Source organism: Dipodomys merriami, unplaced genomic scaffold (genome assembly GCF_024711535.1).
Source record: "Dipodomys merriami isolate MVZ:Mamm:240054 unplaced genomic scaffold, mDipMer1.0.p SCAF_54, whole genome shotgun sequence".
Lineage (NCBI taxonomy): Eukaryota > Metazoa > Chordata > Mammalia > Rodentia > Heteromyidae > Dipodomys > Dipodomys merriami.
In genome coordinates, this window is record NW_027206113.1 from 9,020,590 (window position 1) to 9,092,678 (window position 72,089).

At 43.8% G+C, this 72,089-nt stretch overlaps 1 pseudogene; it reads right to left on the reverse strand.

Annotated features, from left to right (window-relative positions):
- Positions 1-6,430: 6,430 nt before the first annotated feature.
- Positions 6,431-29,428, reverse strand: LOC138811609 (transcriptional regulator protein Pur-beta-like; annotated as a pseudogene).
- Between the last annotated feature and the right edge of the window lie 42,661 nt (positions 29,429-72,089).

Sequence of the window (72,089 nt, forward strand, 5' to 3'; positions counted from 1 at the left end):
TTGTTTAGTCTACTAATCACGGTTCTGGCAGTCTGTGCTGGACTAGGACTGGCAAATGGGGTAGAGAGACCCACCTATAGCCATTGAGGGAGTTTCCTTTCTTTTCCTGGTGATTTAGGTGATTTTTACATTTTTCCAGGCTACCAGAAGATAATAGGATAGGAGAAGGTTCAGAGTGGGCATGTCACAGAAAGGATCAGATTCCAGGGAATGGATACCCATGTCTTCCTCTTCTTGCTATGAGAGGTCCTTGATGTCCTTGGTTTCCTAGTCTTTACAAGTGAAGCAAAGGCTAGCTCTTCCTTCCCACGGCCCAGGGAGCATTCAATAGGCCTGAACTAAAGCGCAGGATGGGCTCTGTAGAGGGAATCTCATCTTTAGCACCAGCCAAGGATGTGTTGTTAAAAAACTGTGCCTCCTGGTTCTCTGTAGGTTCCCAGATACCTAGCAGATTTTATTTCACTCAACTCTTGAACTAGTTCATTCCTTCCCTCCCTTTTTTCCTCCCTTTCCCCTTCTATCCTCTCCCTCTCTTTTTTGTCAGTCTTTGTTATTGAATACAGGGCCTGTCCCTGAGCTTTTTGCTCAAAGCTAGCTCTCTACTATTTTGAGATACAGTTCCACTACTGGTTTTCTTGCTAGGATTACATAACTGAGCCACTAATTCCATAATTCTTCCCTCCCTCCTTCTTTCTCCTCCTGCCCCCACTCCTTTTCTTTTTTCTTTCTCTTTCTTTCATTTTGTGTTTGTCCTAGAGACTGCACTGAGTACCTGGGCACTGTTTTTGAGCTCTTCATTCAAGGCTAAAATTCTACCACTTGGGCCACAGTCCCACTTCTAGAGTCTTACAGTCTTTCCTGCCCATGCTGACTTTGAACCACAGTCCTCAGATCTCAGCCTCTTCACCAGCTAGGATTAAAGGTGTGAGTCACCAACACCTGGCTTAGTTGTCCTTCTCAAGAACTTTCATCTCAGGCAGAGCAGGAATTGCTGTACTGAAACACCAGCCAGACACTGTAATAAGGACAATGTATGTCTCAACTGGCCTAGGATCAAACATTATTGAAACTAATTCATACTTAGGAAAACTAGGTAAGACAGGTTTACCCATAAGGGTGAAGAATCCATGCCTGATGCCAATAGTTCACATGTAGACTCCTAGTTACTGAAAAGGCTGTGATCTAAGGACCATGATTCAAAGCCAGCCTGGGCATAAAAGTCTGTGAGACTCTTATCTCCAATGAAAAACTAACGACCAAGAAATGGAGCTGTGGCTCAAGTGGTATAGTGTGCCAAACTTGAGAATAAAAGCTAAGGGACAGCACTCAGACTCAAAGTTCAAACCCTAGGATTGGTGTGTGCATGCATGCACGCACGTGCACATACACACACACACACACACACACACACACAAACACACACACACACACACACACACACACACACACACACACACACACACACACACACACACACACACACACACACACACACACACACCACAGAATGCATGTAGCCTGTCTTTTGGGCCACAGGTTTTTTTTCCAATGAAAGGTACTGAGGCAGGGGATTGGATTTAGGGTCTGGTGTCACTGATTGTCCAGGAATTTTCTTCCTCTGTAATATGGAAATAAGGATAACTGAGGGATATGGTTGTTCGGAGCATTAGACGAGCTAATAATAAGTGGTATATGTGTGTGTGTGTGTGTGTGTGTGTGTGTGTGTGTGTGTGTGTATGTCTGTGTCTGTGTCTGTGTGTGTGTGTACCATTCCTAGGGCTGTCCCTGAGCTTTTATGCTCAAGGCAGGCACACTACCACTTGGGACACTGGTCCAATTCCAGATTTTTTGATGTTTAATTGGAGTGCTGGCATTGAACCACAACCATCAGGTTGCTAGCCTCCTGAGTAGCTAGGATTACACATATGAACCACTGGCTTCAAACTATAATAAGGTTTTCATGAAGGGGAGTTGGTGATATTCTTCAGTTACTATTTCATGGTGACCTCCTCTGAGGCCCCCAAAATGCAACCAGATGGGGCTCTGCCTTCAAGGAACCAGGATGAGTCAAAACCAGCCAAGTAACGCTGCATTAACAAACAGCCCAGCAGTATTTCTACTCACAACATGAGTTTAAATTGAGTCAGTAGGAGCTTCTTTTCTTCCTGTGAAGGACACTCTGCTCTGACAAACTTCTAAGATCACTGGCAAAGGAAATCAACTTAAGCTTCACTCTGATGTAGTTTCTACATATGTTGTAATCATGTGATTGTATCTAACCTTTTTTTTTTTTTGGTTGATTGTGGGGCTTGATCTCTGGGCCTGAGCGCTGTCCCTCAGCTCTTCAGCTCAAGGCGAGCACTCTACCACTTGAGCTACAGTGCCACTTCCGGTTTTCTGGTGGTTTATTGGAGATAGGAGTCTCACGGTTTCTCCTGCGTGGGCTAGCTTTGAACCGTGATCCTCAGATCTCAGCCTCCTGAGTAGCTAGGATTAAAGGCGTGTGCCACCAGAGCCCAGCTAGATTGTACCTAACCTTGAAATGAACAGAAATGTTTAAGTCTATCACGTTGCATGTGTCCCATGGTGTAGGAAGGCAGGCGTGTATGTCAGCAACTACTCACAAGTGTTTTAGTCCCATAGAAGATAAGTTCCTTTATCATTTTTTAAAATTTTTAACCTGGTAGTGCAGAGTGGGACTTGAACTCAGGGGCTGGACCCTGTCCCTTCGCTATTTTTACTCAAGGCTAGGATTTTACCACTTGAGCCACAGCTCGATTTCTGGTATTTTGGGTGGTTAATTGGTTAGCATTCTCACATATTTACCTGCTCAGGCTGGCTTGAACCATAATCCCCAGCTTCTAGCCTCCTGAGTAGCTAGTATTACAAATATCAGCCAACAGTGCCCAGCTGACACTTATAAGTCTTTTGTTTATTGGCCTAGGAAGGTGGCTCCATGATAGAGTGCTTGCTTCTCATGCATGAGAAGCATATCCATATCGTGCAGTTCCTTTCAATGTGTATACTATTTTAGATAAATATGAAGAGGCACTTAAACACCTTATCTTTTATGTAGGTAAGAGTTGTGTTTTTCTGGGAAGAAAGTCTTTAACTTACCTTATGTAATGGTATGTGTGAGTCGTCACCAAATGGTTTCTACATCTTTGTCATTCTCCTGAAATTTGCCTTGGGTTCAATGATCAGGCCATGTCAACAGACACATTTGGCATTTGTCAAAAATGACAAATCCAAGGGAGGTACTGGTGGCTCACAGCTATAATTCAGTCATGAGTTTTGAGATGAGAGGATTGCACTTCCAAGCCAGCCTGGGTAAGCAAATCTGAGTCTCTTATCATTAATTAACAAGGAAAAAGAGAAAAACAAAACATGGAAGGAGCCCGGCACCAGTGGCTCATGCCTGTAATTCTAACTACTCAGGAGGCTGAGATCAAAGGACCACGGTACAAAGCCAGCCAGGGCAGGAAAATCCATGAGACTCTAATCTCCAATAAATCAGGAGAAAACCAGAAGTGGCACTGTGGATCAAGCAGTGAAGTGCTCGCTTTGAGCTGAAGAGCACAGGGACAGTGCCCAAGCTGAGAGTTCAAGCCCCATGCCCAACCAAAAAAACAGAAAACTGAAAAAACAAAACAAAAATATCCACAAAGAGAGATGTGGCTCACGAAAAAGAGCACCAATTGTGAGCAAAAACCAGCCAATCAATAATATGAGCTGGGTTTAAGGATTTAGCTCAGGGAGGAGCATTTCCCTGGCAAGTACAAGGTCCTGAGTTCCATCCTGCCTACTCAGGATGAAGAGATCTCAGAATCTTGTTTCTAAAGCATCCCTTGCAGGAAAGTCTGTACGACATTTTTTTTTTTGGTTTTTTTTTTTTGGGGGGGGGGTCAGGTCGAGAGGCCTGAACTCTGGGTCTGGGCGCTGTCCCTCAGCTCTTCAGCTCAGGGCTAGCGCTCTACCACTTGAGCCACAGTGCCAATTCCGGCTTTTTTCCTTTTTTTTTTGCTTATGTGGTGCTAAGGAATCAAACCCAGGGCCTCAGGCATGCAAAGCAAACGCTCTACCACTGAGCCACCTTCCCAGCCCACTCTACAACTCTTAACTCCGATGAATCATCAAAATGCCAGAAGTAGAGCTGTGGATCACGTGGTAGAGCACTGGCCAAGAGTGAAAACTAAAAGACAGAACACAGGCCCTGAGTTTAAGACCAAAGATCTGAACACATACCTACACACACACAGACACACAGACACACAGACACACACACACACACACACACACACACACACACACAGAAATATTGATAATTTAGTCCAAATGCACATAAACATATTCAGGTACATGAGTAAGTTTCAAAGAGGCAGAAACAAATATGATCACAGTTTGGAATATAAAAAAATGCCACGTGCCATCGGTTCATAGCAGGGAAGGAAGGCATGTGTCATTTCACCCTCAGGGAACTCCTCTAGGGGATATTTTGGGCAATCTCTCCACCAGGATATGTCTGTACTACTGGAGAGTCAAAGGTGGCAAGTTCCTCAAGAACCAGAAATTCACATTTCACCCCATCCAAGGGACCTACATTTCCAAGAGGATCTTTGCACTCACTCCCCAAGGAATCAACAATACCTAAAAAACAGATAGGATGGATAGCAGTGAATTGGGAGAAGGAGCGGGGAATCCTGGGGTCCCTGTGCAAATGGTTAAATGGGAAAGGGACTGACCTGAGTAGAGACACAAGGATAAGTAGGTGGAGGTGAGGCAGGAAAGCAGAGATGATGAGGGCACTAGTCCTACAGGAGGCATCACATCCTGGGACACAGGCATGTGCAGACAGGGTACTCCCCAGAAAGAGAATGCTGGATGAGGTCAGGGGACAGGAGAGGGCAACAGAAAGAACTGATTGTAAAGTATGAAAAGTAGAAATAAGGGTCCCATACTGGGGCACCAAGGGGCCTGGGTTCTATTTTGACTCTACTGAGTGGACAAATCCCTATGCTCACAACCTCAATTGACCCCACCTGGGAGAAAAGTAGGAAGAAGCACAGACTGCTCAGGTGCTGCCACTGAGGACACCTACCAGATGAGGAGGAAGGAGAAGGAGTCACAGGTTTGGAGTAAACCCACACCATGGTGGGAGACTGGGGTGCAACATTCTGTCTGCACCATACCTAGGCACTCAGCTGTCTGGCTCCCGGCCCCTCAGGGTTCCATCAGGCTGCAGCCTACAGTGCAGAGCCCACAGCCCCACATTGGGCAGGAAGACCAGAGCCACCAGTAATGGAGCCACCGCCTGCACAAAGCACTTCTCCTTCTGCTTCTTCAGAGCCAGTCAGCCCACAGTTCAAGCAGCCTTGCTCCAAGCCCTGGCATGTCCAAATGGTGGTAGCAGCAACAACTCAGCAAAAGGGAGTTGCCCAGGCCCAACCCCAATCCATCCCCCCTTCACGTCTCCTGTTCATAGGCTAGCAAACCAGATGCTACCACTTAGTCACCACAGCAGGGGGTAGTCGCTGCCACCAATCCCAAAGTTGGGCACTATGGAGTCCTCAGACCCAATATTCCCCTTTCTACACTTGTTAGAGAATGACTCTATCTGTCGACCTTGGCCTTCTTCTGGAGAGTTCTAGTCTATCCAGGTGAGAACTGTGGGTCTGATATCAGATATCCCCCTCCTCAATCAAAATGGTGCATCCTGCTACTCCATAGCTCCCTCACCTTCCCACCCAAGTGTGGTGAGAAAGAGCTAGAAATGAGTTGTTGAGCTATAAATGGTACCTGCTTGGTGCTAGTGAGCATGTAAATTTTGGTAGTTGAAGTGTACCCCAGAGATCGATTCCTCCTCACAACCTCCTCTGAGGGTGTGAGCTATCCTGGGGGAGTCGAGCTTGTCAGGCTTTGCAGATACTGCTGGAGCCCTGGCATTGCTTTATGCTCAAGGCTAACACTTTATCATTTTGAGACACAGCTTTGCTTGTGGGGTTTTGTTGCTGGTGCTGCTGTTGCTGTTGTTGTTGTTGTTTGTAGATAATTGGAGATAAGAATCTCAGGGACTTTCCTGCCCAAGCTGGCTTCCAATCTTGATCCTCAGTTATCAGCCTTCTGAAGAGCTTGGATAAAAGCTGTGAGCCATTGGTGCCTGGTTAATCTCTTTTGTTAAATTTGATAATTTTTGCTTTCTTCTGATTTCATAGTCTATCAAAATATGTGTGGAATACCTTTTTCTGCATACTGTCACTGTGCTCCTTGATTCTTTACTGGGGGCTGTCCGCAGAAGTGCCGTCAACCCTTATGAACTCTATGAGGGGACTCTATGGCAGCTGAGTGTCCAGGGCAAAGTTGGCAGAGGAGGCAGTGGCACCCGTGGGGATTTGGCAGAGTAAGGGAGGACACAGAAGAAAATGAGCACTGCTTATATGGGCAGCCTGAGTGGGCAGCCCCGGGGGTTGATGGTGTGGGTGCCCCTAGGCAGCTGAGGATGGCCTGGAGGCAGCGGTGCTTCTGCTGCAGCTCCGTGGCTTCCATCACTGCCATTGCCTCTGCAGAGCAGGTGCATTGGCTCTGCCTTGAGCCTGGGGTTATAGGGCAGCTGCTGGCCGGCCAGGACTTGCTTCCGGGCCTCTGGCTCATCCTGCGGCTGCCTGAAATTCATGTAGGCCTGGTGGAGGAGGTAGGGCATGAGCACAGTCACTGGCTGTCTCCCTGAGGCCCTTGACCTGGTGGAGAAACCAGTCCAGGGGTGCTCAGCTGCTGGAGCTCAGCTGGCAGTGTGGGACTCAGGCTGCTGATGAGCAGCATCTGGTGCTCACAGATGCTGAGCAGGGTCCATGGGCCAGTCCACAGGAGACGTCAGCAGGGGCGAGGCATGGGACAGTGGGCCAAGGCTCCTGGGTCCCTGAGGCTTCGCCGTCCCAGTCTCTGCTGCTGCTGGCGCCTGAGCCCAAGGAGCACCCACTGCTAGTTGGAGGTTCACAGCATGTTAGCTGCCCCTGCCGGCGCGGGGCTTCCCAATGACTCAAGCCTGAGATGGGTGCTGGGCACCAGAGGCCTCAGGTGCAGCCTGCCACCCTTTCAACTGCAGCAGCATTGTGTACCACAACAAGCTGTACTGACTTGGCTCCACTCTGCAGCTTCGGTGCTGGAAAGGATGTGCCCCACAGACCCTCATAGCAGCTGCATTGAAGCCCAGGAGGCAGTGTCCTTGGTGCCCCATCTTGGAAAAAGGACCCAGCGTGGTGGTGGCGGCTGGGCTGGAGTGGCCTTGCAAATGATTTAAGTACACTTTATTTGGGAGTTTACTGTCTTCTTAGTGTGTGTAAAGCATTAGTTTTGTTAGGTGACTAGTTGGACATGTCTACATTCTGACCAGGTTGGTCTAATTGAACATTTTTTATTAATTTACTTTATTAGTATTATAAAGAACATGTACAGAGGGATTACAATTAAATGAGTCAGGTAAAAAATACATTTCTGTTTGTACAGTGTCTTCTGTTCCCTCACTCTTTCCCAGCACCTTCCTTCCATTAATTAAACATTTAGGGAATTCCCTGAAGGAAATATAGACTAATGTAAAATAAAATCTTACGTCAGTAGAGACTTAACCCAATCACATTTATTTTTTTGTAGAATAGACAAATCTATTTTCTGCAATGATGAAACAGCCATGAGGTATCCTTGGAGACTGGAGGGAAGTTGCTGAGCTACCTAACCTGGGCACTAAGGAGAAGATCAATTGGCCTAAAAGGATGCCTGAAAGAAGACAGAGCTGCAGCTACGTGTGATGATCAAGCAGGTCCAAGCATTATAGAGGTGACATTAACTTACTTCTCTGCACACCATACTTAGTTTTATTTGCTGTATAAAAGAAAGGAAAGTTTAGAAAATTCATTATTGTGAATTTTCCAATGAAAAGGCAAGCCTTACGAACATTTATGTTTTGCTCATTAATAATACAGAATGGAAAAAGGTTCAATGTTGAGTATATCAATACTTTAAGTACTGTGAAGATACTCTTTGATGAGTCATGAAATTTAGTCCATGGAGCACAAATCTAACTTTTTTTTTGAATTTTAATTTTTTGTGAACATACTGTACACAGGGGTTACAATTATATGGGCAAGATAATGAGTACATTTCTTATCAAGCATTACAGCCTCCTCCTTTGTTTACCCTTCACATCCCTTCCCAGCCTCCCTCCGCCCGCCCACCCATTCCCCCCCTGCCCCTCCACACCAAAGTTGTAAAGTTTGTTTTTGACATGACAACTTGTACTTCTCATAGTTGCATATAGTCAAACTGTATCCTTAAACGACTCGTTTTTCCCCATCTCCTCCACAAATTATAATGACATCAAATACAGTGAAAGCAGAGGTTATACTGTGGGGGAGAGACATACAAAGCTACAAAGAAATAATCTTATAAATGCAGTAGAAACAAATGCATTAAAGAAAAAACATTTAAATACATATCTAAGGGTTCGTTTTCCTAACATCACATGATCTGAACTTTTCTGCTTGAAATACATATACTAGATATTGCAAACTAGGGAAACCATGGGACCTATGTTTCTTTGGGCCTGGCTTACTTCACTTAATATAATTTTTTCCAAGCCTTTCCATTTCCTAACAAATGGGGAAATGTCAGTCTTTCTGATGGAAGCATAGATTTCCATTGTGTATATATACCACATTATCTTGATCCATTCATATACTGATGGGCATCTGGGTTGGTTCAATATCTTAGCTATGATGAATAATGCCGCAATAAACATAGTTGTGCTGGTAGCTTTAGTGTGGTCTTGTTTATAAACATTTGGGTAAAGGCCCAAAAGTGGGAATGGTGGGTCATAGGGGAGGTCTATGTGAAGTCTTTTGAGGAACCTCCATACTACTTTCCAAAGTGGTTGAACAAGTTTACACTCCCACAAACAATGAAGTAAGGATCCCTTCTGTCCACATCTTCTACAGCATCTGTTGTTGTTAGAATGCATGATTATAGCTATTCTAAATGGCGTGAGGTGGTATCTCAATGTTGTTTTGATTTGCATTTCTTTTATGGCTAGGAACGTTGAGCATTTCTTCATGTGTCTATTGGCCATCCTTCTTTCTTCTTCAGAGAAGTTTCTCTTCAAGTCTTTAGCCCACTTATTTATTGGGCAGTTGTTTCTTTGAGGATTTGTTGTTGGGGGATTTAATTTTTTGAGTTCCACGTATATTTTAGATATGAGACCCTTGTTAATTGTATGCCTAGTAAAGATATTAACCAAATCTGTGGGCTTTCTATTGATCTTGCTTGCTATGTCGTTTGCCATGCAGAAGCTCTGCAACTTCATGCAATCCCATTTGTCCAACTTTTCTTTCTTTGTTGTGTTTCCAGGTCTCTATACAGAAAATATCGGACTGAGCCAAGGAGACCTAGGGTTTCTCATATTCCATCATGTAATGTTTTCAGAGTATGTGATTTGACTTCGAGGGCTTTGATCCATTTGGAGTTGATTCTGGTGCAGGGTGATATATAAGGATCTAGCTTTAGTTTTCTACATGTAGTTAACCAATTTTGCCAGCAACATTTACTGAAGAGGCTGTCTTTCCTCCATTCTATTGTTTTAGCTCCCTTATCAAAGATTAAATGGCGATAGGTCTGTGGGTTCATTTCTGGGTTTTCAATTCTATTCCATTGGTCCTGGGGTCTGTTCTTGTCGCTACCGCCTCGACCAGCAAGGAAGACTCGACACTGAACTCTTCTCTTTGCAGTTTATTCAGGACCTTTAGGTAATCTTCTGACTCCCAACCCCGGGGAGAATTCCCCACAGCCTTAAGTACCCGCTGGGTAGCCAACCCTGATACGCCACGTGGGAACCACCAATAGGTTCAGGTGCGCAGAAGCAAGCCAGATTCTTTGCCTTAGCCATATAAGGAGTTGTTTACCACAGAGAGCACTCGCCATCGGGAAGGCGGAGGGCGGAAGCCGGCGCCATCTTCCAGGTGCCGCCTGTCGTAGCTCTCTACAGTTCCCCCTTTTTTGTTTAAAGAACACAGATGAGAACAGAGGTCTGATCCCTGTTGTGCAATGCAAGGACTGCATACAAGCCTTCTCCCAGAGGGTACCTTCTCTAGGGATGACTCAGCCTGTCCATTGATTCGTTTTTCACAAGGACGGGAAAAGGCGAATTGAACCCGTGTGCAATCAAACATGCTCTCCTCTAGGGCAAAACTCATGCCTCTCGACTGCAGTACTTTGGCTTTGCAATCTGTGTTCATTGTTTTAGGGTGGCAAGCCACGCTTGAGGGGACTGACCTGCTCCAATGACTGTAAAGGCTTGGATAATCATGGCTGCACTGTGACGCTGAGAACCTCTAATTTGGCAAATGCACCACAGGCATACCAAGGAGGCTAACACCAGAAAGCCTGTCTGGGCTCCTAAAGCCGCCCATTCCTTAAGATGATTCATAGCAGCGGAGATCCATGAAGATAAGCCCTCGGCCAATCCGGCATCCAATCGGGTCGAGTTCACCATGACGATGGCAACCCTGAGCTGTTCCATCAGGCTGTCGAACTCCCCAGTTCAATTACCTAAAAGATAACTAGACAACTGTTTAGACAAATTTGCAGCATTTTTTAAATAGGTTTTTTCCTGGGCCTGAACTCTGGGCCTGGGCGCTGTCCCTCAGCTCTTCAGCTCAAGGCCAGCACTCTACAACTTGAGCCACAGCACCACTTCCGGCTTTTTTCTTTTTGCTTATGTGGTGCTGAAGAATCGAACCCAGGGCCTCATGCATGCAAGGCAAGTGCTCTACCACTGAGCCACCTTCCCAGCCCCGCTTCTTCTGGGTTAATTGCACCACAGCAGCAGCTAATCCAGCTTTAATTAGTGGTCCACCCAGCTCTCTGCAAACTTTCATCCATGCTTCTAGTCCCCTATTCCTATATGGGGTTATGGCGGCTCTGCATTCCTTAGTGCACTGCTCATAAACAAGCTGTTTAATTAATGGCATGGCTGTGTCTGGGTCACCAAAAATTCTGCCAGCGGCCTCGACCATACGGGCAACAAAGTCCGAAAACGGCTCCATAGAGCCCTGCAGGATTTTGGTGAGATTGCCACTCACCTCGCTTTTATTTGGTAAGGCCTTCCATGCCTTTATGCCAATTTTATTGATTTGTTCATAAACTTGAACCCGGTAGCCTATCTGCTGATTGGCGAATCTCCCCTGTCCAAGCAGCATATCTCTGTCCCAAGCTGGGTTGTCCCCAGCCTGATTGGCCGCAGCCTCTTCACTAGCAAATTCAATCAAAAAGGCCTTCCAATTTAAATAATGACCTGGGCTCAAACAAGCTCGTGCGAGCCCACTCCAATCACCGGGTGTCATGCAATGTCTGTTTAGGGCCTCCACCTGGGCTACAGTAAAGGAGGCTGTGATTCCGTATGTCCACACAGACTCAGCTAAAGATTTTATAACCTTAAAATCTAAGGGTTCATGATACCGCTGTCCCTGTGGACCCTGAAATATTGGACAGGCTAGATGTGACTCGGTTCTGACCGCTTTCCACACGCCTGGGCTGAAAGAACAGCTGGGGCTGCCACTTCCGGAGTCCTCCGCATAGAGTGGAGGGGCCGAAGGTGTGGGGCGGTGCACGGAGGGCGTGCATTCATCTTTATCTGGGTCCTCTCTCTCCTTCCCTTTCCTACTCTTTCTTATCTTTGTTTTTTCTATTTGTTCTATGAGTGATTGTAGTTCCTCTGAATCTGTAGACTCAGAGGTCTCTAGTTCGGAAAAATCGGGGTATAACCCCCCTCTACTCTCCTCCTTTTCTTTCTTTTTTTTTTAAATTTTATTTTATTTTATTTGAGAACATACTGTACAGAGGGGCTACAATTACATGGGCAGGATAATGCATACATTTCTTACCAAGCATTGCAGCCTCCTCCTTTGTTTACCCTTCACCTCCCTTCCCAGCCTCCCCCCTCCCCCCACCCAATTATACCCCCCTCCCCCCCAACACCGACATTGTAAAGCTGGTTTTGACATGACATTTTGTACTTCTCATTGTTGCAACAGGTCCACCTTTATCCTTAAACGACTTGTTTGTCCCCATCTCCTCCACATGTTATACTGACATCAAATATAGTGAAAGCGGGGGTTACACTGTGGGGGAGGGACATACAAAGCAACAAAGAAATAATCTTATAAATGCATTAGAAACACATGCATGAAAGAAACGAAAACATTAAAATACATATTTAAGGGTTCATTTCCCTAACATCACATTATCTCAGCTTTTCCGCTTGACTCATACCTATACTAGATATTGCAAATAAGGGAAACCATGGGCTCTCCTCCTTTTCGCTGTCTGCCCTTTCCGATCTTTCTTCCTGCAGCATTTCTAAGGCGGCCTGACCATTCTCTACCGCCTCACTGCAACACTGGTCCTTGAGACAGCCTCTTATCAGTTTCCATATTGGTCTCACTCCGCTCTTAAGCATTCCTTGTTCAAAGGCAAAATCTAGGTCTCTCCCTAGTTTCTCCCAAGAGGCCACCGTGAGGCTTCCGGAGACAGCGAAACACGGGGCAACGATGTCACATTCATTCAAAAACTCTCTAAAGTACTCTTTTTTATTTTTAACTTTTTTGAGTGCAGTAGCTCATTGAGAGCCAAAAAAATTGGGTGCGAAGAAGAAGTGCCCATGTTTTAAACATTTCAAGCTGGAAACAAACTTTTACTTTCACTTTTGGCTACTCTACTGACTAGCCCCGGGTTCTTGCTCTCTCTTTATCTACAGAGAAGAGCAAAAATCCCCCCGCTCTTGTCGCGGATTCCCCCTTTACCTGGGAACTTACCCCCGCTCTTGTCGTGAATTCCCCCTTTTACCTGGGAACTTACCGGTGCACCACCCTGACCACAGAGAGTTCTGAGTCCTCGTTGGGGTTATGGCTGAGTTCCCCGTACGGGCCACCACGTGTCGCTACCGCCTCCACCAGCAAGGAAGACGCGACACCGAACTTTTCTCTCTGCAGTTTATTCAGGACCTTTGAGTAATCTTCTGACCCCCAACCCCGGGGAGAATTCCCCACAGCCTTAAGTACCCGCTGGGTAGCCAACCCTGATACGCCACGTGGGAACCACCAATAGGTTCAGGTGCGCGGAAGCAAGCCAGATTCTTTGCCTTAGCCATATAAGGAGTTGTTTACCACAGAGAGCACTCGCCATCGGGAAGGCGGAGGGCGGAAGCAGGCGCCATCTTCCAGGTGCGGCCTCTCGCAGCTCTCTACATGTTCTTATGCCAATAACAAGCTGTTTTGATTACTATGGCTTTATAGTAGAGTTTGAAATTTAATATTGATATTCCTCCAGCAGTGTTCTTTCTGTTGAGGAGAGTTTTTGCTATTCGGGTCTTTTGTTGTTCCATATGAATTTTTGGATTGCCTCTTCCATTTCCTTGAAGAATGAGGTTGGAATTTTTATAGGTATTGCATTGAATTTGTAGATAGCCTTGGGAACTATTGCCATTTTCATGATGTTAATCTTTACAATCCAGGAGCTTGGGAAGTTTTGCCATTTTCTAAGTTCTCCTTTGATTTCCCTTTTCATGAATTTAAAGTGTTCATCATAGAGGTCCTTCACTTCTTTGGTTAAGTTAATTCAAAGGTATTTTATTTTTTGAGGGGTATTTAAGATGGAGTTACTTTCCTAGTTTCGGCAACACTTTTCTCATTGTTGACATACAGACAATTCATTGATTTTGGGGGGTGAATTTTATACTCTGCTACTTTGCCAAAGTTTTGAATCAGCTTGAATAATTGGGGAGTGGATTCTATGCGATTCTTTAAATAAAAGATCATGTAATCTGCAAAGAGGGAGTGATTTATTTCTTCTTTCCCTATTTGGATCCCCTTTATGTCTGCATCTTGTCTTATTGCTGTAGCTAGGCATTCTAATACTAGATTGAAGTGAAGTGGAGAGAGTGGACATCCTTGTCTTGTTCCTGAGTTCAGAGGAAATGACTTTAGTTTTTCACCATTAAGAATAATGCTGGCTGTAGGTTTGTCAGATACAGCCATTACTGTATTGAGTAATGTTCCATGGATTCCTAATTTTTCCAAAACCTTCATCATAAAGGAGTTTTGGATCTTGTCGAATGCTTTTTCTGCATCTATTGAGATACCCATGTGGTTCTTATTCTTGCTGCTGTTGATGTGCTGAATAATATTATTTGATTTGCGTATATTGAACCAACTTTGCATCCCTGAAATGAATCCTGTTTGATCGTGGTGTATGATTTTTTGGATGAATTGTTGAAGTCAATTGGTCAAAATTTTGTTGAGAAGTTTTGCATCAATATTCATCAAAGAAATGGGTCTATAGTTCTCTTTCTTTGATGAGTCCCTGCCTGGTTTTGGGATGAGGAATATGATTGCTTCATAGAATGTGTTCGGTAGTGAGCTTTCTATTTCAATTTCATTGAAGAGTTGGAGGAGTATTGGTGTAAGCTCTGCTTTGAAGGCCTTGTAAAATTCCGCTGTAAAACCATCTGGTCCTGGACTTTTCTTAGCTGGGAGGTCTCTTAATGCTGTTTCTATTTCAGTGCTTGATATGGGCCTGTTAAGATGGTTTAACTCATCTTGGTTTAGTTTTGGCATGTCAATATTTGCTAGGAAAAGGTCCATTTTTGTCAAGTTCTCAAACTTATTAGCATAAAGTTTTGAGATGTATTCCCTCATAATGTTCTGAGTCTTGGTTGTTTCCATGGTGATGTATCCAATCTCATCTCTGAGTGTGTTCGCTTCTTTTACTGATAAGATTTGCTAAGGGTCTGTCAATTTTGTTGAGTTTTTCGAAGAACCAACTCTTTTTTTTTGTTGATTCTTTCTCTAGTTTTTTTGGATTCTAATGCATTTATTTGTGATTTAATTTTAATTATTTCTTTCCATCTACTGGATTGTGGTTTATGTTGCTGCTCTTTTTCAAGGAGGTTCAGATGTCTCATTAAATTTTTGGATTCATATCTCTCCAATTTGTTGATGTAGGAGCTCAGAGCTATAAACTTGCCTCTGAGTACTGCCTTTGCTATGTCCCAGAGGAGCTGGTAATTTGTGTGTTCACTTTTGTTGAATAGCATGGACATTTGAATTTCCTTTCTAATCTCTTCCATGACCCACTCATGATTCAGCATTTTGTTGTCCAGCCTCCATATGATACCGGACTTTCTTTGTTGGCTTTTGGTTTTGAGTTCTAATTTTATTCCCTTGTGGTCAGAAAGAATGCAAGGTATAACTTCAATGTTTCTGAATTTAGACAAGTTTGCTTTGTGGCCTAAAATGTGGTCTATTTTAGAAAATGTTCCATGTGCTGCTGAGAAAAACGTGTATTCTGATTCTGCTGGGTGAAATATTCGGTAGATGTCTGTTAAGTCTAGTTCATCTCTGCAGCTGTTTTGATCTGCGGTCTCTCTGTTGAGTTTTTGCCGAGTTGATCTATCTAGTGGGGTGAATGGTGTGTTAAAATCCCCAACAATTAATATCTTTGGATCTATATGGGATTTGAGGGAAAGTAGTGTTTCTTTGATAAATTTGGGTGCTCCATTGTTTGGCGAATAGATATTTAGAATTGTAATATCCTCCTGAAGGAGAGATCCTTTAATTAGTATGTAGCGACCTTCTTTATCTCTTCTCACGAGTTTTAATTTGAAGTCTATTTTATCTGATTAGGATTGCAACTCCTGTCTGTTTATGAGAGCCCTTTGCTTGGTAGATTTGTTCCAGCTTTTAACATTGAAAATGTGTTTGTTTTTACGGGCAAGATGTGACTCCTGCAGGCAGCAGATAGAAGGGTCTTGTTTTTTATCCAACTAGACAGTCTATGTCGCTTAATTGGAGAGTTCAGTCCGTTAACGTTAAGAGATAGGACTGAGAGGTATTTGGGAGTTCCTGCCATGTTATCCACCTTCTTGGGGGCTGCAAAAACTGGGTTCTTCCTATGGCTATTGGCTTCTCAGTTTGGGTGCGGTTTCTTGGCCTTTATTGTGGTTTTGTTGGTTTTCTATGTGTAGGACTTCTTTAAGAATCTTTTGTAGGGCTGGTTTGGTGGAGATGTATTGTTTCAATTTTTCTGTAGTATGGAAGGTTTTTATTTGGCCTTCAGTTATGAAGGAGAGTTTAGCTGGTTACAGTATTCTTGGTTGATAGTTTTTTTTTTTAGGGCATGGCATACGTCATTCCAGGCTCTTCTTGCTTTGATTGTCTCTGCTGAGAATTCTGAGGTGATTCTAATTGGTTTCCCTTTGTAGGTGATTAACCTTTTCTCCCTGACAGATTTAAGGATCTTTTCCTCGGTCCGAGTTGATCCTGTGTGGATTACAATGTGACGGTGGGATGTCCTATTGTGGTCTGGTCTATTTGGGGTTCTAAATGCTTCTTGTATCTGAATAGGCCTATCTTTTTGTATGTTTGGGAAGTTCTCTGCTAGGATCCTGTTAAAGAAATTCCCTAGACCATTAACTTCTGTTTCTACGTGCTCCTCTACACCCATTATCCTTATATTAGGCTTTCTGATGGTGTCTTCCAAGTGTTGGATAGATCTATCATATTTGTTGGACTTGTCTTGGATGGTTGCATGTTCTTTCTCTATAATATCTAGGCTATCTTCAATCCCCGAGATTTGATCTTCTGCATGGTCTAACCTGCTGTCAACACTTTCTACTTTGTTTTTTATTTCTTTTCCTTCTAGTTGGTCAGCTTTTATCGCTTCAAATTCTTTGTTGAAGTTTGTTTTAGATCTTGTATGAACTTCTTTACTTCCTTAATTTGGTGTTCAGTATTTGTTCTCAAATCACTTAGTTGATTGGTTATGGTTTCCTTGGAATCCCATTCCTTCTGTTGGGTTCCATTCAGCATTCACTTTGTGGTCTCCCTAATTTCCTTCAGCTCTTTCTTAATGGATCCCATGAATGCCTTTAGTGATCTTTGTGTATTCTCATCCTGGTCTCTCAACTCCTGTTTTACTCTTTGGTTAGCTTCCTCCCGTTCATGCCATTCTTGTAGTTCTCTTTGAGTGTTCTCAGCCTGTTCATGCCATTCCTGCCTTTCTCTTTAAGTATTCTCAAGCTGCTCATGCAAATCCTGTATCAGTTTTTGAGTAGCTTCCTCACTCTCATGATATTCCTGTATAAACCTTTGGATTGCCTCCTCTCTCTCCCTCTCACACTCATAGAGTCCTTTGTAGGTTTTCAATCTTTTTCTGCATTGACCTATTGTTTGCCTCCTCTCTCTCCCATCACACTCATACAGAGCCTTTTTTAGGTTTTCAATCTTTTCTTGCATTGACCTTTTGTTTGCCTCCTCTCTCTCCCTATCATGCTCATACAGAGTTCTTTGTATGTTCTCAATCTTTTCATTTATCATGTTTGCCAGCAGTTTTTTTAGAGCTATTTGGGAACTCTCCTCTGGATTATTCATTATCTGTTCTGTCCCCTGATTATCATGAGTGGGTGTGGAAATACCCGAACTTGCCATTTTTCTTGTGGTTTTCCGGCTTACTCTGCCCATTTGGGATGAAAGTAACACCAGTTTTGTGCTAGAACAATAACTTCAGGCAAGCATCAACCAAAGTCTGAATTTGCACAGTCAATAGTCTGCAGATACAATCTAGTTCAACAGATACCTCTATTCAACATCAAACAACTATATATTAATGGGCTATGAACCGCAAAGAAGAATTTGGTAAACCAGAAATTATTAGGGCTAGGGAGAGATGTTGTTACAAAATAGGAATAGAGTGATGTGGGAAGCTATAGGGAGAGTTACCTTAACTAAGTCCTAGTCTCAAAGCTGGAAATTGATTGGATAGGATGAAAGTAGAGAGAGAGAAAACAAGAAGAAAGAGAAAGAATAAAAAAGACCAGAAAAAATAGAAAAATAAAAATGAATAATATGCAGAATCGAGAACAAATTATTCAAAGAATGTGAATATAATGAGAGCAGGGGAGGGATATAAAGGAGATGTGATATCTTAAAAAATACTTAAAATATTATATAGGTATAAAGAGGTAGTACTGCTTTTAAGGAATTTAAGTCTCAGAAGTTTTGAATTGAGTAATAAATTTGTGGATTAAGTGTGTACACAATGAGGGATAGATAGCTTCTAATAATCAATTACGGGTTTATCTGAGGATGTGCAGAACAACAATTAAGTCCCATAAAGAAGAACAAAAGAGAGGAAAAGGTGAGAAGGATGAGGACGAAAGAAAAAAAAGATCAGAAGTTCAATGAAGCTAAGCAAAAAACAAAAAGAATTAAAAAAAAAAGAAACAAAAAGAAAGAAAAACGCACGCACGCATGTATCCCAAAAATAAAGATTATAAGGGGGAAAAAATTACTAGAAAAAAATTTTTTTCATAAAGAGTTAAAAATTAAAAATTAAAAAGTTTTAGAAAAGAAAAAAAAATTTGTAAAAGTATTTAAAAAAAAGAAGAGGAAAAGAAAAGTTATTTGATTTTTTTGGAAGGGTTGGGAAAAATCCTGTATCTCCCTTGTGTCTCTAATCAGCCTCTGGTTGGAATCTCTGGTCTGCTTGTGGTCCTGTGGCTTGGTTGGTTTCTTAAGTCAGTTTATTTGGACAGGCAGAAAAATGCTCTGCTTTACCCAGGATTTTGCAATCCTCCTCCCAGGTTAGTCAAATGGTAGGCAGATCTGCTTTGATTATCACAAAAGAGGAAGATGGCTTTTTCCTCAAATTTGGAGATGCTCTGATGAGGCTAGGTTCTGGGTTGAGTTGAGGCCTTTCAGCAAACAGTAGCTTTTCCTGGGGGCTAGTTTGTGAGAAACTCACAGAGCCCAGCCTGGAGCCACTCTCGGGGTTTCTTTTTACTGATGTCGAGGCTGCTAAAGGGAGGGGCAGCCTCTGGCTCTTATTACCCAGTGAAGAAAGCCACTACTAGGGCTGGTGCCTGAACTGAGTGACTTTTCCCTGGGTGGAGCTGAGTCTGGCAGGTCACACCGCCATTAAGTTCTTGTGACCTGCTAAATGACGCTAGTTTTATTCCAAGGCCTGAGTTGGAGCTAGCAGCTCTGCTGAGCTTTATCAGTATCCAAGATGGGGGGGGGTTGCCTTCCCTCTTCTGCTCCCTGAGAAGGAGTGAGGATGTTAGGCTTCTACTCAAGCCGAGTCTTGGTTCCTGGGTTGTCTCTGGTCTGCGAACTGCAGCATGAAGATGTCTGCTCCTTGTCGGTTCTTGCTGGTGTTGAGTAAAATCCGCTCGCCTGCCGCATCTGGCTCTTTCGTCCCAGCCTCTTTCTGTTTCATGTATGGAGGTACTGCCACTGCCGCCGCTGCCGCTGCTGCTGCCGCAGTGGCAGCTGCTTTCAAGAGCTCCGATCTGTCTCCTTGCCTGGATTTTCCCTCTCTGGCCTAACTCTCTGTCCTCTGATGGCACACTTGGTATGATTCTCTGGCTTAGGACTGTTCACTGGAACTCTAAAACTGTTTTCTATGTGAGAGCTTCTTTTGCCTCCAGCTTCTCCTCCACCATCTTTCCGTCACTCCCAAATCTAACTTTATATGTTTTACAGTCCTGGGATATAATACATGAAGTGATGCTGAAATTTTCTGCTATCATTAGAAAAGATACCTTTCCACACAGTGAAATCCTACATGATTTAACACTAATTAAGAAGTAAAATGTTTTATTCTGTGTCATTAGTAGAAAAATGATTGTTTTTTTGGCTCAAAATGGCAAATTTTCCTCAATGATTATGAACTATTTTGAACCTAATAAAGCGGTTTTGAATTTGAGTTCTTTTTTTTTCCTGCCAGTTCTTCTGGGACATGACCTAAGTGACTGGGTGCTGCCCTGTAGCTTTGGACCTTTTGGCTAGCATTCTACGGCTTGAGTCACAGCTACGGTTTCTTTTTTTTTTGCCAGTTGCTTTTTACTGGTTGAGATAAGAGACTCATGGAGTTTTTTGCACCATCTGGCGTCAAACCATAATCCTCCAATGTCAGCCTCCTGAGTGGTGTGGATTACAAGTGTGAACCATAAGTGTGTAACTTATGTTATGCTTTTTCATGGTAAATTTTCTCAAATGAGCCCAGAAAATGTATCAATTTGTGATTCTATGAATGAGTGAATTCATTTATTTCTTCTGTGAAGTAAGTCACAAATTAAATAAGATTAAAGAATTTTTATTTTCAGACCTGAGAACAAATTCAGGGCCTGGCAGTTGTCAGGCAAGTGCTCTTCCATTTAGCAAAATCCCCAATACCAAAATTAAGATTCCTAACATTCAATAACACAAGATTCAGAGACTCAGTGGAAACTAGTTTGTTGACCACTGAATAGAATGAAAACAAATCACAAGATGAAAGGTCATGAAGGCTGGGAAAATGTAGGCTCCGATAAATAGCTCTGTACCTCTTCTCCCTGCTTCCTGTATTCACCTATTTTTAACCAGTCTTGGGGATTGAACTCAGGGTCTGGTCATTTTCCTGAGCTTCGTTTACTTAAGGCTAGCACTCTTCCACTTGAGCCACAATGTACTTCTAGCTTTTTCTGTTTATATCTTACTGAGGAATCAAACTCAGGGCTTCATGGCTGCTAGGCAAGCAATCTCCCACCAAGCCACGTTCTCAGGCCTCACTTTTTGTTCTTGAGACAAGATATTCAACTACAACACAGGCTGGCCTATGTCCATGTTTTTAGTATTAATTGACTTAGGAGAATATGCAGGGTACAACTTGCCTGTATCAATGTCTGCCACCTAATTGTTTCTTGGTGTAGGCCTTTAAGTTGGGTAGTGTATGATTTCACTTCTTCAGTGTCACAGTGGGTAGAATACTAATAGAGATAGAAATATATTTTCTAAAAAAAGTCCTTAGTGATGTTTGAGGTCTAAAAATGTCATAGCATTAATTAAATCTTAACAAATGTAATTGACATTACAAAGGTAATATATGGAGGATTTATGGTTACTTTTGACTGATTGATTTAGAATGATCCCTTACCTATGGAGGAAGTCACATTCCAGAGACCCTTGACATAGATGATAATCCTAGAAATAGCAATAAGTGAAGTCTAATTATCACAAGAAACTGCATTTATTTTTTGTGCTGGTCCTAGGGCATTAATCAAGGCCTAAGTACTGTCCCAGATTTGTTTTTAATTTTAACTAAGACTATTGCCTGATGAGTTTAGCACATAAGAACAAATATACTCATGAGGGTGAGATATAAAGACCTCTGATTGAGCCCTGCTTGGCCTAGAAAATGAATGGGACACTTCTCTCCCGAAAAGAGATGGAAGTGGTTCTGTACTTCAAGGGGTAGATCAACAGCCTTGAGAGAAGAAGCAAAAGCATCTTGCCAATTCACAGTGTTCAAGTCTAAGTATTGTTATATGTACACCAGAGTGTGCGTATAACACACATACACACACACACAGACACACACAGACACAGACACACACAGACACAGACACACACACACACACACACACACACAAAGAAAAAAAGAAAAGGAAAAAACCCTAATAAGGTAATTAAGACACCTAATGTGATAAAGAGGAGAGAGCTTGAGGATTAATTTTTGTATTATTAGATTATTAAGCCACAATCTACAGGTGATTTAAAGTATACAGATATAGCTGGGACACCAGAGTTTCATTCTTGTTAATGTGTGTTTGTATGCATGTGTGAGCTCATATACCCCATACCAGTGCTTGAATTCAAGCCCTTATTCACTTCATTAGCTTTTACTCTCAAGGATGATGCTTCCCCACTAAAGCTACATCTCCAATCTGGCATGCCTGTAACTCTAGCTACTTAGGAGTCTGAGACATGGGAGATTGTAGTTTGAAGCTCCATAAAGTAGAAAAGTCTGTAAGATTCTATCTCCAATTAAACAGAAAAAATAATGAGTCCAGAGGCCTGTCTCAGTAATTTTTCTGAGGTAACCTTTAGTCAGTCCTTCCTTACATTTCTCAGTGCTTATGTAACATACGGAGTCATATAGCTACAAAATATACTCAACCTTTAGACACATATGAGCATGCATATATTTTCATAATATGTACATCAAGAGAAAATATACATGTTTTTGTTTCTATGATCAGTCCACACATCTCCTAGAAGGTGGTGAGTTCATCTTGCAGCCATTGCTGTGCATATGGTATTACTCTAGAAAGACGAAATAGTAGAAAGAGGCAGCATATGTACCACATAAGTATCAGAATATCTTTCTTGTTGTAGGACTCTAGGTATGTACACATGCACTGTGTACATATATTAAACTCATTTACTTGCACTGTTTGACAAGTGTTAGACAGCTGGCCCTGTTTTTAGCAGTTACTTTGAACGAATATAATGGGTTCCCTAAGTTGTGTTAGAATGCAGTGCTAGACTCTGAAAACATTAAGGATGGAATAGGAGAAACCCTAGGTCACCTTGGCATAAGCTGAAATTTTCTTTTCTTTTTTTTTCACTTTGACAGATTTATTCATTTTAAATTTGTTTTAAAAGCATTCACGTTAATTAGTTCCATAGGGTATTTGGGGGTTTTGGGTTTACTTTTCAGATTGATTTTTGGTGCTATACAGACTGACATTTTGTTTGGTGCAGCATATGCACTGAAAGATCTGCTCACCAGATTTGCCATTTCACTTGCTGAAATGATGAGAAGGGACAATAGAAACCTAGAGTTACATCTCTTCACAGAGACCGACTCTTTTGACTGTTTGAAAAAAAAAAGGCTTATCTCTGTAGCTAGTTTGAAATAAAACTCAATTTTTTGAAAAGGAGTTTTAGTTCCCTATTTCTAAGGAATGTAACTATTTTCATTAGCTGGGATGTTTGCCAAATTTTAAAAAACAACTTCTAAAGCGTTTGTAGTAAGCAGCTAAAAACAAAACAAAAAAGTTAGTTGCTTCCCAGAGTTTGTGTAATGCCATTATCTAACTGGAACAAAGACTATTTCCTTTAATAAGCTAGTATTAATGAATGAATCTCCATGCTCTGCAGATTTCTATTGTCCCTAGTCACAGGAATGAGGATCAGTGAAATGCTACAATTAATCCACATCCTTCTGCAATCTTCCTACAGTGGAAGAGAGGCGAGGAAACACCCCTGCAGGAAAAATAAACCTCAGAGATTGGTTTAAGACTAAAAAACCCACCACTAGGACATTCACCACTTAATCTTACACAGGCAGGTCAAAATTTTAATATAAATTACTTTTGCCAACACATAGCTTATGCATTCTTTGTTCCTTTTTTTGGAGGATTCTCAAATTGATATCTAAAGACTTACATATGATATATAACTGTTATATGGTCTTATGACTAAGAAAATTTCTCTGGTAACCAAAGCTGATGCCATATATGGTAGTGTTCTTGGCATATACTCTATACGCCTCAGACCACTTCTACATTCTTTCTATTCAGCTAATTATAGCTTAGTAGCCACTGGTAAAGGATTGTGAAGACCCTGTCATTTCTACAGAATAGAAAGGCAAGGCTAGTTACTGCAATTCAGCCAAATAAAAAGAAAAGATAAAAGATTAATAAACCACTCCCTTGAAAAGGAGAGGTACTGCACCTTTGCAAAATTGAACGGGCTCACTGCAGCTGAGCAACAGAATCACCACTGAAGCAAGAAAATAAGTTGGTCTATACAGGAATTGTACATGATTTGAAAATGCAAAAGTTATAGCGATCAACTAATAGCTGCAACCTTAATTTCCATTGCTGCCTCAGAGTTGAAACTTAAACAGTTTCTGCAAGCCTAATGCTAGCTTCTCATCTCCTTTACTAAAACTAGGAATTTGTTCTCCGCAGCAAAGAAACAAAACACTCAAAACACATAGGTAAATACAGCAAGACATTATTGAAAACAGCTGCCTTGTTGTACAAAATACAGTACAAGTATACAGATGTCATTAAAACATCAAAAATACTATTGCTCCCATACAATTTAGTAAACATTCTTGGCAAAGGAGAAAATTTGAAAAGAAAAGCTATAAAAATGTTTAAAAATTCTACTGTGAATGATGTGAGTAGAGAAATAGTCTGAAAAGGGCACCAATGTTTGTGACTCTTCTATTTCTTTGAACCTAAGATCAACATTATTCTGAGTCATAGTCTAGTTTTTTTTAAAAAGGCCTAATTTTATATACATAAGTATCTCCCTCCCTCTCAGCCACAAATACATGAAAATGACCGTTTTGTATATTACTTATTTCCCAATAAATAGAAAACGATTGTATAGATTGAATACCAAAATAAGATAATAAAAAGGATATGCAATAAATTAAAAAGGCAGCTCAAATAAAGGGCAGGCATGCAGTTAAAAAATACTAAGATTGTGGAGATGGGGTTACTTGCCTCCTGGTTGAGAAGGTGTCACACAAAGAATACCTGAAAACTTTGGAAAGAACCTTAGCTCCCATTCAATTCAAAGTTTCCTAGGCCTGTGACATTTCTAGAAATACCTTTTGATGGGGTGGGATTTACTTGATTAATAAAAATCATTTCTACTGAAAATCCACTTAAAATATAGAAGAGGTGATCCATGAAAACCCCAACTTTTATTCTTGAAAGACAGCTGGATAAACTGGCCAATCCCAGTATGTTGCAATTTCAAGATGGTATAAAAATGCTTCCAGGATATAGTCAGCATATTCACGTTCACATCAATTCCATTCACAGATGGATTTCAGCTTCCACCGGGTGCACTGCTTTAATCATTCATCCATCATTTGCCAACTTTGATTGTGAGGTACTAATAAGATGGATCAATTTCTTAAAAATTTGTTTTAAAGAATAAATGATGCTGTAATTCTGAACCTGAGGATCTTTACTATTTGAACAAATCCACAGATTAAACTGAAGGTGAATTAAGACTTCAGTTTTAGTTATTTCCAACTTCTCTGTGAGGATGCATATTCCATTAAAGCTCAGGCTTGTAGCCATACTTTCCCTTTTGCAGAAAATCATCGTTTTACAGTTAAAAATGCAGCCAATCAGTGGCTGTAACAGACAAATTAGCCATAATTCACTTGCTCATATGCTAGAGCCATGGGATCTGGGTCTCATTCACACCAATGCCATTTCTTGGTAATGACCTCCACCTTTAGAGATCAAGGGAAGAACTTTAGTGAGCAGCAACCCATCCACTCAACGAGTTTGCCTTGTGCTTTATGCCTGACGTATTGTGCCTACCTCAGCAACCCCCAATGTAAAACTGCTTTTATTTTTTGAAAAAAAATTCCTTTTGCCCAACTTTTAAACTATTTTAGTAATGAATTCTCTAGTTCAAGCATTGGCTTTTGAATTTTTGCATCCCGGAAAACAATTCTGCAAAGAAAAGACATGGGGCCAGGTTCCATGCAAAATCATTTAAAAAAATCCAATTTGTTTTGATTCACTGATGGCTTCTTGAATTCTTTTTTGCCTTGTCCATGATTGTGTAAAATTGCATTCCTTTTCATAAACCTGGACTCTCAGGACTGGGTAACTGCAAAGGTCTCTCTGTCTCAAGAATTTCCGTGAAGATCTCGATCCAAAAGGCTGATTAGAATAAAGGTGAAGGATAGACACTGCAACGGCGGCTCGGCCTGGAGAGATACTTTAGATTTACCCAGGTACAACACAAATTCAACTGTTATACACAGATGGATCTGGGTAAGTCAGATGTGTTTAGGGGCCCAGACTGAAATCTATCCCCTTCAGGATTATCTAGATGAGCTTAGGAACCTCGGGTGGGAAATAGAAGCTGAGACACTTGCAGGTGAGGAGATGCTGTTGTCCTCTGCAGGTTGCTGTCAATTTCTGGAACTTTACTGCTTTACTCACTGTTCAAGACTGTTGTCTTATGGTTATTTCTCTTAACTATATTATTTTTTTTTAATTTTGTTGTTTTTTTTTTTTCTCCCTTGGTGGCCTCCCGGGCTCCCTCTCCACTAGCTCACAGGGGAATGAGCAAGAATGGGAACTAGCCAGGGGGATGGGGGGTGGGGGGCGCGGGTAACAAGGTGGGGGAGGCCAGGGGGGAAAGCTGCTATTTCAATCCTCATCTACCTCCTCGCCTTAGGACTCCTCACCACCCCCCCCCCCCAGCATGACACTTGTAAAGCTTATCCCTCTGCCGCTCCTGGATTTCTTTCATCTCATCCGCATACCGGCAGAAGGCGCCACCAAACTTGTCCCAGGCCTTGAAGGGCATGGTGATGGCATTGCGGTAGGACGGCTTCACCTCACTCACACAGTAGAAAAACTCCCTACTTGTTGCAGCCCACATCGAAGAAGAAATGTTTGGAGTCCACCGTAATAGAGGTGCCCTCCAGGAGTTCCCCGTACAGCCCTCCCCCCCCCCCCCCCCCCCCCCCCCCCCCCCCCCCGCCACCGGCACCGACTCTTGGGCCTCCGGCCAGCTTGTGGTCTTCGCCTCCGTAGTCATCGAGGAGCTTGGCGAGCGTGTCGGAATTCGATGAGACCTTGCGCAGGCAGCACGATGGTCTGGCCGCTCTGGAGGCCGCCGGGCCCTGGGCCTGCGCCAAAGCCGCCGCCGCGGTTGATGGTCTGGCGGATGTGCAGGAAGGGGCCGCGCTGGTTCTCCTTGAGATCCAGGTAGTACTTGCAGTTCTCACGCACCAGGAACTCGCTCTTGAGGTGCGCCGGCCTGCCGCCCTCCTCAGCGCCCGCTGCCAGCTGCTCGGGGCTGCTGGGGCCCAGCTGCGCGTAGTGATCAATGAAGTCACCCAGCAAGTCACGGAAATTGGCCGCCACCACAATCGACAGCGTGAGGCGGCTCTTGGAGACACCCGTGCCCACCTCTGCGATCTTCAGGAAACCGCCCTTGGCGTTCTGCTTCACATCCAGGTAGAAGCGCTTGTTCTGGATGTCCATCCGCTTCGAGGCCAGCTCCTGCTTCTCCTGCTGGCCGCCACCACTGCCGCCACCGCTGCCGCCACCGCCACCGCTGCCGCCACCACCGCCGCAGTGCTAGCTGCCGCTGTTGCTGTCCACCATCTTCTTGGCTACTGCCTTGCCGCTGCCCACTGTGCTCGCGCCCCCGCCCTCCGCCCTGCGGCTCGCGCTCCCGGGCCCCCCAGCCTTGCCTGCCGGCTTCTCACGCGCTCCCGCTGCTCATCGCCCAAGGAGAATTCTTGTGTGCTGGGCCAGTGGCTGTTACTGAGCTGGGGTACTGTACCCAAGTGGGCTTCCAGGTGCTCGCCAATGGTGACAAGGAGACTGTGGCCTGTCATCATAGGGCACCACCACCATTGGGTGACCACCTTCCAGGCTGCCTTTGCTGACCGTGATGACCGAAAGGCTGCCATACTTGCTGCCAGTGGTGAATAAGCCCATTTTATAGAGAGGAATTACTATTCTTAAGTGCGAAGACTGGCATTGGTTGAAGGTCACACGGCTGGAATGTATGGATTTGTACTCTGCTCATGCGACTTTAAATTGAGTCTCAGAATTGAGCACCATCCACTGCAGGGCTGGTTGGAGCAACAGCTGGTGGGGTTCCTCCCTCAGGATCTCTGACTCAGTGTGTGTCTGTAAAACCCACTCTTACCTTTCACCTTCTACCTTGGGTAGCCTACATCAGGGTCTTTGGTTGAGTGCCAGGCTGTGCCTGCTGCCTGCTGCCTGCTTGCAGGTTGGCCTGCTCTGCAGCCAGCAAAAGCTGAAAGTGTTTCATGTACCATGCACACCAGAGACTCTAATGCATCTATGCCAACATCCTGAGGGCCACTGCCCAGCAGAGAGCACAGCTGAGCCTCAGAGACCTAGAAAACCTCTCTTGGAATGCTGGCTCTGTTCCCTCTTCCTTTTTGTCACACTGTCAAAAAACCTATATGTGCTAGACCAAGGAGTGGGTGGCTAGGCCAGTCCCTAATGGGACTTTGTTGCTGTACATGAGCACTTCTACCTGCCACATCCTGGGCTCGCAACCCACTGGTATAAGTGCTAGATAATCAGGCCACCACTTCACACTTCAGGATAAAAGAAGCTCACCTGAGGTCTTGGTGCAAAGTCTACATGTTCAGGGCTTGTGTTACTAGCCACGTCCTCACTAGGGGATCAATAGTGTACTCTCTGGGGCTTCTTCCTCTCTGGGAATGACCAGGCCTTGCTTTATTCTCAGGAGTGTCATCTTAGGCAGATCCAGGAGATGCGCAGCATGGATGTGTGCCTGACTTTCATGTAGAGACTTAGATGACTGAGCCAGCCATGGATGGACAGGGAAATGCTTCTGCATCCAAGTTGCCTTGATGAATTCTTACTTAGAAGATGACCTGGCTCTAAGCAGATCTCAAGGGGAAAACAAGAGTAGATGGGCTGGGTCACATCTATAATTCTAGTACTTAGGTGGAAGAGACAGGTAGAGAGCAGCTGGAGGCCAGGATTTAACTTCATAGTGAGATTGTCTCAAAAGAAAGCCAATGACTGAGGAGGTAGACCAGTGGTTAAAGCAGGTTTCTACTGTGTGAAAGTGTCTGAGTTCAATTCCCAGCATTCTGAGGACAGCATAGACACAAGCTCTGTTTCCTGACATCCTTTCAGAGGTAAAGGACCTAGCCACTTGATCAAGGTGCTTTACAATGAGAAAGACACCAATAGTACCTCAGTCTTGCACTGCCATTGAGCCTTTTTAATCTTTCTGTCCACTGATATGGACCAAGTCATGACTTCTGTTTCCCCACCACTAGGCCAGGGGACCCTTCCCTGTCTGTTCCTTCTCAGAAGGAACACAAGCCATGCTTCTCAGGTAGAACCAGAGTATTTTTGGCAGTTCCTTGGACCTGTTATTCAGGCCGTGGACCTCAAGGAATCTGCTGTTCAAATGTGTGCCCAGGACCAGCTCTGTCGGGACGACGGAGGACACCTAGTGGAGGAACTGCCTCAGTCGATGTGGATGTGTAGGGACTGACAAAGCCACAGCTGAGGACAGAGATGGGGCTAGGGTCGCAAGGCTCCTTCCCCATTTGCACTTATCTCTGGATTACACCCAGCCATGTCCTCTGCTGCTCTGATACTGGAGATCGCTAGCAATAGGGGATCACACTGTGCATCTGTGGATTCTGATCTATGCCAAAGCATAGCCATTGGGAGTTGGTAAGGATTGCTGAAGAATGTCCTCTGGAGTTGGGGGGGGGGGCTTTCATGTGATATGTGTTGGGACAGGCGAGGGCAGTTCATAGTGAGTGCTGCCAAATCCCTCTTGAGGACTTCCTGCTTACCTGTGATCCTGCCCATGGTTACAGCTGGACTTGAGGTGGTTAGGTTGTGAGCTGACAGATCAGAGACCTTCTCTAAACAGAGCCCTGAGTTATCTGGAGGGACGACTTGGCCCTGTCTGATGGCCTGGTAGCTGTTACCCAGCTCTGGCTCTTTTGGCTTAGTGGGTGTGGAGGCCATGGTGCAGGTGAGGAAGGTCCTTTCCTTCTGGCAGCCCAAGGAGGAGATGTGGTTTGTCCCTACCTCTGGGCATTGCATTTTTGTCTTATAAGCTTAAATGTCTCTGGTCCTGGAGGAGCTCAGAGTCCAGAAGCAGAGAAATGACAAAGTAAGTCCTGACAAACTTGCTTGTCACTAGTGGCAAAAGGTAGCCCAAGGTGTAGGCTGTCAGGCATTCTGGACCTCAGACATGCAATTATTCTAGTCCAATGCCATCACGACCTGCCCTGCAGGCAGAACACTTATGTCATGGGAAGATATGGTGTAGTAAATGCCAGGTGGGTTTGCCATGGAGATGCTCTCCAGGGTCAGACTCTTGAGTGGGGGTGGGCAACTTCACCTACCCCTACCAAGTGCTGAAGGGCATTCTTTCCACTAGGAAATAGCATTTTGTCATTAGTGGGAAGGGAGTTTGGGGGACAGATTGCATAAGCAGGGTACAAGCAAGATAGCTGGTAGCGAGTGGTGAAAGCTGCACTGCAGAATGAGGAACAGGAGGATGTAAACAGTTTACAAGGAGCCTTGAGTAGGTTGAGGTTTAAGTGAGCTCAGTGGGCGAGACCAAAGGCAGAGAGATTAGTGTTCAAGGCTAAGACTGAAAGGGGTTTTGAGAATCGTGAGGGCCCTGAGGTTGAGGTAGCAGAGGTAGGATTGGGCTTGGCTGTATGGGGTTGTGGATGCAGGAGCATGAGGGTTGGGACATGAGGGAGTGGTGGCATTCTGGCCTGTGCACATGGCATGAGTGAAGAGGGAAGGTACAGGGAAAGGACGTCTGAGGGCTCACTGGAGTCTGGGGCTAGGCCCTTGTATTGGGCCACTGAACCAGATGTGCTCGTAGTCTCTGAGTGATGCCTACACCCTTGGGAAGCAGACACACAGAAGATGAGCCTTTTCCAGGTTGCACCTACATACATTCAGGCATTTGATCTGTGTAGAGATCTGTGGTCCCATTGTGTGTGGTCAGGTTGAATTGGCCCAGGTCACTAGACAGGAATATAGACATCCTTTGCCCATAGGTCAGCTCTGAGGACCAGCAGAGTGGCAGAAGCACAACTGGAAGCTCGGTCCATGGAAAATCCGCACTATCCTTATCCTCCTTTTCCAAAGCCTGAGGTATCAGACACAGCAGGAAAAGGCACTGCTGTCAAGGTACATAGGATATGATCTCTCAGTGGTAGCTTTTGAGAGTGTGAAATTGAGTTAAGCTGGGCAGTAATCTTTATCGACAAGAATCAAGGTTTCATTTTAGACACAGTATAGGAGGCATTAGCTGGTGAGTTACTGCTCCCATCGCTCACCTCCATGGAAGTTTGTACTGGCCAGCCCAGTACTGTGAGTCCCATACAGGCCCATCATCCTTCCCCCTCTGGGACAGGAGGGAGGCCTCATAGGGACAGACAGCAAAAGACAGGGTCCTTGCTGTCCCAGAGCCTTCACTTGGATTAGCTTGTCACTTGACACTGGGAGGCAATTCTGGCCTCACTGTCATCTCTCATCCCACATGCCCACAAGCATGCCATGCCAACCTACCATCAACAATACAAGTCTATGGGCTCTGTTGCTGTCAGGGAAGGTGCCAGGCCCATCTGCATCCACGGGGACACAAACAGCCCCAACAGCAGCCACCCCATTCCCCTCCCTCCCACCCTCATTCTCCTTACTGCCCACATGCCGCCCCGGTCTTTTCAGACTTGTGCACAGGAGATGACCCCGGCTGGCAAACATCAGCTGACCCTCCACCTGCCTCAGTGTGACCACTAGGCACCTGCGTTGGTCACTCACTTGGGTGAGTGTGTGTGCACACTTGTTCCCACACAACACACTAACACTGGGTCGGGCTTAGACACAGTCACACAGAGCTTTCTCTGCAATTACCACAATGCCCTAGGCTCCTTCCTTCCCCAGACATCCTTGAAAATGAGATCACTGAAAAGGGCCCTGTGCCAATGTAATCCTGGCCCTGTCTCCATGCCCACTATCCAACACTCCCCCAGTTTAGACACTCATCACAGGAGAAAGAAGCTTGATGCCCACATGTGAAATGAGGTATCACAAGAGCTGCCTCTACCCATCTGCATTTCACTTGGCATGCTTTGGCTGAATTCTGACATTTCCCCTCCTAGCCAGTCCCAGGCCCAATACTGCCTCTCTGCTCTGTTGCCAGGGGCCGAACACCTTCCTCACCTTTTGTAGGCTTTCACACGTGTGTGTGTGTGTGTGTTTATCCCATGATCCTCCTCAGTTCCCCTTTCTAAAAGTGGTAGAGTTTTTCTGAGCTCCTGCCAGCAAGCCTCCAGGGAAATGGGTCTTACTTTGCCAAGACATTCTGCCCATACCTGGAGAGAAAATGGGATGATGGTTCTCATGATTATGGAGGACATGTACACCATATGGACAGTAACAAAGGGTACTTGTTGCAGATGCCCAGGGGGTATCCACAACCCTTTTGGCCCCATGGAGGCACGGTGCTCCAGCAAACAGGCCCTGTGAGTGACCAGGTGATCCTTGTCCTGCAAGGCTCTCACTGATTTGGTCAGCTGGAACACATCCAGGTCTCACCCAAGTGGACATGTAGTTCTTTGCAGAACCAGCTTTCACTCCTCTTCACCCCTTCACTGGCCTCTCTGTCATCTCTCCTCTTACAAGCCCCCAGGTGCACCCACTCACTCAAATTCCAGCCATCAACCCTGCAAGTCTGTGGGACTTGAAGCTGCCTGGGAAGGTGCCAGGCCCACAAACTACCATGTAACCACAAATAGCCTCAACAGTTACCACACAGCATTTTCCATCCCCTCCCAACCAATGCTTCTTTCTGGCCTTATGCCACTCCCTGTCTTTTCAGACCTAGCAGTTATATAAACACATGCAAGGAAGGGCTGGCTGCATCTTCCTGTATGAGGCTCTCCCATGGAGTTCCTAGTCTCTGTCCTCCCATATCAGTGGAAACATCTGGAGGTGAGGCTGCAGGTGAAGGCGACTGGCTTGGTGCTGTTCCTTCCAAAGAAGGGATAGCCAGCCTTAGGTACAAACACACACACACACACACACACACACACACACACACACACACACACACACACACACACACAGGTGAAAGCCATTCAAGGGCAGAATACTGTCTGTTGTGTATGGCAGAGACACCAGAAGGAGAATGTGTGTGTGTGGAGGGAGGCAGCATCGTGGAAGGCCTGATGTGGATCCTTTGGGGACTGATCTCCTGAGCTCTGCCGGCACTGCTGTTAGCACTGGCTTGCACCATCTTCCAGCTCCACTGACACCAGAGCAACAGCCATCACCACAAATGCACTGACCACAAGCTTCTGCATGCAGGGAATCTTGCCTAAGGGCTCTTCAGACAGCTCCAGAACTAAGCCCCACCTTGCACCAGCCCCTGCCACACACCTGACTGCCCTCTTACTCATTAATTCTCTGCCTTCTTTCCCATATGACCTACTGTTTCCTTTCTTTCTACTGTTCTTATTGTTAATTTCAAGAAAAAACTGGTACACAATGACTTCTCTCTGGTGGAAAAAAGTTCCAATCCGTGGCCCCAAATCATGTTTGAGTTGGTGCAGCCCCTGGTACTGTCTACTAGGAAACACAATCCTTGAACAGTTACCCTTCAGAGGACGTCCCCACTCTTTGCCTCCTTGTTTTTGACAGTCAAGAAGCCATCCACCTTCCTTATTCTGGATTCCTTACCTTTTTGCTGGTAGCCTGTTATCTGCCCATAATTGTAGGAGTAGTACCTCTGATTTAGGTCACAGGCCTCTGTGTCCCAACAGTAAATGGAACTCAGAACCGAACTCACAGGGCATCTTCCTAAGGTGGCAGGGAATTTTGGAGGACAGGAGTGCAAAGGAAAACACGGAGGGAAGGGCCTACTCCAGTTGTTGCCCAGTCCAATGCAAGGAGAACTACTCTGGAGGGTACATGTTGGGGAGACATCCTGGGGCCCAAAGTTCACATAAAGTGCTATCAGCAGTTCTGTCACACAGGGATTTATGAGGGGGAAAGAGGAAGGGAGAGCCTGTTTGTCTAAAGATATGGCCAGCCCATGTCTTATCTTCTGCTGATGACCTCACATGAACAGTTGGAACTAACACACACACAAGCCCCTACAAAACAACTAGCATGTGTGCAAACCAATGCACACAGTCTTCAGATAGCATTTCTGGCCAGCATCCTGGCAGGTAGGTTGGAAGAAGCTGCTGGCTAGCACTGAAGAGAATGTAGAATGTTGTAGACGGACCACTGGGAGAACTCTCCCTAGATGAATCTGTGCTAGCTTGGAGAACCCATCCAAGCTCTGAAGAAATAGGTCACTTGAATTAATAACAGCACCAATGCTGGGGTTTCCTGCCACAAGGACTTTTGCACAATTCATCAGGATATCTTGGCAAGACTACTTACTCCTAACAGCACTGGGAAGTCCAAGGGGTTAGAAGGCTCTAGAATGTCCTTGCAGGCAGCACCAATGTATATTTCCAGTCCATGGCTAGCAGGAAATAGTGTGTGAGGGAGGGGAACATTAGATTTTGGAAGGGAGGTGAGGGGGAAGCGGTTGGACAGTCCCAATCTCTGTCAGAGAGACTGCAAGAACCCTAGCAAAAACCTTCCTTTTACTCAACAAAACAGGTATGGATATTTCATTGTGGAAAGCACTGCATCTGGCTTAGACATTCACGTATGAGCAGAAACAGAGCAAGGAACCTCTGGCACCACCAGACATAAACCTCTTGACCTCCCTGACTGAACCTGACTAACCTGACTGGTTCTGCTGTGGCATGAATTCTGCCAGCCATTGTTTTGCTCACCAATGGATGCCATCCTGCAATGTGCTCCTCATGGGCCTGCTTTCCGAGAGGAAGGTTCATCACATGCCATGTCTACCCTCTGCATTCTCAGTGAAAGACAGGTGGCTTCCTTCAGGGCACTGAAGCAAAGACAAGGTCTTTAATTAGAAAAAAGATAGAATTTCACAGGAATAAGAACAGGGGGATATTAAGAGTGACTTTAGTAAGGAGCCATAAATGTCTGTTCCACACCTATATATGCTCCACTCCCATACTGAGTTTTATCACAACATCTAACTCTGTCACATGCAATGTGACAGAGGCGTCCCAGGAAGGAAAGTCCTTCAGAGTATTACCTCCAATTAAACATAAAAAACCCAGAAGAAATGACATGGCTCAAGAGGTAGTCAGTGTCACCCTTCAGGACAAAACCTCCGTGACAGTTTCCTGGCCTTGAGTTTAAGCTGTACAACTGGCACTGAAATAATAATAGTAATAATTCTACAGAGATATGACAGATTTGTGGCCATTGGATAAGATGTCCACTCAAATCAGGTGATTGGGATAGTTAATATCTCTGAAAATATTTTTTGGTGGAGTCCTACTTTTCTTATCTTTGTGGCCAGGTGATCCTTGCTCTAAGTTTAGCAGTCCCATTACTATGTTGGTTTCCATTCTGTGGTTGCTGGTGGCAACTTCAGTCTGAAAGAATTACAGCCCTGCATGCCCCTGTGGAAAACATTGGAGACCATACGAAGCCTTTACCAGCTTGTTAGCATCAGACAAAGTGTTGGCACAATCATCATCTCATGCTGAACCAGACAGTCATGACGCAGAGAAGCCATGCTGCTGAAAGGAAAACCTCCCCTTCCTACTGCTTTAACTCATGCCAATGTGCACTTACTTTTCATAATGTCACCCATTCAATACTGCCATACACATGCAATCACACTGTGCATGACTGTGAGGGACAGCACTGCAGGGACTGCTGATTTCACTGTATCTTGTTCCTTCGTTTTTCCTAGTACTACCCCAGCAAGGGGTAGGAAAACAACCACTGGGCCAAAGAGAAGCTGCACTTATAGGCTATTTTTCTAGAGTGGGTGTACCATTTGCACTCTGCTGCCATTGGATGAAATGTCTGAATCTCTCTGATCTTAACTAATATCACTATAACAAACATTGTTAGTGCAAATTTTTGTGAGGTCTGAGGTTACACCTCCAGTGTGCTTCAAATAGGTAATGGCATCCAAAACCCTGCCATGTGTTTGTCATCTATATTTGATGGTGGTCAAAGCTGACCGTACAAGTCTTTTGCTCACATTTCAGTTAGGTTGTATTTCTGTGTTCTGACCATGGAGTTGTGAGCCATGTTCCAGAACATTTTACCGGACTGCGCGAGGTGACAAAATCAGAAAAAGGTGAAGGTTGCTCAGAGTCTAAATTTTTCAAGGACAAAGCTGAGATTCAAACATGGGGAGTGCGTGCTTAGACACCATCGTGAGCAGTTGCTCACCACAATCATCACTGTGGGCACAGATGGACAGCCATTCAGAGGCACAGGTACCTCCTAGCATTATTAATTATGGGTACCTGTGACTGGTCTAGCTGATCTGAGGACAGCTAAGGAATACTTTAACTCACACACTAATGGGCTAATAAAAGTGACAATGTTTCATTATGCTACAAGGTATTTTATACTCTGGATTCAATACTTTGGACAAGGAGCACTAAATTGTGACTGTATCACTTTTTGGGAGGCAGCAGGGGAAGCAAGTGAACAATCTCTGAAATGTGAAAGGTCATGAGCTACCACCTCCTATCCACATCCTAAGGCCCCTTTGCTAGACAAGAATGCATCTCCTCCCTAAAAGCATCCCCAGAAGAATGGCCCAGTATGGACCTAAGGAGGTTCTGTAAGCATCCAAAGAAAACCAGGTTTCAAGTGACTCAGTGGCAACAATAGATTTGCCAACCAACTGCCACCATTAGGAGGTCAGAGTGAGTTTACTTTGTGGCTTGGGTAGTAGGAATTGGAGGCTGACTTGATGGGACTTCTGAAGAACCCTGCAGGGTTAAATAAAGTGGCCAAGCAGATTGACACGCCACAGTACCTGTGCCCACATCACTCAGTAGCTTATCACTAGGTGGTTCTACAGACTACCTGACAGTGCACAGAGGAAGGCTGCATAGCCAACTGCTCAGGATACACTGACCAAAGGTTATTGCTGAGGAACAGAAATGAGCAGAACAGGCTCAGCTCCTCAGTAACCTGGACTCTCCCATTGGGTGAAGCACAAAAACTCTGAAGACATACAGGCCTGTGTTCAAGTCCTATTTCTAACACATTGGAGCAGATTAAGCCAGAGCTCAAGTTCTTCTGGTACAAAGCTGTGATAATATCCTTGTCTGTTAGGGAGAAGTCACATGTTGCTTGTTATACTCCAAGCTCAGTGGTAAAGGAAGCACATGTCCACAGACACAGATAGCTCTCATTCACTCATTGCCAATCTGGACACAGGTGACAATGCTGAACCCCAGAACACAGACTGGTCATAAGAGGCCCTAATCCCTTCACCAACTTGGCAAAGTGAGACCTGTATTTCCAGCAAAGCAGAGGAACCACAAATTGCAGAGTCTCTGGAATTCCAGCACAAACTTCTTAATCCTGGTTCTTCACAATCTCTATAAGCGTAGTGCCCATCCCTCATGGTCACTATGTTGACTGAGTGTGGCTGAAGGCTCAGCCAATGCCAGAGGTAAAGGCAGCTTTCGGGGTATGCACAGGGTGCCTAGTGCCTGGGCCTCCAAACATTAGTGAGAACTAAGAGCAGAAATCCTGTGGTCAGGCCTCCTGAGCCCCATGCAGAACAGCAGCTGAACAACTGCCTTATCTTCAGCCACAGAACCAGGGGGACTGTTATCAGACTCAGCCAAAACACACAGGCTCAGAGTTGCAAAAGAACAAAGTTTCTGAACACTATAATCAAATTCCACTCAGAAGTGAACCGGAGGGAGACACATTCATCTACAAATACTGATAGATGGTAACCTGCCTCTATAAAACCTTAAAAGAATCAAAAGATGGGGAAGATAAGGAGTAACAGCCTTCCCTGATAACCCTATAAGGGAAATGCATGCAAATACATGCTCCTTCTCAATAACTTCCTACTGACACTCTGCAATCACTTTGCTTATCATGGAAAAAGTTACCTTGCTGCCTAGCCAGCCAAAGACCTTCTTATCCATCCACTAAGGCTCAGTCGTAGAGTGCTTAGAGTGCAGAAGGCACTGGGTCCAAGCCCCAGCATTTTTCACACACAGAAACACCACCACTATATTGTGACACATGATCCTGATCAAGGGCTGTCAAAAACCAGATCCACAATCTTACAAACAGCCATAAAGAAAACATTCTGTTTGTTCTGAGATAAGGACATTTAATTGAATATTAATATGGCCCATCCCCTCTCCTGCTATTGAGAATGACTCAGGAAGTTTGCTGTTTCTAGGACACCAGCCCAAGCAGAAGCAGCACAAGCTTCATCAGCAGGTCCAACCTCTAGCTCCACAGAACCAAGAACATTATGCAAGACAGTTAATTCAGTCAACACTACTTCAGGATGTGTTTCATCGGTAACACAGGTCAAGCCATAGAGATCACAATGGCAGAAAACTCAACAACATCCACTTATGGCTGTTGGTAATGCTCTGGTAAAAGAACTGCTCTTACAAAAGACTTAATGGCCTTTGGATGAGGCTCCATCAATGCTTGATACAGGATGCATGGTGTACTTCCCCTCCCTTGTTCACCCACAGCTCAGTGTGTGTAGTGCAGTGACTACACAAAGACAGCTGGGAGCCTAGATTACACAGGCACCATACAAATTCTAAGGAAGAGACCTTTCAAGACCCACACCCACTGCATCTGGGACAGACACCAAGTCACTGAGTCAGCAAGCCCAGCAAGCAGCAGGCATTCAGCAAACTGGGTCTCAAAGAAGGAAAATGGTAACATCTGAAAGAGTGTGCCCCAAGACCACTGATATTCTATGGGACCAGAGTACAATGGGCAGTGGGCAACATTTGCCTTCCAAACATCAACTTCCTAAAATCTGCAGGATACTGTCTGCACCCCTCCCCTCTATGTTGAGGGATCACTGTGCTAAGATTTTGCTGCAAATCTTCTTGTAGCCCTGATTAAAACTGAAAAATACTGAAGAGGAAGAAGAGGAACAGCCAGCAGGTGGCATGTGAACTACAGGGGAGCCAAGAAAGAATAGCAGAGGCCTATTTACAATGACATGAACAAACAATGAAATGAGAAGGCAAAATCAACAGCTTATCAGGAGCAGGAGAAAAAGACACCCAATTGGCAGGAGTCAGGCAGCTGGCCCACACTGCCATGGAACCATAATCTGCTCCCAAAGGAAAACCCTTTGCAGCTGCCAGCACTGCCTGCCAGCCAGCCTGACACCATACTGTGCATTCTACCCTTCAGCCTCTAATCCATTTCACCCAAATTTCTGCTCAGATGCCCTTATAAGATCCCTAGGGCTGGGTGCTGGTGGCTCATACCTGTAATCCTAGCTACTTAGGAGGGTAAGATCTGAGGATCACAGTTCAAAGCCAGCCTGGGAAGGAAAGTCCGTGAGACACCTATCTCCAATTAGCTACTAGAAAACTAGAAGTGGCACAGTGGCTCAAATGATAGATCACTCGCCTTGAGCTGTTGATTACAGGGACAGGCATAGGACCAGAGTTCAAGCCCCATGACCTACAATAATAAGTAAATAAATAAATAAGTATATAAATAAATAAATAAGATTCCCTAGGAACATAGCTCTTTGGCCTTACCAGGTCTCCTAGCCCCATGAATGGGATACTGACCTGCCACCCAAGACCAGCACAGCCAACCCAGGACACTAGGGCCAAGAGCAATGTAATGAATCCAACTACTAAGAGCAAGGATCCTCATCCTGGATGCCTGGCTAGTTCTTCAGTGTCTGACAGCTGCTGGGTACCTCATGCTCATTGGTCACCCTACTTGTCACAGAGTCCATGTGCACCAGGAGTCACACAGAGCAATGAGCCACAGCCATGTGAAGTCAGAACTTAAATGACCAGCACACAGAGTATAAAATAAAACCCACCTTGGAAAAACACACAGAATCAGGCAGGGGAGGTTCTGGGGACCTCACTTTAGACACCAGAGATGCCAGTGAATAGAGCTCATGGTGACTGCTTGCCCACAGAGAGTAAAACATTGGGTATGTCCACAGGACACACTGAGCTCACGTTTCCTCCCAGGGTGGTTGCATCAAATCTGGGTGCCCAGGAGTCCTGAGACAGGGCAGAGAAAAGGAGTGACAGGGACAAGCCTGCTGCTGGAGCCTTCACTCCCCAACTTCTCCCTAAAGAAAAAGCATGAGCTATTGAATCTACACTTGTGACCCCGCAGAGGCTATACAACCATGCATATCATGCAGATCTCTGGTCCACGGGGATCTCTGGTCAGACAGCGATCTGTTACTTGTCACAGCAGTTAGTACAGAAAGTACCTCACTTTAAGCACACACTTTTCCTTTCTCTTGGTAGTGCATTCTGTTTCATACAGTAAAATGAAGAGCAACGCCAGGCTCTCTTACCAAATCACTTCTCATGCCATTCCATCCAAAAGTATGTTGAAAGTGAAAAAAGCAATCTTTATCATTTTTTAAAGCAAACTGATGTTATTATGTCCAACATAACCAGCTAATTCTTTTTTTTGGGGGAGGGGTCCAGTCGTGGGGACTGAACTCTGGGCCTGGGCGCTGTCCCTCAGCTCTTCAGCTCAAGGCTAGCGCTCTACCACTTGAGCCACAGCGCCATTTCCAGCTTTTTTCTTTCTGCTTAAGTGGAGCTGAGAAATCGAACCCAGGGCCTCAGGCATGCAAGGCAAGAGCTCTACCACTGAGCCACCTTCCCAGCCCCAGGTAATTATTTAGTTTATTTTTTATAATTATCTTTAAGTAGTTGTACAAAGAAGTTCCCATTCTACAAAATAGTATATGAGTACAAAGTGTCTGACAACATTGTCACTCTCTTAACCCATCCCTTCTCTCACTTTTTTTATTTAATTGAGATTAGGTGATTACATAAATTTCACATATTTACAGTATTGTGAAATAGTGATACTTAGAGTCATGATCACATTTTAACTTTCACAAGGCAAATTGTCATTATCATGGTTTATATAGTTTGTGAATTCTATGAGCTTTGACAATACAAGTTATTTTTTCCACATCTGGTGATGTTTAAATTTCTTTCTTTTTGCTTATTGTAGGATGTTTCCACTTATTCTGTTCCTCTTCCTGGCTTCCCTCTGTGTGTGTGTATATCTATCATATATATAGTCAAGAAAATGGAGTCATTTAGCAATGACATGACAAAATGGTTGGCTGTCCTTTGTTTCTTCAGTCCTGTTACTTTGCCATATCTTCTTGCATTTGGCTTTATCATCAACATATCAGGGAGACCATGTACCATTTCTCTCTTTGTTCTTGGCTTACTTTGCTCAAAATAATCTGCTCTAGTTCCATCCATTTCCCTGCAAATGTCATTATTTTGTCCTTTCTAATGACTGAATAATATTCCATTGTATATAAGTACCACAATTTTTGGGTGCACTTATCAGTAATGGGGAATCTGAGTTGTTTCCAAATCTTGGCTATTGTGAACAGTGCTGCAATAAACATGGAGGTGCATGTGTCTTTGTATACTGGTTCCTGTTGCTCAGGGTAGATGCCTAGGAGTGGTATAGCTGGGTTATAGGGGAGGTCTATATTTAGCTTTCTGAGGTACCTCCAGACTATTTTCCAAAGTGATTGTATTAGTATACATTCCAACCAGCAATGCAGTAGGGTTCCTTTTTCTTCCACATCCCCTCCAGCATTTGTCGTTGGCTGACATTAGGATGTGGACCATTCTGACTGGGGTAAGGCGGTGTCTCAGTGTTGTTTTTATTTGCATTTCCTTTACAGCCAGGGATGATGAACATTTCCTCATACCCAGCTAATTCTAAGAGCCAAGTGATATAAGAGAGCAAAGGAAAGGGTAACACTGTCCAAAAAGAAATGATTCCCTGATTTCTGTAAGTATAAACCCTCTGAACATCACCTTTATATACTTTTTTTTTTTAATTTTATTCATGGGGCTTGAAATCAGGGCCTGACCACTGTCCAGGAGCTTTGTTCCTGAATGCAAGTGGCTCTACAACTTTGAACCACTGTGCCCCTTCCAGTTTGCTGGTGGTTAGTTGAAGATAAGAGTCTCACAGACTTTCTTACCTGAGACGGCTTTGAAACATAATTCACTCTCAGCCCGCTGAGCAGCTAGGATGACAGGCATAGCCACTGTAATGCGGCTCAATTTTTAAAAGTCTTTAATACTTAAAACCAAGAAATGTACTCATTACTTGACTTAGGAAACAGTAACCTCTCTGTGTATCACCTTTGTCATAACAACAACAAATAATAATAAAATAAATTATTAAACCACTATCTCCACATGAGAAAGAGCCCGTGGCCTGACAAGCAATGGCAAGAAGGGTGGGTCTGAGCTCTCTTCACAGACCTGCCTGTCCACAGGTCGGTCTGTGCAGGGCTCTCCTCCTCACCGTGGTCAGGCAGCATTTACTCTATGGCTCTGAAGGAGCCTGATCATACAGAGTGATCCTCCACACCAGGTCCTCCAAGGAGTCAGGAATAAATGTGAGGCACCCCATGAGTGTCAAAGGTTAAAACGCAGTATTGGCAAAGCACTTGCTGTCCAGAAAAAAAAGAGGCTGAATGCTCAGAGCAAGCAGGGACACAAGAACCAGGAAGCCAACAAGCAGGTACTAGAGATGAAACTCTCCGGAGCCCTCAAGTGCCACTTACCACTTGTGATAGAAACATGGGTCATTTCCACCAGACTCAAGCCCCCAACCACTGGCTCAGACCAGAGCCAGTGAAGCACAGCCATCCCCCAAGACTTGCAAGTGTTATCACGGTACACACGCCTACGGAGGTGAGACTAGATAGGCCCTAAGGTCCAAAAGAGTAATATTTCCAAAGGACTGAGTTGCATCTCAGACCCTTTCATTAGTTCTTGCAAGAGCTAATATAGATGACCGGCCTTTTTCCTCCTCCAGCTTCCTGTGAGGTGGGGTGATATCTCTGCCCACATGAGGCTCTTTCCAACCCCAGGAAGTGCCAACCATAGCTAAGGTGATTTCAGCAACAGGCTCTTTTTATCTCCAGAACTGTTAGCTAAAGCAACCTCTTCTTTAAGAAGTACCCAGCCTCTAATACCTTATCCTGTTAATGAGATACTAAGAGATCCTGAGGGTTACACAGTTTCCTCTCAATGGCCCAATGAGTCCCCATGGATGCCCTGAGTGAACATCTACCTGGTAGTGATATCACAGTGCCCGTGTGCTCCCTCAGTGACAGCTCCCATAGTTGAAGCTCCACCACAAATCCACAAAGGTCTTCTGGAGTCCTGAGAGAGGAAGAAGACTGAACACAGTCCCATGTACCCCTGGAAATGGACTTAATCCTGCACCCAAGATACAGGGCAAAAATCATACCAGCCACTGACTACTCAAGAGACCAGGACAAGTCACACATCGAGCTTTTACACCAGTAGGGTCAAAACACAGCCTCCACAAGCTACACACTGGTTCCAACCCAGTTCCTCAACTACACAAGGTTACTTTCATGAAGTCAGTTTATCCACCTGGAAAACCAAGAGACAGCACATAGCAAATAGTGTCACTTGCCCAAAAACATACCAGTCATGAGGCAGTACCGGGCAGAACTTAGCTCCTTCCTAGATTTAACAAAACATTCTGTGCAATAGCACAGGGAGGAATAGTACAAAGAAGCCTGTGAATGAGCTGCTCCATGAAAACCACTCACATCTTCCTCATTATTTCCATCCGGCTATGAGGAAACTGGGGCTTCAAGATATGTTTGGTGATGTAACATCCCCTCCATCCATGAATGTAAGCACACTCAGTGCAGACTTCACCTTCTGACTACTGCTGCCAGAAGACATGTACCCAGAGCATCATACATTGAAGAGTGGTGCGAGCGTCCCAGACACACCTGTGGGCTTGTGGCATGGTACTGGTGGGTGGCACACAAGTTTGAGGCTGAGGATGAATTCTGCTCGTCATCACCTGTCAAAGCAGTGAGCACAGAGCACACAAAAGGAATGTGCAGGCAGAGCTATGTAGTGTGAGCTGCCCACAGCCTCAGCCCTGTCCCTGTTAAGGCACCCATGGCAGCACTGACTGGGTGGAAGCAAGCTTTGCACTTGTCACTCTGCAAGGAGAGTCATAAATCACACTATAGGACTGCACTGAGGCCATCCTCCTAATCCTCCTACCTGCCTGTGGACTCTGCTGATGTCTTTAGGATGACAGCAAGCACCCCAGGATGATCTCAGGTAGGCAGTACTAGCATACAACTGAAAGACCATTCATTTTTCTAAGAAGCTCTAGGTTCCCATGGGCAGGGCCCTTGCCAGCACTGATACAAAGGAGCCACCCCAACCCACTGTCAGATTCATGCTGCTGTGGAGCCACTCTGGCCTCTTCTAATTCCTATGCGGAAGCACTAACTCTGTAGGAGGGTTTTTGAGGTGAGTAGGGTAGGTGTGAGGCCAGGAAGGTAATGTGCATTTTGGAAAGTTAATGCACTCACCACACACTTCTCAGGCCAGCACAAATCTGGACAGCAGAACACAAGGAAAAGGACATATAGAAAAGGAATAGGGGGTAAAGTTCAAGAAGCCCTGGTAGTCATAAATTAGGTTCAGCTCTGCCAAAGAGAGCACAACACTCAGCTTTCAGTGGTCCATCCTAAACACTGAGCTCTGCTGGAGAACAGGGGATTCCTTAGTTGCTGATAATCCTGGAAGATGAATACACAATCATAACCCAAACCACAATGCAAACCACAGACCTGGGTCCAGCATTCCTCCAAAAGGGAAGAAGAGGGTTTACTTTCTCAATGCCTACTGACCTGAGTGTGGGTAAAGCTACTCAGAGATGCTTACCCAGGACACTGCAGGGTTTAGACAGAGTAATACCAAGTGCCATTACAGACTACAAATATTAGCAGTGTCCACCTTGAAACCAGCACTTCACAAGTACAAAATAGAAGTAGTTGGGCTTCAAAACCCTTGAGCACAAACACAAATGACAAAAAAACAAACACAAACACATATCATTATGAGGAAGGGCAAATGATTGGTATCGCATCTACCTTATACTGAGGACTGCTAAAATTCATCATCACCAAGCTATTCACAATATGAGGAGTTGAAAGAAAGTGAGACTAAGAGAAATGACTCCTACTTCAGAAATTTGTCTTATGGAATGCAGCTTCACACAGACGTCAGGGCACTGCAGCTTCCCAGGGTAGAACCTACTTGAAAATTTATGTCAGGGTCCCCTATCTTATTATGAACACACTATACTTTAAATTCTCCTCTGGGCCAGCTATGAGACCACAATGATTAATTCTCACCAATTAATGAGACTTGCTATATCTTAGCGATGGTAAATAATTCTGCAATAAACATAGTTGTGCTGGTAGCTTTAGTATGGTCTTGCTTTTGATCATTTTGGTAAATGCCCAAGAGTGGGATTGCTGGGTCATAGGGGAGCTCTATGTGGAGTCTTTTGAGGAACCTCCATACTACTTTCCAAAGTGGTTGAACAAGTTTACACTCTCACCAACAATGGAATAAGGTTCCCTTCTGTCTACATCCCCTCCAGCATCTTGCTTCTAGCTTCTAACTGGGGTGAGATGGTATCTCAATGTTGTGTTGATTTGCATTTCTTTTATGGCTAGTAAGGTTGAGCATTTCTTCATGTGTCTATTGGCCATCCTTCTTTGTTGTTGCTTTCTATGTCCCTCCCCCATGGTATAACCCCTGCTTTCACTGTATTTGATGTTGTTATAATTTGTGGAGGGGAAGGAAAAGAACAAAAATTTTTAATATGGATACAGGGGGATCCATTACAACAATGAGATGTACAAGATGTTATGTCGAAAAACAAACTTTACAACTTTGACTGGGGTTGGTGGTGGTGGTGGTGGTGGTGATGGTGTGGATAGGGGCCGGTGGGAGGAGAAAGAAAGGGATGGGAAGGGAACACAAAGGAGGAAGCAACAATGCTTGATAAGAAATGTACTCATTATCTTGCCCATGTAATTGTAACCCCTCTGTATGGTATTCTCACAATAAAAAATAACACTTGGCAGCTCTGACCAAGGAAACACAACTTGCAAAGCCAGCCCATTGAAAATTACGAAGGATTCCTGAAAAATAATGAAATGATGGTAGAGAGTGCATTGTCAGGAACTGGAAGGTTTATGGTTAAAATGACAATTATCCCCAAACTGACCTATAAATTGAATATAATTCCAGTAAACATCACAAGGCATTTTGTAGATATCAATGACCTATTTCTAAAATATATTTTAAAAAGCAAAGGAATCTTTAACAGCAGGACAATCTTAAAAACATATTTAGGACACTGTCACTACTACCATTTTTAAAGTCAATGTAGTGTTAGGGGATGTGTCTCAAGTGGTAATATGCTTGCCTAACAGGACGGGGATAAGTTAAAACCCCAGTTACACACACACACACACACACACACACACACACACACACACACACACACACACACACACACACACACACACACAATTGCATCTCTATCAGTTAGCACCAAAAGAATATGGAAGACTAGCTCAAAGCTAGATATTTAAAAACAGAAAAAGAAACAGACCAATATGTATACAGCAGATTTATTTGACAAAAGCGACAAACATATTTAAGCTATTCAAAGGATTGAACTTTTCAAGAATACTAACACAACAAATTTGGGGGGACAAGATGGCCCTTCATCCTACCCTCATGAAACAGGTATGATGGATCATAAATCTGTACATAAGAAGTAAAATTACGAAGCTTCAGAAAGAAAATACACTTGCAACCTCAAAAATAATTGTTTCTCTTTTTGCCGTAATAAGGTTAGAAATCACACTTTCTAATCAGGTACTCTTCAACCGGTGGCACCCTTCCTGTCCAAACAGACGCTTGTTTTGTTCTCCTTCTGACATCATGTCTCTTCTGGTCCAAGATAAAAGCCACCGGGAAAATAGAAAGTCCTCCCTATCCCCAGTATGCATAAAATCATATTCCAGGGACCAGTTAGGTCCCATGAACATCCCTGCAACAGTTGTGATCCATAACCCAGACCTTCTCCACATCCGACTCCAACAGGGTAAATTCCTTCTAAATCTACAGGGGACCACCATTCTTAATTATACTCAATTCCAATATGCCAATCATTGACATAAAATGAACTATTGCTTTCATATAGACCACATATATTCTCCTATATGCTTTAAAACATCTTTAGTTTACATATACCAAACATTATTTTGTAAGGGATCATAACAACAACCACAAAAAAAGGTCTGTACATATCAGCACAGTTCCAAGCAACTTTTTGGAATAACTCTGAATTGCATTCTTTGGACCCAGAGATACAGAACTTAATAAGACAAAAGAACAATCGTATGAAATTAAAAGTTCCATTTATAATTTGATGGTGTTAATTCAGCCCAGTAATAAGTAATAAGTCAGGTGTAGGATTATAATGAAATAATAGGCCCTAGCTAGCACATGAAGCCCTGGATTCAAGAAGGAACATAAGAAAAAAGGAAGGCAAGGCCAGACAAGGGCAAGGGCATGGGCAAGGACAAGGGCAAGGTCAATGCCAAGGCAAATACAAGGACAAGGTAAGGACAAGAGCAAGGACAAGGGCACGGGCAAGGATAAGGGCAAGGGCAAGGCAAGGGCAAGGGCAAGAACAGGGACAGGGACAAGGACAAGGGCCAGGACAAGGACAAGGACAATGGCAAGGGCAAGGAGAGTGCAAGGACAAGGACAAGGGCAAGGGCAAGGACAAGGACAAGGACAAAGACAAGAACAAGGACAAGGACAGGGACAAGGAGAAGGACAAGGGCAAGGACAAGGACAGGGACAAGGACAAGTATAAGGGCAAGGACAAGGGCAAGGACAAGGATAAAGGCAAGCATGGGCGAGGACTAGGTCAAACACAAGGGGAAACAAGGGCAAGGATATGGACAGCGACAAGGATAGGGACAAGGACAAGGGCAAAGACAAGGACAGGGACAAGGACAAAGACAAGGGCAAGGGCAAGGACAAGGGCAAGGACAAAGACAAGAACAAGGACAAGTACAGGGACAAGGAGAAGGACGAGGGCAAGGACAAAGACAGGGACAAGGACAAGTATAAGGGCAAGGACAAGGACAAGGGCAAGGACAAGGATAAGGGCAAGCATGGGCGAGGACTAGGGCAAGCACAAGGGAAAACAAGGGCAAGGACATGGACAGCGAAAAGGACAGGGACAGGGACAAGGACAAGGGCAAAGACAAGGACAGGGACAAGGACAAAGACAAGGGCAAGGGCAAGGACAAGGACAAGGGCAAGGACAAGAACAAGACTCAGAGTTTGGAGTGCCTATATACCAAGAGTAATGCCCTGGGTTCAAACCCCAGTACTGCCAAAAAATAAATTTAAAATAAGTGATCGGGGCACCCCATAATCCAATCCCTAGGGAAAATGAGTGGCTGAAGGCCAGCTGGCCAATTTTCACAGAATCCCGGGCCAAGTGGCTATGATGCAGACCAGGTTTCTGGGCAGCCCAGGGCAAGGATTCAGTTGGGCTGACCTCAGGCTAGCCCAGTGCACTTTGATATCATTGAGTCCTCCTCTCCCCCGCCTGCCCTCTACCATTTTCCCCACCCCCCTGCCCTCTCTCTCTGTCCTATCTGTCCCCCTCCAGCCCCCTGCCATCCTCCACGACCCCTCATGTCCTCGTCCTCTTCACGTCCCATCTCCCCATCCCCCACTTGTCCCCTTCCTGTCCCCCCATTCCCCTCTGCCTCCCTACCTTTCCCCCTACACTCCCCCTCGTCTCCCCTCCTGTCCCCTCCTCATCCCCTCCTGTCCCCCTACAGTCCCCCTAGCGTCCCACCTGCTCCCCTCCCCTTCCTTCATCCCCCTCCCTGGCAACCCCTGACCCTTCCTCCCTTGGCCGTCCCATCCACCCTGCTCCATCAAAGGTCGCCGTGGATCTCTGGCCTTGCTGCCAGCTTGCTGGCCAGCTGAGGTCTGGAGGGAGCAGGACTTGAACAGAAGGAAGCACCCGGTGCTGGCCACCCTGGCTTGATCCAGAGACCCTGGGGCGCCCCCAGACGGGACTCGAAGTGTTAGAGTGTTAGAAGCAGACTGGGTCCAGAAACAAGTCAGAACCAGGGCCAATGTCGGACTAGGGGCTGAGTCTGTCCGGGATCTCAGAGCAGCCTAGGACCAAGGGCTGGGATCCAGACCCGGATCAGGCCAGGGACCGCCTGGGGCGGTCCTTGGGCTGGCCCCTGGCACCTCCTGGCAGGGCTCACCATGGCTGCTCCAGGGCTGACGCCTCCCTCCCTGGCCTCTCTGGGCACCGCCCCTCCTGTCAAAGCTCACCTCTGAGGCCACTCCTGGCTTGGCACCTCTGGAAAGAGCTCACCTCCGTGGCTGCTCCCAGCTGGGGGCCCTCATACTCATGGCTCCCTGCAGCCCTCACCTCAGAGGCCAATCCCTGGCCGGGATCCCGGCTCCCAGCTCTGGGCAGTGCTCACCTCAGCAGCCACTCTGGGCTCCAGGATTCTGGCTGGGCTCACCTCAGTACATGCAGATACCTCGGGGCCCCATCCACGGGTCTCAGGATTCACTCTTGTGCCCCAGACTCAAACAAATGGCCAGAAAGATGGATTCTCTGTTCTACAGTAGTATGGCAAAGCCTCTCCAGCCACCAGATGAACGAGGTCTGCCAGGGTGGGCCCATGAACCTAAGACAAACCCTGGGCCCTGAGGCCCTGCCTTGGGTGCTCCCGCCAGATGCTCTGGGGAGGCAAGGAGAAAGGATGGGCAGAGGGCGGCCAGGGCCCGGGGCTGGTAGGAGGTAGGAGCCACCTGGGTCCTGGGGACCAGAGCAGGTTGGAGGGTTTGAAGGATGTGAACAGTCACCAGCCAAGGGGCCATTAGGCCGCTTCTGGTTTCTTTGACTGTGGTGGACAATGTTCTACCGACATGGGTGTGTCTACCCCTGCCTTCACCTGTTGGCATGCACTGGGATCTAGCGGTGCACACCATCTCCCCACACTGCCACTCTGCAAACTTTAGGGACATGCTAAGCACATCACTTCTTAGAACATAGCACAATCAGCCCTGTTTGTTTTTGTCACTTTAATAACTAGTGATTTTGATGCACAGTTCCCTAATTACTGGTAAGGGGCATCTTCTCCCTGTACCTCTCATGATATCCACAGGGCCTTTTGTGACCTGTCAGAAGCATTTTGCCCAATTTTTATCATGTTAGTTATTGTTACTTTCAAATAGTTTTAGAGAAGAGTTTTGACTTAACAAGTCCATTTATGTGCACAGCACATCTTGTACAATCATTTCCCTTCCTCCACCTATCCCAGTTGGGATAGGTATGAGTATATTGAGATTCCATGGCATAACCCGATCAAAAAGCTAACATTTGAATAAAAGTGAGTATCTGGAAAATGAAATTTGTCTTGACTAGAGGATGTGGTTGCTAATTGGAGGGGAAGTGAATGGAGATAAGAATGGTGGGAAAATGTACACATCAGCCTTGCCTCCATTTTCAGCTTCATAGGGATCCACTGCCCAGTCCTCTGTGTGTCATCTGGGCCTCAGATGGAAACTAAATGGACCATCATGTATTTCAGAAGAGATGTATGCATAATGGGTAGGAAGAGCTAGATAAAACATTTCTTAGTATCTTCTGACCTCCATGCTCCATGTTTTGTACACTTTTCCTTTACCCAGGAAATTTCTGGTACCTAGGTGTGTTTTTCTCTGCTGAGCACCAAAGCATCCCTTCAGGAAAAGATTTGCTAAAATTCTTTCCACTTTGGTGTGACTGGCTTCTACTACCTCTGAAGACAGTACTCCAAGATGAGTCCTAACTTGTACCAAAAGTTTTCTTCTGGAGAGACATTTCTAAACTCGAAACTGAATTGGAGATGATCTTTAAGGGACAGGAAATACTTTCTTTTTGAATCTTCCTAGTATCCAGATTATCAGTGATCAGTGAAAGCCAAAAAATGCATTTTCTTAAGAGTATAGGGTTTGATGCATCATAGGTCCAAGTAAATATAGTGACGACTTTTTCCACACATAAGTAAGATACCAAAAGAAAGATAAAGCACATAAGCATATATGACATTATCTTTAAAATGTGTTACCTAGGCAGTACTCAGAGGCAAATTTATAGTTCTGAGTTCCTACATCAACAAATTGGAGAGATCTGAAACCAACAATTTAATGAGACATCTGAACCTCCTTGAAAAAGAGCAGCAACATAAACCACAATCCAGTAGACGGAAAGACATAATTAAAATTAAATCAGAATTAAATGAATTAGAATCCAAAAAAAAACTATAGAAAGAATCAACAAAACACAGAGTTGGTTCTTCAAAAAAATTAACAAAATTAGCAAATCTTATCAGAAAAAGAAGAGAACATACCCAAATAAATAAACTCAAAGATGAGAATGGAAACATCCCCACGGGAACAACCAAGATTCAGAACATTATAAGGGAATACTTCTCAAAACTTTATGCTAATAAATTTGAGAACTTGACAGAAATGGACCTTTTCCTAGCAAATATTGACATGCCAAAACTAAACCAAGAAGAGTTAAACCAGCTTAGCAGGCCCATATCAAGCACTGAAATAGAAAAAGCAAGGAGAGACTTCCAAGCTAAGAAAAGTCGAGGACGAGATGGTTTTACAGAGGAATTCTACAAGGCCTTCAAAGCAGAGCTCACACTAATACTCCTCCAACTCTTCAATGATATTAAAAGAGAAAGTTCATTACCAAACACATTCTATGAAGCCATCATAACCCTCATCCCAAAACCAGGCAGGGATTCATTAAAGAAAAAGAACTATAGACCCATTTCTTTGATGAACATTGATGCAAAACTTCTCAACAAAATTTTGGCCAATTGACTTCAACAATTCATCCAAAAAAATCATACACCACGATCAAACAGGATTCATTTCAGGGATGCAAAGCTGGTTCAATATAAGCAAATCAATTAATATTATTCATCACATCAACAGGAGCAAGGATAAGAACCACATGGTTATCTCAATAGGTGCAGAAAAAGCATTCGACAAGATCCAACACCCGTTTATAATGAAGGTTTTGCAAAAATTAGGAATCCTTGGAACATTGCTCAATACAATAAAGGCTGAATATGACAAACCTACAGCCAGCATTATACTTAATGGTGAAAAACTAAAGCCATTTCCTCTTAACTCAGGAAAAAGACAAGGCTGTCCACTCTCTCCACTTCTCTTCAATCTAGTATTAGAATGCCTAGCTACAGCAATAAGACAAGATGCAAACATAAAGGGGAACCAAATAGGGAAAGAAGAAATAAACTTTTCCCTCTTTGCAGATGACATGATCTTGTATTTAAAGAATCCCATAGACTCCACTCCCAAATTACTCAAGCTGATTCAAAACTTTGGCAAAGTAGCAGGGTATAAAATTAACTCCCCCAAAATCAATGGCTTTTCTGTATGCCAACAATGAGAAAAGAATGGCTGAAATTAGGAAGTAACTCCATTTGTAATAGCCCCTCAAAAAATAAAATACCTAGGAATTAATTTAACCAAAGAAGTGAAGGACCTCTATGCTGAAAACTTTAAAATCTTGAAAAAGGAAATCAAAACAGAACTTAGAAAATGGCAAAACCTCCCATGCTCATGGATTGGCATGATTAACATCGTGAAAATGGCAATACTTCCCAAGGCTATCTACAAATTCAATGTGATGCCTATCCAAATTCCAAACTCATTCTGCAAGGAAATAGAAGATGCAATCCAAAAATTCATATGGAACATTAAAAGACCCCGAGTAGCAAAAATGCTCCTCAATGGAAAGAACACTGTTGGTGGAATATCAATACCAAATTTCAAACTCTACTATAAAGCAATAGTAATCAAAAGAGCTTTGTACTGGCATAAGAACAGACCTCAGGACCAATGGAATAGAATTGAAAACCCTGAAATGAACCTACGGACCTATTGCCAAGTAATCTTCGATAAGGGAGCTAAAATAATAGAATGGAAGAAAGACAGCCTCTTCAGTAAATGGTGCTGGCAAAATTGGTTAAGTACTTGTAGAAAACTAAAACTAGATCCTTATATATCACCCTGCACCAGAATCAACTCCAAATGGTTCAAAGACCTCGGAGTCAAAGCAGACACTCTGAAAATATTACAGGACGGAATAGGAGAAACCCTAGGCCTCCTTGGCTCAAGCCGAAATTTTCTTAATAGAGACCCAGAAACACAACAAATCAAAGAAAGGTTGGACAAATGGGATTGCATGAAGTTGCAGAGCTTCTGCATGGCAAAGGACATAGCTAGCAAGATCAATAGAAAGCCCACAGATTGGGAGAAGATCTTCACTAGCCATACAATGGACAAGGGTCTCATATCAAAAATATACTTGGAACTCAAAAAATTAAATCCCCCAACAACAAATTCTCAAAGAAACAACTGCCCAATAAATAAGTGGGCTAAAGTCTTGAAGAGAAACTTCTCTGAAGAAGAAATAAGGATGGCCAATAGACACATGAGGAAATGCTCAACCTCCCTAGCCATAAAAGAAATGCAAGTCAAAACAACATTGAGATACCACCTCACCCAGGTTAGAATGTCTATAATTAAGAATTCTAACAACAACAGATGTTGGAGGGGATGTAGACAGAAGGGATCCTTACTTCATTGTTGGTGGGAGTGTAAACTTGGTCAACCACTTTGGAAAGCAGGATGGAGGTCCCTGAAAAGACTTCACATAGAGCTCCCCTATGACCCAGCAATCCCACTTTTGGGAATTTACCCAAATGTTTACAAACAAGACCACACTAAAGCTACCAGCACAACTATGTTTATTGCAGCATTATTTACCATAGCTAAGATAGGGAACCAACCCAGATACCCCTCAGTAGATGAATGGATCAAGAAAATGTGATATATATACACTATGGAATTCTATGCCTCCATCAGAAAGAATGACATTTCTCCATTTGTTAGGAAATGGAAAGGCTTGGAAAAAATTATATTAAGTGAAGTAAGCCAAGCCTAAAGGAACATAGTTCCCATGGTTTCCCTTATTTGCAATATCTACTATATGTATGAGTCAAGCAGGAAAGGTCAGATAATGTGATGTTAGGAAAATGAAACCTTAGATATGTATTTAAATGTTTTTTTTCTTTCATGCATTTGTTTCTAACACATTTATAAGATTATTTCTTTGTACCTTTGTATGTCCCTCCCCAACATTATAACCCCTGCTTTCACTATATTTGATGTTGGTATAATTTGTGAAGGAGATGGGGTGGACCTGATGCAACTATCAGAAGTACAAGTTGTCATGTCAAAAACAAACTTTACAAGTTTGGTGCGGGGGGGAGGGATTGGGAGGGGGGGCGAGGGGGAACCTGGAAAGGCATGTGAAGGGTAAATAAAGGAGGAGACTGCAATGCTTGATAAGAAATGTACTCATTGTCTTGCCCATGTAATTGTAACCCCTCTGTACAGTATGTTCACTAAAAAATAACAATTAAAATTAAAAAAATAAAACAAAATGTGATACCTGATGTAGTGCCATATATCTGTATGACTCAGCACTATAGCAATTAAGGTAGGAGAAATGAAAGTTTAAGGCTAGCCTGAGCTGCATAGTAAGACCTCAAATTCAAACAAACAGCCCTTTTAGAAAATTAAGAGGGTTTTAGTTAAAGGGCACACTGTGTATTTGTGATAGAATCACAGGAAAATACCTATGAAAAAGCAAAGAAGAGGCTGAGTAAACATGGAGGCCAAAAAAGGAGTGAGCAATGTAGAGACACTGATGTGCTTGTTGTGATCATATTTTGAATTGATTACCTTCCATTAGGACTTCCTGCAATGATGGAAGTGTTTTCAGGTTCAGATTCCAGGATGGCCATCCTCAGCCACACTTGGCCTACTGGGCACAGAAAATCTGGCTAGTGTGACTAAGCAAGTGGATGTTAATCTTGAGGGATGTGAACTTATTTAGCTACCCAGAACTAGTAGTTTACACATTGTAAACTGTAGTTATAAAAACCATTGCTTTTGCCAACTGCAATTCTAAAAATATTTTTTTAATAAACACTCTTGATAGGGAAATGATAGAACTACCAATATTTCACAGCTTTCAAGATGCAAACAGCTTATTTATTGAAAAGATGATTTCTTTTTTTTCTTTTTTTGTGAAAATATTTTACAGAGGGGTTACAATTACATGGACAAGATAATGACTACATTTCTTATCAAGCATTGTAGCCTCCTCCTTTGTTTCCCCTTCCCATCCCATCCTCTCCCTGCAACCAACCCTCCTGCCCCAGCAAACTTGTAAAGTTCATTTTCAACAAAACGACTTGTATGTCTTATTGTTGCAATGGGTCCACCTGTATCCCCATTTAAACGATTTGTTTTTTCCATTCCCCGCCACAAATTATAACATCATCAAGTACAGTGAAAGCATGGGTTATACCGTTTGAGAGGAACATACAAAGCAACAAAGAAATAATCTTATAAATGTGTTAGAAACAATCGCATGTAAGTAAAAACATTTGGATACATATCTTAGGGTTCATTTCCCTAACATCAACTTATCTGAACTTTTCTATTTGACTCAGACATATACTAGTTATTGCAAATAAGGGAAACCATGGGACCTATGTTTCTTTTGTCCTGGCTTACTTCACTTAATATAATTTTTCCAAGTCTTTCCATTTGCTAAAAAATGGGGCAATGTCATTCTTTCTGATGGAGGCATAGAATTCCATTGTGTATATATATACCATATTTTCTTGATCCATTCATCTACTGATGGGCATCTGGGTTGGTTTCATATCTTAGCTATGGTAAATAAGGCTGCAATAAACATAGTTGTGCTGGTAGCTTTAGTGTGGTCATGTTTGTGAACATTTGGGTAAATGCCCAAAAGTGGGATTGCTGGGTCATAGGGGAGCTATATGTGGAGTCTTTTGAGGAACCTCCATCCTGCTTTCCAAAGTGGTTGAACAAGTTCACACTCCCACCAACCACTTCTGTCCACATCCCCTCCAACATCTGTTGTTATTAGAGTTCTTGATTATAGCCGTTCTAACTAGGGTGAGCTGGTATCTCAATGTTGTTTTGATTTGCATTACTTTTATGGCTAGAGAGATTGACCATTTCTTCATGTGTCTATTGGCCATCCTTCTTTCCTCTTCAGAGAAGTTTCTCTTTAAGTCTTTAGCCCACTTATTTATTGGGCAGTTGTTTCTTTGAAGATTTGTTGTTGGCGGATTTAATTTTTTGAGTTCCAAGTATATTTTAGATATGAGACTCTTGTCTGTTGTATGGCTAGTGAAGATCTTCTCCCAATCCGTGGGCTTTCTATTGATCTTGCTAGCTATGTCCTTTGCCATGCTGAAAACATGATTTCTGACTGACTCATCTCCTGCTCCAACCCATTACCCAGTTTTCATAGCCTTGGTGTCTTTCACTGGTTTCTAGAATGACCCTTCAATACTGGATTTTGGAACAAAGTAGCTGAACTTAACTCTCCAGGAGATAGTTTTCTGCCTGCTCAATGAGAGGACAAAGCAGTGGCATCAAGGCACCCATGTTATTAATGAGCTGCTTTTCCAGGGGTGACAACTCTGTCTGTGAGTGGTGTTGACTCTTAGGAGCATTATTTGATCTTGCATGAAGATCTATTTCCAAACATGCAAGAGATGTGGTTTTCTTCAGTATGCTTGGACTCATACCATTGCTTAGAGAAAAAGAAAATACAAGCTGTTAGGTGTCAGAATGCCACACAGGGCAAATAAAGGGTGAATGTATAAAAGGTGTCTTAGAGTGACAAAATCCTGAAGAGGAGAAAAAAGTGTAACAAAAGTTCCGATCTTATCACCCCATTGTTTCCTAGACCAGTGTGATCCTGTCAATCCTTCTTCGAAGTTGGTGAGGGCACAAGAGGGCTTACTGATCTCATAGTAGCTAAACTTGACTATATATGACACACTTGTAATACTGAATATCAACAGGGAAGTCATCAGGCATAAAATTCTGTCTTTAGGGAAGGTGACATTGATGGATTCCACCCACACTTGAAGATAATCTATCAGAATGAAGTTGTCATCCTTGATCTGCATGGGTTTGCTAGAGCTAGGGGAAATCTCTTTCAGGTCATCTGTAACTGATGACGAAGGATCACAGATTGGGGGGGCTCACTATGGACTTGTACAGAATGATGTCATTGTTCAAATCTGGGTACATACTCATCCTGAAAGAATTTGGCTGCATGGAATGTAACTCTTACACAGAGACTCACAACTAGAAAGTGATTCCTACTCGGAGCTTGTGGTCCTTTCTGTAGAAAAATTTGTACCTTCTCAATATCAAAATAAAACCTGAACAGACAACTCTTGGGCTCTCTCATTCCGTGTTTCAGCTCTTTGTCAAGAGCCGTGCCTTTGGCTGCATGGTGCTTCAGTCTTAGGGCTGCAGACAGAAGGGACACTGTGGGAAGGTCCTGGGGAGAGCGGTGGACATTCGGTGTACTTTCTGATTATGCATGAGAATGGACGAAAAATGCTTTGAAGTTCTTTATACTGTACCCAGACCCTTTACCTCATTCCTGTTTGGTTGTTGCCATACACTACAAATGATCAGGAAAATGCCTGCCAAATGAGATGACACAGATGAGTGTACCATACTCCATCGTGGCACGTGCCTTCAAGTGTCCATTTTTATGTTTGACAATAGTCACACTGCCTGTTTTTACCCCTCACCCCCCCCCCCCGCCCGCCTTGTTTCCTGCTAGCTGTGGGGCTTAAACCCAGGGCCTGGGAACTGTCCCTGAGCTTTTCTGCTCCAGGTGAGCACTCTACCTTTTGATCCACAGTGCCACTGGAGATTTTCTGGAGCTTCATGAGAGGCGGGAGGTATCATGGCTACTGCGTGGCAGCAGCAGCGGTTGGAGGGGAGCGGCCTGAGCCTGGTCCAACCCTCCAACAGCCGGGCCATTGGGGAGGAGCCCTCGAGCATCCTGGGATCCCTGGAGCACCCCTGGAGCATCCTGGAGACCCCTGGAGTATTTCGGGGAGGACTGGGACTGTCGTGCAGGGATGGGCACCTTTACTGCTGCCTCTTTTGGCCTCCACACCCTCAGAACTTGGAAGCCCGCTGACCTCTGTGCCCATGAATCCTGGATGTAGCCTAGCCTCAGCACAGAGCTAGTCTGTCTTGGATGCCTTCACCCTGGGCCCCAAGGCCATTCAGAAAGGGGTCAGGCTGTCCTGCTTGTCCCGAGGCCTCATCTGAGCCTTGTCTAGGTCTTTACACTGGCCATTCAGGCCACAGACCCTGGTCCTGCACTGCCCTGGGACCCAGCCACAGATGGCCCGGCCCCTCTGCCTGGTGGACCCCGAGACTGTCATAACCCATAGGCCCTGATAGTCAGCAGGGGCCTGATAGTTAGCGCAACCCCTGGTCAAGCCTGCAGTAAGGGGCAGGCATCAAGAGGCAAGCATCACTGATCTACAGACTGGGGCCTCGCAGACTGATCTTCGCACACCCGCGCTCGGCACACCTGGCCACTGGACAGAGCTGGACATTGAGGTTCTGACGTCACTGCCCCACCTGGTGCTGCAGGAGGGACATGCAGCTGAAAGGTGCATGTCAGGCCGCCAAAAGAGGGTGTGGAGGCTCACATGGCGAGCTGCCTATTGGGATTGGACAGGGGGCAGCTTGGGGGATGAGCATGAATGGTGGCTTGAAACCATTATTGGGGGAAGGCAGCAGCCTATTTGGGTATATATAGGCTGAGTGCTCTGAGGTCATGGGAACTTAGGGGGTAAACAGTCCATAGGGAGGAGACCAGGAGTTCTGGGGGAGGGGAGTCCAGTGCAGACAGAGACTTGAGGATATCAGGAGTACTGAGGAGAGCAGTCCGGAGCAGATTGGGAGTCCCAAGGGGAGGAGTCTGGAGCAGACCTGGAGTCCTGAGGGGAGGAGTGTAAAGGAAAACCCTGAGTTTTGAAGGGAGTAGAGGAGGGAGTAGGGGAAAGCTTGTTGCAACACAGCAGGGCGGGCCTGTGGAGGCCATTTGGGGCCTCCTCTGGAGGTCATTTGGGACCTCCTCTGGAGCTCATTCGGGGCCTCCTCTGAAGGTCATTTAGTGCCTTTTCTGGAGGCCATGTGGGACCTCACTCTAGAGAGGCTTGTGGAGAGGCACCTCCTAGAGCAGAGCAGGGCAGGCCTGTGGAGAATGGAGAGGCCTGCAGTGGAGGACTGGAAAAGCCTTCCCCTTTGGAGGTTCAGAGCTTTGGAGCTTTGGAGGTCTGAGGTTTGGAGGTTTGCAGACCTACTAATTGGTGGTTTGCAGAGCAACTAATAAAGGTGGGAGGGTTGGGGCTGCCCACTGGAGGCTTGGAGGTTTGGTGGTTGAGGCGGCTCTTGGTTCTGGGTATCTAGCCGAGGACAAGGTAGACTCAGGACCCCTTTCTGGTGTAAATAGTGTAAACTAACTTCTTTTGTTCAACTTTCACTGTGCCTCTATGGATTGTCTTGCTCTCAGGATGTCATAGGTAGACCTGTTCTGGCACACAGCTTCTGGCTTTGTGCTTCTCTGAGGATCTTGCAGGCCCTTGGTCCCTTGCCTGGACTTGTCTAGGTACTAGGATCATCTACGCTGTTTCCACACTCCATTTTGCTAAGGTTCTCCTGAAGTGGTCAGAGTTGCAACTCTGCCTCTAAGGCGTCTGTCCCACTGGGACATCCAGAGGAGCCCTTCTGCAGGTAGACTTACTAGGGGACTAGCCCAGCTGGATTGTCATTGGAGGGCATGCTTCCTGGACAGTGTGTAAGTTTCTCCTGCAAAAGGCATTTTATTTGTCTCATTTCTTAAATGAATTGTCTGTTCTCGGTGCTCTGCATACTTTTATTGAGTTGTTATCTTTATTGGTGTTGATTTTTCCACTATCTTCCTTTCAGAGACAAGTCTTTCATTAAGAAATTTCTAATGGCAACAGTGCCAGCCAGTCTGTGGTTTGCCTTTTCATTTTCTTGAGTGTTAGTATTGAAATGTAATTTATCTTCTATGAAATGAATAGTTTCAATATGTATGCTTTAGCAGCATTTAGTGTATCCAGAAGATTGTACACAGGGACTGTTGTTAACCAGGTTAGGCAGGTTAACCAGGAAAGGCATTCATCATTCCTTTTCCCCTCTGCCCCTTGTAGCCACTGCTCTGCTTTCTGTCTCTGTGACTTGCTACTCCATCTTAAATGGGTAAAACATACAGCAGTATGGCTCTTTCACTTGGCATGGGGTTTTCAAGCTTGTTCTTGAATTTTTGAGATAAGGCATTACCATCCAGTGTATTGCCCAGGTTTGCTTTTAATTCATAGTGCTCCTATTTGCTGAGGTTATAGGCTTGTGCCACCACTCCTGGCTTATTTATTCTTATTTTTAAGTCATATCAGACATTTTACTTGAGATGAAATAAACAGCTTACCGAAGTGAACTCCAAGAAGTAGAAACAAGAAGCTCTTTATTTTAATTTTTGCAATTCTTGTGTTTTTCTGGTTCCCCCCACACCTTTTGCCTCTGTTTTTGATATCTGTACATTTTGTCTTGTATGAAAGTTTATCTGATTTGTGGAGGGGAAGGGGAACTACAGAAACGATGAGAGAAAGGGTGAACTAATTCAGCAGTGATACTCATTAGATGTTGGAAATGCCTTTATTGTGATTAAGTGATTTCATATATTTCACAAATTTCACAGTATTGTGAAATAGTGATAATTCAAGTCACAAATATACTTTAACCTTCACAAGGCAAATGGTCATTATCATGGTCTATAATGTTTGAATTCTATGAGTTTTGACAATACAACTATTTCTTCCACATTGGGTGATATGTACATTTCTTTCCTTTTGCTTAGTGAAAGCTGTTCCCTCTTTCTTTCTCCTTCGCTCCCTCCCATGGCTGCCCTTGAGTTGCTTAGTTTATTTTCATCAATGTCCATTGCAGCTGATGGGCCCCTCTGTTGTATATTTTCCTGTTTCACTCTGATTCTGTGTCTTCCTTCTAGCTTCCCTCAGATTTGCATATATATATATATATATATATATATATATATATATATATATAATGTCAAGTACATTGAGTCATTTAGAAATGATAAGACGAATTGAGTGGAGATCCTTTGTTTCTTGAGACCTGTTTACTTGGTCATATCTGCTTGCATTTTGGATTTAACTGCTTTCAACCATGCATTCTTCTTGGTTAGAGGGAAGGTTCTGTTGTAGGTGTTGTTCTCTGGGAGGGAAGGAGGATGTCTTTTGTGGAGTACTCATGCTTTCCCTACAAAAAATAAACTGAAATGTATTAGATTACCTGAATAAATTTATTTACAATAAAATCAGAGTCTGCTCCCAAGAAAGGTATCATCAGACCTCTATGTTCTGCCTGTTCAATGCCACTGGACAGCTGTTGAATAATTGATCCAGGCTGATACTACATCCTGTACATCATAGAGGTTGCCTCATTTCCCAGACTTTGTGTTAGAACAGCTTCTTGAGTTGTTCATTCCTGTTCAGGGATCTAACTTGCCATGTCACTGCTGTTCACTCATCTATTTTGCAACTTCTGAAGGCTTTTGATGTGAGGTCCTTTTTATATTTTATCTTCAGGGGTAAGCCTCAGAGATCAGGAAATCCTTTACTCCTGCCTTATTGCTACTACGAATATTTGGTCCTGGAGCCACTGTCTTGAACTAAAGTCTCTGTTTTTCCCTTTTCTATAGTGTGTGTTTGTGTGTGTGTGTGTGTGTGTGTGTGTGTGTGTGTGTGTGTGTGTGTGTGTGTGTGGTGTGTGTGTTATTTTGTTTTGTTTGCCAGTCTTGGGGCTTGAAATCAGGGCCTGGGCACTATCCCTGAGCCTTTTTGCTCAAGGCTGGTGCTCTATCACTTGAGTCACAGTGCCACTTCTGGCCTTTTATATGGTACTGAGGAATAGAACCTAAGGCTTCATTCATGTTTGGCAAGCCTATACCACTAAGCCACATTCCAGCACTTTCCTGTTTTATACAAATCAAAAGCACTTTATTTGCAGTCTGTTTTTCCACTTTATATTGTAGATTTCATAGTTTCAAATACTACATAAAAGTTTGCCTCCCTTCTTCCTTCCCCTCTTCTACACTTCTCTGCCCTCTTGTCTCCATTTCTGCCCTCTGTGTCCTTTTCTTCCCTTTGTGCTAGGAATCAAACCTAGGAAGTTTTGCATATGATACCAACTGCTTGCTCCAGTAGTAGCAGTTTTAGGTGTGACTAGTAAAAGGGTGCTAAGTTTATTTCCTCCACTGTAGACCAGACCCACAAAGTGCACTAAGTTCTATAGGCATCCTTAGAAGGTTTAATCTTCCCTACCTTTTGAGATTGGTTTCCATGAAGCAGAGTAAGTCCATTTTAAGCTGTTTTCTTTTCTTTTCTTATTTTGCAGGGCAGGGGCAATTCTGGGGGGTTGAACCTAGTCTCTTGCACTAGGTAGGTAATTAGGTGCCCTACTTATGGAGGTAGGGCCTCCCAGCCCTTTTGCTTTATTTTCTGAATAGGGTTTTGGGGTTATTCTTGGACCTCTGTACTCTTGTTTATACATCCTCCATAACTGGAACAACAGGCATGTGCCACCACACCAGTTTTTCTTGAGGTGAGGGCTTGTGAATTTTTGACTGGCCTTGAATTACTGTCCTCTTGATCTCCACCTTCTGAATAGGAAGGATTACAGGTGTGTTCTACTGTCCCTGTGTCCACTGAAGTTTAATCACTGAATCAAGGCTGGGGCAAAGCTATCGTCCATCTAGGAGCAAGTCAGAATATATGAAGATCTTTGAAGTATTTCTGGTTTTTGTTTTTCAATTTTTAGGTTTGGTTTGTTGTGTGGTTGCTTTGTTGCTCTGTGATTTGAATTCAGAGCACTGTGTTGGTAGGCATTTTCTGAGTCAGGTCTAATGTTGCTTCAGTTTGTTTTGAGATAGGATCTTGTGCTTTTGTGGAGGCTGGCCTGGCCTACAGTCTTCTTTATGATCCCTACATATCTGCATGACAGACATGGACCTCCCTTCTAAGCTTTTACTGTGAGAAATGAAGACTCACGACCATTTTACTCTGGCTGGCCTTGAAGTGTAATGCTCCTGATCTCTGCCTGCCAAGTAGCTGAGATTACAGCTTGTGCTACTACACTTAGCTATCTTTGGTATTTTCAAACAATGATAAAGCCAATTAAAACAATATCTTCTTGTTACCTTCGCCATGAGTCTGCAGAGTTGTAAAGAACAGGAGTGATCAGACTCTTCTCCCACCTTCACCCTTCAGCGTACAGGAGTGTACTCTGGCAGACAATCATGAGTCTTACCTGCCCAATTTTGAGGCAACGTGGAGTTTATGTAGGATCCTTCTCTACTCATGGGCTTTCTCCCTAACCCTGAAATCCGGTCCTGTCCTTTTTCCCAGGGTCCTTAGATTAGGAGAAGCTGTGTTCACTGGAAAGGCAGGATATGTAATCTTCAATAATTTAGTTCATTAACCAAGCCTTATTCTGATAACCTGTTCATAGAGCTGACTTCTCTGTTTAGCCTGTGTGGCATATCATAAGCAAGGTCAGTCTAATCTTTGATAGCCTTGAATGCACTTCTCAATCAAATTCCCAAATTATTGACTATTATGAAAGAGAGCGGAGGGGGCTGAGATGATTAGGACCAAATGAAGATACCAGTGTATGTGTCTTGAGAGTATAAAAGTTTTGCACAAGAAGGTGACACACTTTCAAATAAGTGCACATAATACTTGTTTCATGCACCTGTCTATTGAGACTTGTTTAGAATCTAGCATATTAATGTATGTATCAGATTAAAGTTATCATGTGCATTTTTCTCATTTATTTTGATAAAATCTTTTTTCTAACAGTCCTCTTGCAGTACCACCTTTGGGCAGACCATGCTATGGAAAACCACAAACCTGGAGTACCAGTCAGCACTCCAGAAGACTTGGTAAGATAAGGTGATAGGTGTTTTTGGACACTTGTAATTTTGAATGTTGTAAATTAGATTTGTGCTGTCTTCTTGGGAGGGATTGGAGTCTAGTTTTAGATCATTGGTACTGTTTCTTTTAAGTAATCTTTACTATTAGTCTCTGATAGGGATATCAGCTATCTTCATTTCATAGAGAAAGAGACTGACACCTACAAATGTTTTAAAACAGCAACTACGGTTAAACCTTAGGTAGGATGTGATCGGAAAGATTTTGTATTTGGAACCAGAAGCTTTTTATACAGTGGATACACAGGCACACAATCAATACAGACTTCAGTGTTTGGAGAGGTAAATGGTTAATCTTCATGTTCCCATGAAAAATTAATGGTAAATTGTAGGCATTTAAGACAATCTGAAAATGGGAGTCAAGCAAAGTTTTCAATGTGGGCTTTTACAGAAATCCAGTTGAAATTAAAAGAAAGCTTAAAGACTGATTGGTAAAGTCCATCCTGTTGACTCTGATAATCAGAAGAGTCAGGTTACAAAAGAGATACTATTCTGAATTGTTAAAGAGAAGCAGAAGATTGAGAACCACAAATTATGTAGCAGGATGGCAGAAAAGCTTTGAGAAATCAAGTTTCAAGAAAGCTGATCTGAAAAGTGAGATGCATGTAGTGCAAGTTTTGTTGTGAGAGCAGAAGTAGATTGATGTCAGAGCTCCAGTACACAGGCAGAATAAAAGGAATTTCTCCTTTACTCAATCTTCTTTAAAAAATTCTGTTGTGTAGGAACTAGATGATATTCATTCACATTAGGAATGGCCATCTTCTTAATTGAGTCCACTCATTTTGATGATCATCTCATTTGTTATCATCTGGCCAGATGCAGCCAGATATAATGTTCAACCAAGTAAAGGGCACCCTATGGTTCAATTGCATTTACTAGTATCATTATCTGTCAGAACATGGATGCATGGTGGATCTTTTTATTAGCTCGGAAGCTTTCATCTTATCAATCTTATGACACCTCCTTTTCCCCTTCCCTTCCACTTCCCCTTTCTCTTTCCTCTTTCCCCTTTTGCTTTTCCCCTTCCTACTCCACCTCTCCCTTTTCCCTTCTCTTCCCTTCTTTTCCTTTTCTTTTCCTTTTCCTTTTCCCTTTCCTAGTCCTAGCCTCTTTGTCCTTTGCCTTGCCTATGCTTTGAATTTCCTTTTGAGTTTGCTTTTATTCTTGGCACTGCTCCCACCTTTTCCTTTTCCCTTCCCTTGCCTTTGTCTTGCCTTTTTCTTTCTTATGTTCAATCTCAAACCCAGGACCTCATATATGCTAGCTAGTGGCCTATCATTGAACTACTTCCCCAGCCCTAACTTAAATTTATTATTAGACTGAATTATCCCTGCAAATTACTTTCATTTTCATACAATTTTTCTTTTATCTTAGTGGCTTCCATATCTCTGGGTTCAAAAAATGTAGTTCAAAATTATTCAGAAAAGATACTTGCAACTTTGCTGACATTTTTAAACCTTTTTTCTTGCATGATCCCTTTAAATAATACTGTATAAGGCATTTAACATAATGCTTACATTATATTAGGTACAAGTAACCTACAGATCATTTAAAGCACATAAGAGTATGTATATAGGCTATATGAAAATAGGCTGTTTTAAGTAAATGACTGTGAATATCATTTGATTTTGATATTATTAAGAATGTTACACCCTTGTAGACTCTGAAGGAATTTACCTTGTTCTAGATGAATGTGGGGCAATTTCTGGATTATGGATTTTGTTTCAGGGATGTTCATGTGGCTTATCTGGTCTTAGGCATGTGATTGTTAGGAATTCTATGGGGGGAATGTCTCCCCAATCCCATCGGCTTCTGTCTTAGACTAGAAGAGACCTTATGAGGAAATGAGATAACATGAGGAAAAGAAAATCTAGAGACCATGACTAAGAAGCTTCATTTCCTGTGTTTTGTGGAAAAACCTAGGCCCATAAACACAGAATTGAGCTGTGAATTGAGGTGAATCAAGTGTGTGGTGCTGCGGTTTAGTTGTATGCTACCCTTATGAATGGTCATCAGCTTCTCTTGGTAAATCAATCATTTTTCCAAAATGCAGATCTAGATATGATTTTTCATCTGTTTATGAATAGGTATGCTTTCTTATCTGGTTATGAAAATGTTGGCTCCAACATCCAACAAAAGCCCTGCAACCAACAGCAAAACACACAAACAAAAACAAGGCAAAACAAAACAAAAATCTTGTCTTTAAACTGCTCTCCCCTACAATGGTCAGTGTTTAGTTGTAGAACATTAGTGTTTTTAATGTTTATTTCTCGATATAAAACCCAGGCCTCACACATGTTAGGCATTTTCTCTAACATGTCTCCAGCTTTTTTTCACTTTTTTGATTTTTCAGATAGGCTTTTTCATTTTTGCCTAGGTTTAGCTTTGTCTTACAGTATTTTTACCTACACCTTCCATGCCACTGGGTTTACAAGTATGGATCAGCAGGCTGAACTTGTTTACGATGGAGTGTCACTTTTTCTTGGCTATCATCAAACTTCTGTATTTCCAATCTCTGTCTCTTGATAAGCTGGGGTTATAGATATGCATCAGCATGCCTGATTGGAGACTTTTAAGTGTTCAAATTATTTTTAAGTTTTAAAATGATGGGTACTGCATTTTGAAGGTGAAGGACATAGGTTAGTGGCTAGACTAGGGAATGGAAAAATGCCAAATCACACAAAGGTAAAAAAATGGGACTTTGATCAATGTCAACATGAAAAATTGGCAATTTGGGCATGTGCTGGAATGATAGAATAAGTGTAACTTTGCTTTATGTCATTTTGATGAACATTTCTGCTGATAAGTACTAGAGAATGGCAAGAAAACAGGAATAATGGTAAAGGATCCTAACATAGTATGAAGAGATGAAAATGTTCATCATACATCCATGCATAATCAGAATTGTACACTGAATTTCCACTGTTCTTCCCCAGAAGTTCCCCACAGTCTGCATTCTTTCTGCATCTCTAAGATGGAAACACCATAGTCTCTAAGGCAAAACCTGGGACAAAGAGATGGAAACATGTAGTAAAGGTCGTCATAACTGTCTTCTGTTCAGATTTATTTGCTTATGAATGTATTTATTTTTATTTACTTTTTGGTTAGTCATATGGCTTGAACCTAGGCCTGAGTGCTGTCCCTCACCTCTTCCGCTCAAGGGTAGCTCTCTACCACTTGAGCCACAGCACCACTTCCGGTTTTCTGGTGGTTTATTGGAGTTAAAAGTTTCATGGGCTTTCCTGCCCGGGCTGGCTTTGAACTTTGATCCTCAGATCTCAGCCTCCTGGGTAGCTAGGATTACAGGTGTGAGCCACCAGTGCAGGGCAAGATTTATTTATTTTGTTTTTCCAGTCTTGGGGCATGAACTCAAGGCCTGAGTACTGTCCACTTGAGCCACAGAGCCACTTCTGGTATTTTCTGTTTATTTAATGCTGAGAAATGGAACCCCAGGGCTTCATGCATGCTAGGCAAATACTCTACCACTAAGCCACCTTCTCGGCCCCATGTTCAGATTCATTTTGATGCTAAGAAGGCACAATGTTTTTTTTCTAGAAAATGTTTAAGTGCACTGTAGGAAACTCTTAGTTTTCAGTCTAACCCAGTATAAGAGGTTACATTCTATGTACCCAACTTCTTTTAGCATGTGTATATGCACAGATTTTAACAGTGAAAACATTCTGTACAAGACCCTAGTAAGTTCTCTAAAATCTGTAACTTTAGTGGGATGTGAATATGAGGACTCATTTTTGGATCATGCGGATGACCTAAAAGTGATCCACTCTAGCTCTACCAAGCTTAGATCAAGGATGACAACTTCATCCTGACAGGTGAACTTGTACACACTAGATACATCGTCCTCAAGTATGGATGGAAGACTTTCCCTAAAGACAGGAATTTCTTGCCTGATGACTTCCCTGTAGTTGTTCAGTGCTCAGAGAGTCTCATATATAGTACAGTTCAGCCACTATGAGATCATTAAGCCCTCTAGCGCTCTCATCAACTTTGAAGAAAGGCATGGTACGAAGATTTTTGTTACAGGGTTGTTTTCCTTACTTCATGATTTTCTTTGTCACTCTGAGACATCTTTCACACAGTCACCTTTATCTTACCCTGTGTGTCATTCTGAATTTTCTTTTCATTTTCTAAACAATGTTATTTGGTCTAAGCATAGTGAAGAAATATCCAGGGGGGGGACACATCTCTTGGGTTGCTAGCAGTAGGGATATATCTGCGGCAAGATCGAAAAATGCTCCTAAAACAAATGATCCCTTAGGAGTACCACCTCCTCTTTTTGACTCTACCTACCACCTGGAGCAACGCCATCAAACACTCCCCTACAGAGTCATTACCTGTTACTGCCCAGTTGTGTTAAGAAATGGTTTTTCTTTCTTGCTATTGTTTCTAACATATTTATAAGATGATTTCTTTGTTGCTTTGTATGTCCCTTGCCCATGGTATAACTCCTGTTTTCATTGTATTTGATGTTGGTATAATTTGGGTAGGGAAAGGAAAAAAACAAATTGTTTAAATAGAGATACAGATGGACCCATTGTACAAGACGTTATGTCAAAAATCAAACTTTACAACTTTGGCACTGGGCGGTGTGTGTGTGGGGGGGGGAATAAGGGAAGGAATGGTAAGGGGAAACAAAGGAGGAGGCAACAATGCTTTTTAAGAAGTTTACTTATTACCTTGATCATGTAAGTGTAACCCCTATGTATGGTATTTTCACATTAAAATATAATGAAAGGGAAACAGAACAAAAAAGAAAGGAGTAAACCAGTGAGTTCACAAAACTTATCAACCTTTGGTCCTCAGTACAGAGAAAGATTTCTCTACCACTTCTAGGACAGGAACAATTAATCGATGGAAGAATTGCAGCATAGACTGTCATGCAGTTGGCAATATGCTAAGGTAGGATCCATCTTCTCCACCTTTACTGGTAGAGAAAGAGGATTCAAGAGTAGGGTCATCTATTCCTTATAGAGACAATAGGGGCAGTCAGGAAAAGCTAACCTCATTTTATTTCCTCCTAAACACTAGCCATAGATAACCCTAAACCCATACCAACAAAACAGAATGTAAAAGACGGAACTGCTATAAGGGCATTTATTGGAGATGAGAACAAGGTAATGTATTGGAGGTTTATTAGGGGGAAGTTATGAATTATTTTGAGGGAGGAAACTCTTGTCCCTGCAAATGATGGAGGAAAAGTTTCCCTTTCAAAAGGGAACCACTCCCAACACACTGCCATTAGGAATGGTAGGGGTAGCCAGAGGCACTTGAAGCACTTGCTGTCTGCAGGTGGGTCTGCTGTGGAGCCCTGGTTCCCTGTATTCCATGGCTGTGAGATGCCTTCGCTCAGGAGTTAGCACACTCTTTGTTGGCTCTTTGTGCCAGCCTGTGCCCTGCCTGTTCTTCTCAAGGTAACTCTCTGTCTAAGACTAGCAGCTTCTTGTGTGTAGGACTTGACACATGCCACTTTAGAGCAGGAAGCTTTGTGGGGTGCTTGCCCTGGCTACATTCTGTCTGTGTCTGAAGTTCTGCCTTTGGCTGAGATTTCCCAGACTTCATGGGAGATACAAGGGATTCCTGGGGGCATGTGACACTTACTCCATGCCTCTGCCTTTATTTTGCCACTGGGACTTTACCAGTGTCTCTGGTGACTTTCTGATTTTCAGTGTTCCCAGATAAAGAAGCTTTCCCTTTACCTAGGCTTCTGGCCTGAGCGGATGATCATGGAGAACTGCCCTTTCCAAGATAGCTTTCTTGTCATTTGCCATTTTTACCTGTACTAAGCCACTGACAAAAATGTTTCATGTGGTTTCTGAAATGGTTTTCAGGAGGAGGCTGTCCCTTCTGTAACAGAATATAGGATGTCCCCGCAGGTGTCTCCTTTAATGTTTTATTTTGAGGATGGCAGCTCCTCTTCTGAGTTGTGATGTCCCAAGCCATGTATCTCCTCCACCAGACTTGTCTGATTTTAGTGTTGGAGGACTCGTGTCATTGTTACTTTGTGGAAAATTTTTACCTTGGCCCTTGTGGAGGTCACTATGGTGCAACGCTTCTGGCCCTGCCCTCTGCTGATCGTTGTCTTGTCCAGTTGTTCATGCAGTTCATGGGAAGCTGCCATGTCCACACTGGTGACACTAGAGTTTAAAGTAAATAAAGTCACATTTTTCAAGTTATCTGACTCCAGAGGCTGGTCATCCTGAAGACTCTGGGCCTTTCCTATCTTTCTGCTCTGCAGTTTCAGTTTTAATTCATTGAAAAGTCCATTTTTTAAAGTCTGATAACTCAGACCTTGGGAAACCAATGTATCTATTGGGGTCTTTTTAGTGGTCAGGATACCCTGTGCTTTGCTTTGATTGATAGGTATCACTACGGAAGCTTTGCTCTCATTGGTGATGTTGCTTTTAGCTTCTAATGGAAGATTACAGAATTCCTTTGTCTTGAATATCTCCTTAGAGATATTATATAGGGAAATTTTCTTTGAACATATCCCTTTTTCATCAGTCTTTTGAATGCTTTGTCTAAAAATTTGTTTCTTATCATCTGCATCAGGTGCAGCCACTGCTGTCCTCAGGAACACATTTGGACTGCATATATTGTCTGCTATGGATTGTGTCATACTGGCTTTTTCTAGGACACCATGTGTTGGGTGCAGAAAAGGCCATCTGCCCTCTTTCATTCTATGTAGGTTCTCAATGTACTCGTTGTTGGTATCAGAGAGTAATTGTCTCTGAAACCACTGTTCTTTCTTGCTCACAGGTGAGGCTGAATTTGTTGTTCCCATCTTCTTTGGCTATTAGCAAAAGACTTTTGTCCATGGGGCTGGGATACCCCAAGTTTAGAATATACTCCAGAAAGAGGTGGATGGGGAGGAAAGTTTAGAGTTGGAGCAAACCAAGATGGACCTTCTTTCACATAAGTGGTTTCTATTGATTCCTGGGCCTTCTGGGGAAGACATTGCATTGTCTTCATTTGAAAAAAATGTAATTCTGTCTGCCACGATATTTGACGTGCTGGAATCAGGGAAAGAAATATCATGGGGTGTGGCCAGACTTCTGTCTTTCCCTACGAGTGGTGCCAAATCTCTCTGTTTCTTTTGGCTAGGGGATTTTTCACACAAGGGCAAGTACATGCTGTTGGAATGACATGAACCATGGAACCTGATACTCTTTGATTTCTGTAAATTTCTTGTTCCAATGTACTTCCAGGCATCCTTGAATTGTTTCTGATGCAGAATTACCAGTCGGGTACTAAAATCATTGCCTGACACAATCCCTGTGAAACTTTCAGAATTTGACTCAGACTGACACTGTGAACTATTATGTGGAGCCCCCACTGAGGCATTGGACAGATGGTCTTTGGGGCCAGTCTCTGCACTGTGTCCTTCTTCCTTCCCTACTTCCTCATCTACCAGAGGTATCTCTATGCTCTTCTCATTAAAACTTTAAAGTTAGCTAGATTCAAAGTTTGGATGTTTGCACTTCTGATGTTTAAAGGAGGAAATCCATGAGAGACTCTGACTGCTGTTAGACTCAGAGCTTTGGGGAATTTCTATCCTACGACTTACCAGTAACAGAGACTCCTGGATCCTGGGGGCAGGCCCCAGTGCTGCTGGATGAGCCTCTTTCTGATGCTCTAGTTCTTGCCGTAGGTCACCGGTGAGGGGGAAATTACTAGGAAGGATGGAGACCATAACTTTAGCTTTAGAATACTGTCTGACCAATGGAAGTTTTGGAGCTGGAGAACAAAAGTCTTCCTGAGATCTCTGGACCACAGAGGGTAAATCCTACACATTCTCTTGCTTTTTCTGCAATATATTATGTTCTGGGTGATAAATTTCAGATGGTGTAAGGAGCTGTGCCTCACTCTGCAGTCCATGAAAACAGACTCCAGAAGCCCTAACCTGAGGTTCAGGAGATGGCAGGCCATGGAGCAGAGAGTGAAGCTGGGCCTGTGCCTGGGTTCCTAGAAGATGTTGGTGCAAAGCCTCAGGCAAGACTTGAGATTGGATCTCAGGCAATGGCAGAAGTTTAGGGTCAGGGATTACTGGCGATTTGTGGTCTGTGAAGACGTTGGAGATTATATTGAAGGAGACAAATTTCAAAGAATAGTCACCTAAGCCATAGATAGTGGAGCTTAACGCTCACTGGACAAAGATGGAAGATCCCAAAAGAGTTGCATAGACTTTTGCCGAGAATGGCCTTCATAGGGATTTGGACATGAGGCCTGCATTTAATTGTGCAGCTCCCCTTGCTTGCTGTTGGAGCTCCCAAATGGAAAGGAAATTGCCAATTCCTGCTGCTCAGCAACCGACACTAACACTTTCCCTACAGAATTCAATTGGCATCGTAGCTTATCTTGTTGGGCATAAGAATCAGTTTTTCTTTCCTTTTCTTTCCACATAAAGAAGCCACCTCTCTTCTTGATTTGGATCTCCAAGAATGCTAGAATGCCAAGTCTG